This window comes from Psittacula echo (assembly GCF_963264785.1).
Source record: "Psittacula echo genome assembly, chromosome: 2".
Lineage (NCBI taxonomy): Eukaryota > Metazoa > Chordata > Aves > Psittaciformes > Psittacidae > Psittacula > Psittacula echo.
The window spans coordinates 130,366,127-130,430,252 of NC_137737.1; the positions used below are offsets into that span (position 1 = coordinate 130,366,127).

At 38.5% G+C, this 64,126-nt stretch overlaps 1 protein-coding gene across 1 annotated transcript; it reads left to right on the plus strand.

Annotated features, from left to right (window-relative positions):
- Nucleotides 1-30,806: 30,806 nt before the first annotated feature.
- On the plus strand, nucleotides 30,807-39,040 carry PKIA (cAMP-dependent protein kinase inhibitor alpha; the record flags this gene model as incomplete). The annotated part of the gene is made up of 2 exons (XM_080610491.1): nucleotides 30,807-31,025; nucleotides 38,961-39,040. Exons 1-2 carry the CDS (start codon nucleotides 30,875-30,877, stop codon nucleotides 39,038-39,040), a joined length of 231 nt encoding a protein of 76 aa, XP_080466617.1. The 5' UTR covers nucleotides 30,807-30,874.
- Between the last annotated feature and the right edge of the window lie 25,086 nt (nucleotides 39,041-64,126).

The following is a 64,126-nucleotide window of genomic DNA, read 5'->3' on the forward strand; positions in this document are numbered from 1 at the left end:
AGGCTTGAGCAGGGTGGGAGTGGATGGGTAATACACAGTGAATTTAAAACTACGTACTTTAGCATGTGCAAAGAATCAAAAGTATTTTAACAGTAGTGATGCAGATTTTTCTTCTGAAGAACAAATATATTTACACTTTCCAAATACATCCCTTTATATGCAATAGATAACATTGCTAGGTGAGAAAAAAATTCCATATGAGAAATAAATGTCAGACATACTTTTTCTCCTACTACGCAAATGGATTTCATGTTGGACTCTAATTACTGTCAGTAAAAGATCTTTATGTGAGTGGCCAGTCAATTGTAAAGGTAGCAATTGCTAAGGAGAACTGAGAGTTTTATCCATTTATAATAGATCAGTGGTGAGAACAAGACAGACATTGAGTATATTTTCATCTTTAATTTGACCCAATCAAGTAAGTCAGCACTTCACAACCCAGGTGATGAGCACTTGAATTTAATATCTGAAATACGGAGAGAGAAGTGCAGAGTTTGTGTATGCCTATTGCAAAGGCAAACTGATTCAAGCCTTCCTCTTGAAGAGGACTGCATGTGACAGTGACACAAGCATGAATCCCTTTATATGAATTAATTTCATGATGCATTGAGAGACTAGTTTCAAGAAAGTCTTCATATTGTATACTCTCACAAAATGAGTCTATTAAAACAACAAGGATCAGATTATACAAGAACTCTATGCTTCCAGTGTATATTCCTGGCTATATGTCTTTAAATATAAACATACCAGAAGAGAAAATAACGTAAAATGGACTCTCATAGGAGAGTTGGTGCAAATGTCCCAGCCAAAGCCAGATCATATAAATTCATTTTTCTTCCTTTAATTCTTACCGTAGAATGAATAAGCTATAGTAGTGTTATTTGTCCTCCCTAACATACTGAAAATAAGCTGCATTTCTGAGCTGGTTGCATTTCTGTGGTGGTAAGATGATTCCAGGGTATCTCTCCCCTTCTTCCATGGGTGAGCCAAGTATAAAACATCAACTCAGCAGAAGAGCTGCAGTGGAAGAATTTCTGTGCCAGCCAGTGTGTATTTCTCTCCAGTAGCATTTGTGGGGTTTTTTTCTAACCTTTATTAAAATGAATTTTAAAATTGGCTATGTTACTGTTCTTTGGCTTTATAGGACTCATGGGCAATTTAACCTGCCTGTGTTCAAAAGTATTTTAAAACAACTAGCTGGTCTTTGCACAATTGTGCATCCCTTTCTGCACTAATGTCCCAATAATTCATCAGATGTAGTAGACAAATAGGTCTAACTCCAAAATACAATATTAGTTTATCTTACTTTAGCTGCTTTTTTTTGTCACATCTTTGCTCTTGCAACTATTCCTAAAGACCCAAAGGTATATCAAAGTTATCTTGGTTACTGTTTGCTAGCCTGTAAAATGTGTGCTGCTTTAATGAGATCATATACATCTTAATATATATATATAATTATATATATTATATAATATATATATTTGTTAACTATTCACTCATTTGCCTTCTACCACCTACAGAATTTCCACTTACACATATGGTGAGCACATAACTATGGTGAAAGGATCTCACCACCTGTTGTTTTAAAATAGCACAGATACTTATTAATGGTCCTTCCATGATACTGTTTATAGTACATGTTAAACCTCACTTAAAATACTGTGGATCATATTGGTAAAGGATATTATTACTTTAGCAGTAGCAGCCTGAAAGTGGTTCCTGTTCAGCATCTCTACTCATTAATTTTTCATAAGTAGAAGTAAACTTCACGGGAGAGTCAAAGCTATGATGCTTAATGAGAAAGCTGTTAGTGAATCCCTCACAAGGTGTTCAGTGAAAATGACTGCTGCTATATGTATAGATGATCAACCTGAAGAACTACAAAAAGCATGAATGCTCAGATTCTCTACCCAGAGAAGGCTTGTACTCAGTTAATGTGAACTCCTTCAGGCCAAGACTCAAAAGCAGAATTGTTACACTGCAAAGCAAGGGAAAGGAAATAATAGCCTTCAACACAAGTGTCTCCTAATTATATTTTTCTTTTTTCATGGAAAAATCAGTTCTAAACTGATTAAACTGAATTCAGGTAACCAAATGTTCAGTCAGTTCCCAGTTTTCTTCATACAATCTTATGAGTGACTTGGATTCTCAGCTTTGCTTTTAAAGAATTTCTAGAGTTCTGTCTAATAATTCTGTTCTGGAACTTTCCAAAGTTGCCTTTGATAGATTAAATTATTTATTAATTTATTGGAGATTTGGAGAAGGCTGAGGTTCTTAATGACTTCTTTGCCTCAGTCTTCACTGGCAAATGCTCTGACCACACTACTCAAGTCTTGGAAGGCAGACGCAGGGACTGTAAGAATGAAGACCTTTGGCCCACTGTAAGAGAGCATCTCGTTCGAGACCATCTTAAGAACCTGAATGTACACAAGTCCATGGGACCTGATGAAATCCATGCACAGGTCCTGAAAGAGCTGGCAAATGAAGTTGCTAAGCCACTGTCCATCATATTTGAAAAATCATGGCAGTCAGGTGAAGTTCCTGACGACTGGAAAAAGGGAAATATAACCCCCATTTTCAAGAAGGGGAAAACGGATGACCCAGGGAACTAGAGAGACTCAGTCTCACCTCTGTGCCTGGCAAACTCTTGGAGCAGATTCTCCTGGAAGGCATGCTAAGGCACATGAAAAACAAGGAGGTGCTTGGTGACAGCCAGCATGGCTTCACTAAGGGGAAATCCTGCCTGACCAGTTCGGTGGCCTTCTATGATGGGGCTACAGAACTGATGAACAGGGGTAGAGTAGTTGGCATCATCTACCTGGACTTGTGCAAAGTGTTTGACACTGTCCCACATGACATCCTTGTCTCTAAATTGGAGAAATATCAATTTGATAGATGGATCACTCAATGGATAGAGAACTGGCTGGATGGCCGCACGCAAAGAGTTGTGGTCAATGGCTCAATGTCCGGCTGTAGACCAGTAATGAGTGGTGTCCCTCAGGGATGGGTGTTGGGACCGGTCTTGTTCAACATCTTTGTCGGTGACATGGACAGTGGGATTGAGTGTGCCCTCAGCAAGTTTGCCGATGACACCAAGCTGTGTGGTTTGGTTGATACGACGGAGGGAAGTAGGCATCAAGAGGAGTGTGACCAGCAGGTCGAAGGAGGTGGTACTGCCCCTCTGCTCTGCTCTCGTGAGACCTCTCTTGGAGTATTGTGTACAGTTCTGGTGTCCTCAACATAAAAAGGACACAGAACTGTTTGAACAAGTCCAGAGGAGAGTCATGAGGATGATCAAGGGACTGGAGCACCTCCCGTATGAAGATAGGCTGAGAAAGTTGGGACTGTTCAGCCTGGAGAAGAGAAGGCTGCGTGGAGACCTCATGGCAGCTTTCCAGTGTCTGAAGGGGGCCTAGAGGGATGCTGGGGAGGGACTCTTCATCAGGGACTGTAGTGATAGGACAAGGGGTAATGGGTTAAACCTTAAACAGGGGAAGTTTAGATTGGATATAAGGAAGAAATTCTTCACTGAGAGGGTGATGAGGCGCTGGAATGGGTTGCCCAGGGAGGTTGTGAATGCTCCATCCTTGGTGGTGTTCAAGGCCAGGTTGGACAGAGCCTTGGGCGACATGGTTTAGTGGTAGGTGTCCCTGCCCGTGGCAGCGGTGTTGGAACTAGATGATCTTAAGGTCCTTTCCAACCCTAACTATTCTATGGTTCTATAATTCTGTTTTGTCTGACATGATTAAAGTAGGAATTAAGAGTGTGTTTGTACTTTGAAATCATCTATCCACAAGTGTACCAAGAAAAATTCTTGATGTTAAGTGGCAGTTGGGCATCATTCTCACTTCAGTGAGATGTCAATTTAAATGGGCAGTGAGGATAAACACTCTGCTACTTCTAAACTTCCCAAGGTGCTTGCTTAAGGCATAGAAATTTCTTGATATCTGCATTTTCCTAGTAAGTTGTGAGAAAACACTACTATACACTCTCAAAAAAAAAAAAAAAAAAAAAAAAAAACACAACACACATTTTCATGTTTTATAATGAAAGGTTTACCAAAAGCTCTTAGAAAGTATTAGGGTGGGTGTCTTTCTTTTGTGGTGGTGTTTTTTTTTTGTGGTTTTTTTTTATTAAATGAGATACCTATGAAGACTTTATTTTGTTCCCTGTGGTGCATGACAGATGGCATTGCTTGGGTTTAGTATAGCTAGTAAATTAAAAAATAGTTGTTCACAGTAGAATGGTGAATACTGTCAAATATCCTTTCAAAGTGTATAGAATGGACAAACCCCTCTTCTTGTTCAGAAAAGCTGTGTGGCATATTGTAGACATAGCCTGTAAGAATATACATCAGTTATTAAAATCAGACCGCTGGCAAAATTCCAGGAGAGGATGCTTAGAAAAGTAATGTATAAATTAAATGGAGTGATCACCTTTTGATGCAATCTCCTAGTGTTTGGTGCTCAGCATTGATTTAGAGTTTTGTGAGCATAAAGTAATGTTTGCACTATTACATTTCATCACAGGGGGCATTGTGTTCTCACTGAATGTGTTTGGTTGATCTGATTTGTAATCCCAGCTTCTCAATATCCTTTGGCACTTGTATGATTCAGTACATGTGGAGCGTAAGGAAGTAAGTCTTTTTGTTTTGCCTTAAAATTTGTTGCCTAATGATTTAATTTGGGGTCCTTTTTATTGTCACAATGTTAGAAATGTTAAATAATAATTTCCTTTTCAGTTTCTGATAAGTCATGTTTTCACGTATGTATTACCTTCTCTTTTTTTTCCTCAGGAATGGAGTTGTCTTGGTGTATTTATTCTTTCTGCATGTATGGACTCTGTTCCATAGTCCATTCATTGTCACTTTTTTATGTACTTCCTGCAAATGTATTTCTGATGTGCAATGGTCAGAACTTAGGAACTCTGTTTACTAGCATGATAATTCCTATTTGTTCCATTCCTTCTTTTTTTTTTTTTATCTGTACTATGCGTTTTTTGGTTTGTTTTTTCTTTCTTCCCAGTTACTAATTACATGTTTCATTTGGACAAATCTCGTGTCCTTGTTAAGTTCATTTGCATTGTAAGATCAGTACAATAATACATTTGTATGACTGGAAAAAACTGGTGCCATTAACATTATAAGTTGATAGCTCGATATAAAAAAAAAATGTCTTTTAAATATAAGAAAGAGCAAACTGTAGTTGGTAGCCTTACAGAGCTAGAGAGATTCAGTCATAAGCCTTTCTTTTGTTTTGTGTAACTCTTGTTTTAAACTAGCGGGATGATGGCAGCTTTACAGATTTCTGCTAATGTTTGTGAGCTCCAACATGGCAAGCAAAAAATAAGAGAACAGGATTTATTAATGCATATAAGAATTGGAGCATGTGGAAAAAAATGTAGACTCTGAAAGGCAGGCATAACATGAAACTCTTCAAAAACAACAACAAACAATCAACTAAAAATAGACTGCTGCATTTTAAGTAACTGTTATTTATAAAGTCTCATGGAGTCAAAGTGTGATAAGAGATGTGAATGGAGTATGCATGAATATCGAAGCTGTATGACTTGAAAGAGACACAGCTTATCAAAATTGATTATAGCATGTCTTAAAAGCCTAAGGAAACCACAGCTTTTTGTCAGTAAAGCCCATTTTGTCATATATTTGTATATATAAAGGCTACTAATGTTTACATTCAGGACTTAGACAAACACAAAAACCTTTTGAAAGCAGAATATTTACCCTGAACAGGGAGAGGCCTTGTTGAACACTTCTTTTTTTTTTTTTTTTTGGGGGGGGTGGGTGTTATGATGTCTCTTTTGCCTGCAGAAGGGTCAGGTATTGATCTGTTGAGTGGCAGCTATAATATAAGGTAGTGAGGAATTGTATAATGCCAGTGTCATTCACTTTGAGTGACAATGTGCAAAAATAATGCCACCACTGCTATATGTCGTTTTAGAGTATAATTTTGTATACCTACTGTGGTACTCCTAGGCCTGACTGGGGCAATGGCAATATTCTCTTGAATTTTCAAAAGTAAACCCATTGATAAATGATGAAAACCCCATCCAAAGTCTTCACCCGTCTGCACCATGTGCACAGAGCATCTCCAGAGCTAAGAAAGTTGGAATGGGTATTTATAGAAGATGAACATGATAGCCATACACCCAGCAGAACACAGATACTCTATAAGAAATTTAAGCATGTAACATCACTTCCTCACTGATACTTTAGTATTCATTATATGTTCATGTAACAGGAGGCTTTTAATATATCAAAAGCTAATAATGGGGACTGATTTCATTAGCATGTGAAGAAGGAATTGCATGAAGATAATTTTGCATGGTATGATGCATTAGCTAATTGTCGCTCTAGGAGAGCATACTTCTCAATTGTATCCTTTGCATATTTATGCAATTGCTGTAGAGACCAAAGAGCAAGATGTGTTTCTGTTATCCTCTTGGATACTGGGGAAATGTATTACTTATGAAGAACCTTTCGTCATGGAAGACCTCAAAACACTTTACAGCACTCCCATTTTCAATTATAACATTTGCAAGGGATGAAAGCTGTTACTTAAACCTTGTTTTCCCACAGTTGTATGGCTGCTAAGACTGCAGATCAAGGCGTTATTTATGCTAATCTCCAGAAAAAGGTACTGATTTCTGATGACTGCTGCAGCAAGCTGAACCATGCCATTTCCTTCCAAGCGGAAAATTCTTTCCTATCACTTTTGTGCCTCATAGAAGCAACTTTTGAAGGCCATTCATCCGTTACAGACTGCAGCTCTTCCTCTTAAGCAGTGTTTCCAGGGTACAACACGCTATGCAAATGGTTGTTTGGTTTTTTTTTTGTATGCTTACTAGATCCTACAAGTCCAGTCTTTGATACCATTTTTGTTCTGTCTTCCTCTAGCCTTCTTGAGCTGGCTAAGCCAGCACAGGTATTTCTTTTGCAAGTTCTGCAAATACATTTTCTTTAGCTGAATTTTGTCAGTAAGTAAAATTTAAGTTTATAATTTGGTCTCTCTTGGTAGGACACTATTTTATAAATATGTGTTCTTAACTACTCTCTTGTTCATTTCTTTGGAGACTAACAGATTGCATACCTTAAACAAATACTTATCATTTCCTCAGCAAACTCCAGGGCAGAATTCTGGAAAGAGGAAAATTTTAGCACTGTTCTGGGATTGATATCCAAGTGACTGCCTGTCTTCCTGTAGTCGTATGTTGCATTAATTTCATAATGCAGTGGGAGGAAAAAGCACCAAAAACATGCTAAGTTTTTTCTGGTTTCCAGGGTGTGTGATCTGAACTAATCACTGAACACTGTGGTTTTTGAGCCTTAGGCAGTACCTGTGCACGTTGCTTTGGTGTCTAGGTGTGCTGTTGGCAAGTAAGTTCTTTGATCCAGCTCTTTGTGAGAGGAGCAGTTGCCTGGGTCTTTGCACTTTGTAGTAATCCATTATATTCTCCTCTCAGGGCTGCTTTTCAGTGTCTTCTTCCACAATTCTATTCTTGTCTGAATTTTGGTGACAAGTATGGGTTTTTTTTGAAGGGTTTTTGTTTATATGGAGCAGGTATCAGTAGGATCAGAGTTGCACTCTGCTTTAGGTTGAACACTGCCTGTGAGTACTCCTGAGCACTAGAACAGTTTCATGTATGACTGGTAAACTGTTGCCAAGGATTTTGGTACATTTTTGACTTGTATCAGCTTGTCCTGAGCAGGTCCAAAAGTGGGTCTGGGAACTGGTATGGATTAGATGCCACTTCCCAGTAGGTAATAGGAATGTTGTTGAAAAAGTAAACTCTCCTATTAGAAGCCTTGTAGTTTACCTGTCTTTCCCTTGATGTGGTTGCTGTTGAGGCAGGCCAGATTTTCAGCTAATTTGTCTGGCTTTTTTTTTCTGTTTAAACTGATGAAAACAGTGGAAGCTTTTCTGTGAGATCTTTCAACCGCTGTTGCTTCTGTGACACTCTTCTTGAACACTTACTTACCATACCTGTAGTTTTCTCTGTTGAAAAAATTTCAGCTTTCCACCGCCTTTCTGAAGTGTTCCTGCTCTGCTTAGAGAGCAGTAATTCCAGTGCAGTGTTCTAATTTATCTCTGTTCTCTGAGCACATTTGAAGGCTTTGTCAAGGAAGGCAAATAGAAATAATTGGGAGCATCATGGGTTTCGTAGTAACAGTTTAGAGGCTTTCAACAGTGTTTGTTTTGCGTTAAGACGTGATGTGAAAATTCAAGGGAAGTCATAGTTTAGCATCTTAATTTTGTTGATTCTCCCTATGTAATGTTAATTTATAAAAGTAATTAAGATTCTCATTAACAGTGGCCAAAATACTAGGCTTTTGTTTTCACCAAGAGTTGTCTTAAGAGATTCTTGTATATGTAAGGACATATAGATCTGGTTAGGTTGGAAAGGATAACATAAATAGGAGTTAACTGTCGCAAGAAGAATGGGAGGTGGATCTAGTGAAGGTCTTTCTGAATAAATCTCTGGAACTAATGAGTGTGAGACCAATATGGTGGAAGAAGTAGTTCCTTTTATGAAGATAAGTAAATCAAAATTTGAGTGACCATAAGGAAAGGTAGGTATGATCTGTACTCTGAACTTTTTCTCTCCTTTTTCTTTTCTGCATGTGTATCTATTTGTGTGGTAGTCAGGTGCTTCTATCTTACAGTTTGGGCATAAAGACTTACTACAGTTTGGGCATAAAGTTTGCAAGAACTTCTTTGTTCTTACAAACTAAGGAACAAAAGATTTTGTCTTGGGTTTTTTGCTTTCTTTTGCTTTTCTTTTAGGTTCCTACTTTCCTCTTCAACTAGCCAGCTCATTTAAAGCCAAAATCTTAAACTTGGCATGGAGGCTGTTTATGTTCAACTCAGCTGATGTATCATTAAATAAAAAAGTGTTCAGGGAGGCATGAAAAGACTCACCAGGATTAAATAGCAAAGAATATGGGTTTATGTCATACAGGAGTAGCCTTTGAAAACTAAAAGCAACCTAAAGAAAGAGGCATTAATTGTGGGAAGTTAACATGTAAAATGGGAATCAGAAGAGAAGATTCTTAAAATCCTTTCAGCTACTGAAAGCATTGATTCAGAGGTCTTCAGTTTACAAGTGATCAAGTATATAAAAAGAGATCGAAAGGAAGCTGGTTAAGGATAAAGAAAAAACGTTGAGGTGGCTGTTATGTACCTTCCTGTAATCAGCTTGTGAAAAGGGTCTCATCTCCTAACCTTGAGTGTGGTTTAAAACCTGTTTGACCAGAATTGTTGATTATTTAAGGTGTGATGGATGACATCTGATGGTGAGACATAAATGAAGTGAGTATCCTTGTGCTTCTATAAATAAAATTGCATGCAAGGCCATGCTGAATGCTGGCATGCCTAGTCACTGAAAGGGCTAAGTATTCACAAGTTTAATTCAAGTCATCTTCCTTCAAGTGCTTTTCTGCTTTGGTTAGGTTTTGAATAATACGTAGGTCACTTTCTCAGTCTCTCTCCATCCTTATTTACTGATTGCTTAGTGACCTTCATGCAGATCGTAATGAAAACACATTCTGGCTTTTGTACTCATCTGCTTGGTTTCACCTGGGGAATTTGCACGCAACTGCGTCTGACAATAACCAGTTACTCCTGAAGAATCCTTTGTCATCCTCTGAAAATCCATTCCTCTTTGAACACAGGAGGAATAAACAAAGACTGGAATAAGCTCTAAAATGCCAAGCTGAGTGCCTCATCATCAGCACTTGGAACATCCACACCACACTTACTTGGACTGTGCACAAGTACACATCCTTTCTATGGAAACTGGAATGGTGATGCCGAGAATGGGAATGCCCAGGTCTCTTTCTGGCAATCCTGACAAATCTGTATAAGTACTTGTGAAACATGCAACTTTAACATAACCAGGATCTCTTTCTTTGGTCTCACTGGTGGACATGTTTTGCTGTTTGGTTTTGGCGGATTTATTTTTAGCGTTATTTTTTAGTTTCTTCTCATCTCAAAATGACAGATGCTACTCTTCTACCAGCGCTGAGCAATACTCCAGCCCTTTTATTTGCTGGAGCAGCTCCAGCAAGGTGTCTCAGAAAATACGGCTTAGCTCTCACCTTCTGATGAAAATACTTGTTTTGGCAAGTAACTTCTGTTTCCACAGCTGCTTGGAAGAGGATGTACTTGGTACTTTCTCATCAGTCTTAAGCAGAAAAATAGTACGTACTTACACATGTGAGGCTTGTCTCAACAGTCGGACATTCTGCCAAGTGCTTTGAGGGAGCTAAAATTGCTTTACTTCACATAACCCATTTCAGAAAGAAAGTAGCTTATCAATTTGTCATTTGTAGTTTTTACTGTGTGAAGTATCTTTCTGACAAGATACTTCATCTAATAACTGAAATAATTTTGACTCCTTCCTCAAGCTTCTTAGGAGAAGACATAGGCAAGAAAGAATTTTTTCCCTCTAAAGAAGACTTTTCTGCCACTCTTTGAAGCTTCTGGGTTTTTTTGTTTGTTTGTTTTTTGGTGGAACTTTCATGGCACCCTTCTCATCTAATGACATCTGTGATCAATTTGCTAGTCTGTTTCTGTTACTATGCTTATATAAGCTACCAAAAAGAGTGGAATTTGTTTATCCTATGTTGTGGAGTACAGCTTGCTCAAAGAAACCTCAACAGTGCCACTTAAATTTAAATTAAACTGTTCACTATTCCTTTTTCTATGCTCCCATAGTCTTAACTCACATATTTTGGAAAAGCAAGGAAATTACAGGAGTTAAAAGAAAGCTATATATATTTTATAAAAAAGGATAAATATAGTGACTTAATTATTGATCTCATGAATCCCAGGCGAAACAATAGATACACTTCTCACTTGTACCTTTGAAGGGCATCACTATAATTAATGCAACTCACAGATGGTTAATGAAAAACATCCCATCAAAAAGACCCTGGATTTAAATATTTTAAAGATTACAAGTTTGGCTAAAGGACATAGGCTTAATAGTGTATTTTACTCACTGAAAACTGAAGTTAAGGCTATTTTACATCTGCCAACCCAAACACTTCTTTTATGTTACCTGCCATGTTTGCTAGTTAGTTTCAGTTGCCAGGCAACACAGTGGTAGATAATTACAGCGAATATATGAAGTGTTAAGCTCATACCTATGTATTACCCACTAAAACTTTTCCGTACCTGTCATAGGTGTGATGAATGCCTTCCCAACATGTGTTAGATCAGTACTGGCCCAGGCTGTAAGTAGCTGCTTCTGGGTTCACTGTGAAAAGATTTCTGGAAGGTGAAATAGAAGTCTTACCTGCTCATAAAATACTGATGAGTATTTATCTCATGAAGAATATCTGGTTTTCTTCTTCTTGCTCAGTCTCTGCAATGGTTTGCAATATTTGTATTGTGTTCCCTTACCTTTCTCTGTCCTCCCTGACCATCCGCTATACCACAAAAGAAAAGCAAGGGAGCTTTTCCTTCAGTACAAAGTAGAAAGACAATTCAGAAGTACTCTGAAGAGCTTTAAATATCTGGCGAGCCGTGTGATTTTGTACAGCTTATGTATTTTACCAGTGGAAAATTTTTTTCTATTGATAATTTACTTTGACACACAAACATGCAATCTTTCTCTTAAAATGAAACTGTGAAACCAAAGAAATGCAAATTAAGTTTGCTTGCTCAAGAGTGTTGATAATCAGAATGCTGTTTAGATATAACAAATTTGTCAACAGTACCCTAAAATACCTATTCATAAGGCTAAGTATGTTTGTTGGATGAATTCAAAGTCAGCACACAGAGTATTAAGGGGTCCTCCCAGGCCATCTTAAAGATGTGTATGACTAGTGCTTTTTTGGTTGTTTATATGTAGTCCATCTGTCTTCATGTTCATTGCAAATTTATGTATTAAATCCACCAAAATGATCACTTTATTGCTGAAAAACTATGAAACTGTTGAAACACTGAAACTCAGTGACTCATCACTGTGTTTGCTTCACTTAAATGTTTTACACCTCATTAATTCCTTGTGATTACATTGTGTCTTGGTTCTTTCTACCTTCTACTGGACAATATGAACTTTGTTTTATTATTTGTCTTTTTGCATTTTGAACTTTGGTACATACTGTTCCCCATTATAGCTCCTTCTTCCATCTATAACAGGGTGGGAGTCTTCCAGACATAAGCATGTTGCCTAAAAATCAAGAGGGGGGCTTAATGGCACATTATCTTCCCTGCTTCCTTTGTAGTAGATATAATGAAAACTTGACTGCTGCGAAAACAAAAGACTGCCAGCTGTGCCATATGCATGTTATCTAGTAGCATGAAGAGCAAACTCTTGTATAAGTTGCAGACAGAGATGCTGACTGGTCTTTCAAATTAATTATTGAAAATGGCATGAGAAACACAACATGAAAACATGGAAAAAATATTCCACCAATTATAATAAGCTCTCTTGAGGAGTCTCTGAGAAGGAGCTTTTAAAAATATAAAACAACAACAAAAAGCCACCTAATTTATAAAATTCCTTGGTTTTTAGTGCTGTGGCCGGAACTCTGTGTGAGAGTTGCATTTGTAAAATCCTTTGTCTTCAGCCTCTAGCAGTTCCAGCTCACCCTGTTCTTGTACTCTCCCCTTTCTTCTTTTCTCTGAAAAGACAAATAACGAAGGTCAGCATTGTGCTTGAGACCATATGTCTTAAGTTATTGCTTCATGCTATATGAATCTATTGCTTTATTGCTTTTTTTCCTTAGTTTCCCTTACAAATGCGTAGTTTAAGAACAAATTAACTCAAAGGCTGTAAAAAATCATAACTTCAATATAGTAATGAGGAAACCTCACTGCAAATGTTATAATGTCATTTTCAAGATACTGCTAACAGGTGGAATTTTGTACTACTATTTTATTTTACTACTTCAAAAATTAAATTTAACAGATGATCTTATTTTAATGCCTGCTTGCCCTGTGTATTCCTGAGGCTTTCTCTTCTATGCCAGCTTATAATGGAGATCATCGTTCTGCCTTTTGTGACATGCTACCCAGCTTGTAGATAAGATGTATATGTAAGACTTTATTATATAGAATATGTGTATGTGTTAGTAGCAAAATATGTAGCAGTGTTTCTCTTTTCAGTGATCATCAAGTTCAAGGCCAATGAGTGTGTATTCTTGCAGATTTAGGAGTTAAATATGCAAATCTTCTTCTCTTGAGAAATTAAATATTTTGACTGTATGGTTAGAATCTGATGAGAATTCAACCAGTGAACATTTTCCAGTAAAGTTAATTAAAGCTGGTGTCTTGAGGACTCTTTGCATTAATTTTATATCAGATTATACTTCTTTCTGCAACCTTAATTAATCAAATCTTAATGGTTACTTAATCTGTAGCACTGGTTTGGGCTTAAAAATTCTCAAAGGATATGTTACTAATTGAATATTGGTATCTGGGGAGGGGAGAAGTAGGTGCTGGTCCCATTTCCCAAAGGCAAAATAGATTCTGAAGTCTGTGCAGGGAGAAGGGAAAGAGGTAAAGGACAGCTTGTCCTTCAGGACAAGAAATGGCAGCAGAAGGCAGAGAACAAAGTAATTAACAGGTCTTTCTCCAGAAGAGAAGGTGGCTTTTACTGTGCCTAATTACACAGACTGTAATTTAAAACATGCTGTCTTGATATCACAGTTGGATCTTTCAGCGCCTGCTTCATGCAGGCAGTCTGCCTATGTTTTAGACCTGTAAGCAGGTATCTGTGTAGTCTACCTGAGACCACAAGCTGAGAGGACAGATTGCCTTGTAATGAGTCAGAACTCTCATGCTTTGAGGATTTATGTTGTAGATTAATCTTCTGTAGAGTAGTAGCTTTGGCCTGTAATAATGTTTTGAATTGTACCAGGATACAAAGGAATATCAACTTTATTCTAAACACAGGCTGTTATCCTTCACCAAGAGCTAAAATCTGATTTTATAAACTCTATGCAGATGTATGATTAAAAGGAAAATATGTAGTTAATCTATATATTGGGGACAAGCCAAGTCTAAAGTAGGCCAAACTAATATCAGGGAATCATCTTGTCAACACTCAGTTGTCTGTGTAAGTTGAGGGCTGAATTTCACAAATGAAATGGTGGTAGTGACAACTTTTTAAACTTGCTAATCATGATTTAAACAGTATTTCTGTTGTTAACCAGTGGGCTTCACTTCTGCAGTGCTTTTAATGAGACTGGGCTCTTAAGCCAAGAAAATACCTGGGAACTACATGTACCTTTTAGGAGACTGAATTCAAGACTATAATCTTTTCTATTTTACTAAAAACTATAAGCATCTAGAACTGCTGGCCAGACTCTTTCTATGTGCATGCCATCTGTCCGTCAGCTCAGACTGTTCATGATCTGGTAACTAGGACTCTCTGATCCTAAACTGAATGAGGCAGCAGTGTGCCATTGCAGCCATTTGGACTGCTAGGTACAAAAAGGGTATTGACATACTAACTCAAGTTTAGCAAAGGTTGTCGAAGCCATTCTGAGGCAGGAGCACATGATGTACAAGCAGGAACTGAGGGAGCTGGGTTTGTTCAGTGTGAAGAAGACACTACAAGATTTAACTGTACTACTCAAGGAGGGGTTTTGGAGGTCACATAGGCTTTTCTTGGAGGTGTAGGTGGCAGTGGTCACAAGCTGCAATGACAGAAATTCCAATTATACAGAAGGAAAACTTTTTCTGTAACGTGGTTTAGCATTGGTACAGGTTGTCCAGAGCACCTGGGGAACTTCTGTCCTTGGAGATACACGAAATTCCCTGAGCATCCAGACTGAAGTTTGAAGTTAGTTTAGCTTTGAACAAGTGGTTGTTGGACTTGATGGCCTAGATGTAAACCCTGGGAAGTAAATTAATTTAATAACTGTATATCATTCACACTGTACTGGTGTAGGAAAAGAAACAACAGAAACCAATCAAAGAGTATAGAAGTTCATTACTTTTGTTGGGGTTTAGTGTTTGTTTTATTTTATTGTGAATGTTGCTGACACAGTTCTAGGAGACCCTGCAGCTTCCTCTCCTCAAGTGTATTTACTTCCAACAATGGCTGAAGTCTTTCTGCACAGGCTTGTTAGAGAAAGAGAGTGAGAAGCACTTGTTCTGCATAGAGGAAAAGTTTTGTTTTTTCTTTTGGGGGGGGGGTTGGTTTTGTTTTGGTTTTTTTTGTTTTCATTTGTTTGTTTTGGTTTTTGTTTGTTTTTTTGTTTTTTTTCTGAGAATCAGAAGATAATGTATATTTGCCAGTGTTGTTGATAGTGTCGTAACATGAAGAAATCATTTTATATAGAGCAGTTTGGGTTTTTTTCTGTTGCTTTGGGTTTGTTGTTTGTTTTGGGAGTTTTTTTGTATTTTTTTTATCATCCTGCACTATTGTAGTTTATACTTATTTATAATTCTTGTATTCTTATAACAAGACTAGCATAGGATTATAGATACTAAACTCTATGCTGATCTATTTGGTGTTAACCATGATCAACACAGAATTTTTGAAACTTCTTCACAGCTGTCCCGGGTTCAGCAGTAGCAGTCATTTTTTCCTCCTTAGTAACTTTTGCAGCACTGTGTTTTTGACTTTCAGCCTGGGAACAGAGCTGATAACACAGATGTTTAGACTGACCAAGGACTTTGTGAGTCTCATGCTCTGCCAGGGAGGAGGAGAAGGTGCGAGGAAGCAGGGACAGGACACCTGACCCAAACTAGCCAAAGAGGTATTCCATACCACAGCACGTCATGCCCAGGATGTAGAACTGAGAGTTCCCGGTAAGGCGAGATCACGGCGGGGTGGGGGTGAGGTACCGGTTGGTGAGCGGTTGTATTCTCTTCCTTGTTATTTCCTTTATCATTATTACTATTAGTGGTAGCAGTAGTGATTTGTGTTATACCTTAGTTATTAAACTGTTCTTATCTCAACCCGTGGGAGTTGCATTCTTTTGATTCTCCTCCCTGTCCCTGCAGAAGCGGAGGGAAGAAAGGTAGGGGGGGAAGTGGACTTCGTGGTTCTGATGTACGGCCTGGGCTTAAACCACGACAACAGCAAATAGAAATAGCCTTACAACATGGCATTTTTTTGTCTCTGAGTGTTTTAAGGAAAAACATATTCAGCCTTATAATAGTATATTAAAAGTAACTTAATGAAGTGTGTGAGCTGACTTAAAGCTGCTTATTCTTCTAGATGTACCTCATCAGCATTTCATTTTGAAGAATTGATCTTCTCCTTATCTAGTGTCAGGCATGGTTCTGTCTCTGGAGCTCCTATGCCCTATTATTGTTGGTTTTAGAATGCCTAAGATTAATAAAAAGAATGAAGAAGAAAGAACCTAATATGAAGCTGAACAGAGCAAAAATGATCTGGAATAGTTGATTGTTCCTGTTGTAACATCTGAAAGATATAAGGCTATGCAGCTTTGTAAAAGCTTCATGTGGTAACATTAGAGCTCTAGAGTTTTGATTACATGCTTAATCATCAGAGCAGAACAGTTTGCCTTTGTTGGCAATGTAATCACCATCTGTGTTCAATCAAATTAGAGGTAGTGGTTTTGTTTAGCTTATCTGGGAAGATTTTTTGTGTGGTGGTCTTTTTGTTGGTGGTTTGTTTTGGTTTTGTTTTTTGTTTTGTTTTTTTTTCCTTCAAGTTTAACTGGAAAGTTGACTGAAAATGTTTCAAGTAAGCTTCACTAAGTAATAAGGGTTTTTTTGGTGATTTATTTGAATGGGAGAGGTGTGATTGTTTCTCCGGGGAGTGACGACTTTGTTTGTCTGTTTTTAAAAATCCGTTTCTTTCTTTTTATACTCCTAAGTTGAATATGGTGTCTGCCTTTTTCTGTGCTGCTGTTTTTGTCATGAGGATAGCACAACTCTTCATTTTAATCCTGCTTTCAAATAATATCATCTTTTTATTGCCGAGCTCTTAGAATCTGAACACGTCCTCTGCAGTCCGATTGTATGTGTTTTAGGAAAACAAAATTGTTGTTTTTTTTGTTGTTTGGTTGGTTTTGTGTGTGTGTTGTGGTGTGGTGTGATTTGTGCTTTTGGTTTTGTTTTTGGTGGATTTTTGGTTTTGTCTTTTTTTTGTGGGGAAAATGTGATTAAGTTTGTCTTTATTGAACTTCTTAGCATTGGTAGTCCCTTAAATGGTGTACTGAGATATGCTGAACAGGACTGCGGTTTACTTAAAATTACTTTAATTTTTCTAAGAATCATCACATGTTATGTGATGTATGTTTCAGGCAAATAGTGAAATTCTTGCTGACTTTACAGATAAGTTTGCCTCAGTTGGCAGACAAGTCAAGTGTCTAAAAGATTTGTAGTGATTGCCCTTAAAAGATCTTGGCACATGTAGATCACTTTGTCTAGATGCAAATGTGTTATTCCAGTAATGACTTCATGCAAAGTAGTTTTGTGAAAAGGAGGGGATGCATGTCAATACGTGGATTCAGCAGCGCTTCACACAAAAATGCAGGGCCCAGCTGTGTGAGCCTTCATCCAAAGGTTAGCTATGGACAGATAGTTTTCTATTTCAATTAGCTCTCCGATTCTTGACTTACTCTTTATTTTTCCTTTTTGTTTTGCAGTTTAAACTTTTTAAAAGTTTATATTTAATAATTAATAATAGAATGTCCTGGGTTTGGCTGGAATAGAGTTAACATCCTTCCACGACATAGAGTAAAATATTTAAAATTTTCACTTGTTTTAATATTTGGTATTAATATTGGAATAATTCCTGTAGGGGGGTGAGTGAAAAGAGTAGCAAAACATGAAAGGGGAAAATATTGCTTGATTCTGAAAATCATATTTAAAGATATTGCTAGCAAAGGGTTAACAAGCAAACTGCTTAGAGGGAGGCGGAGCATTTTAAAAAGATTTAAAACAGAAAGACACTGAGGCTGAGCCAGGGTATAGTTACGATCTCTCTCATCTGGATGTTATTTCTCTCAGACTGTGCTGAAAAGCTTTTCTGAAATGAAGCTTGTCTTCTCTGAAGCTTGTCTTTTCTGAGATGAAGCTTGAATCTTGTCTTTTAGCTCAGCTCTGATTTCCGTGGAGTCTATAATGAAAATAAATATGGAGTGTTACCTGTTACACAAGTATGAGTAACAGGTTCAAACTTAAACAGGGGAAGTTTAGATTGGATATAAGGAAGAAATTCTTTACTGAGAGGGTGGTGAGGCACTAGAATGGGTTGCCCAGGGAGATTTTGAATGCTCCATCCTTGGCGGTGTTCAATGCAAGGTTGGATGAGGCCTTGGGTGGCATGGTTTAGTGTGAGGTGTCCCTGCCCATGGCAGGGGGGTTGGAACTAGATGATCTTAAGGTCCTTTCCAACCCTAACTATTTTATGATTCTATGATTCTATATGCTGAGATTCTTCTTAGGCACTTCTAATGTTTCTTAGTACTCAGCTGCTGTGAAGGGAAGAGTTGTGAGCTAGAATTAAGAGCTTGAGGTGCAGAAAATGTGTGCTAGTTTGGTAGGATAACTTTCCTTGGCATGAATACAGAATGTCTACTGTATGCTTTTTTAATAGGCAGTCTCTGAAAGTGATGGAGCAACTTGTATGGTTGGCTGAAATCATTAACACTTTGTGAGAGTCAAGGAAATTCTACTTTGTTTGTAGGCTACCAACACCTCCTTTTGTAAGTTGCCTACCCTGTCATCTTCCTCCTTTTGGTCCTTTCTTCTTTTAGATGAAGAACTGGGACATTAGAGGGATAAGAATTAAGTATTTGAACTTCAGTTTGGCTTGAAATCAAGATCAAAAGTAATATTTGACCCTCAGATTCAAAGCTGTAAGTAGCTCTGATTACGTAGTTGTGGTTTGCAGAGCTTGTATCTTCCTTGATTGTTGAGTATCATATTTGTCAGGGTACCTGGGTTTCCATCTAGAAATGCCTTTAAATCTGTGTGTCAGGGATAAATTGTGTAAAGCAGCAAAATTGCTAATTAAATATTAGTATGTGCAAACCATTCTGTAATTTCAGGACATGGAAACTTGTCAGCATTCGGGACAGCTCTCTGAAGTGCAGGTTTTACAGTCCGAAGTGTTCAAAATGATCCTATGTCCCAAAGGATTATTAGGAACAAGGGTTGTTGTTTGTTTTTGCTTTATTCCTCTTTGCTTAATTAGATTCTTTTTTTAAACATGGACATGCGAAAGAGGTGAGTAAGGTTCTCCTTTTCAGTCTTAACATGGCAAATGTGAGGATTTCTTCTCATGTTTTTGTGTTAGAAAATATTTGACCTGTCTTTCAAGTCTTACAAGGTGTAAAATGAAAACTGAGCATACTAAAGGATTTTTCCCATTATAAAAGATTTCCTTATTAATGCTTTTATGTCCTCCAGCTGATCATGCAACATTTTCAGGTTTCAGACTGTTGACATACCATGAAGAGCAGCACCATTTGGAAGGATCTCCTTTAGGTCTTAACCTCTTTGCTTTCAAAACAGTATTGATACTGATTTGAGTTTAAGCTGTACTTTTTATGTGGTTTTAAAGAACAGAGACTTAAAATGCCTGATTCTGGGAGAGTAACACTCACTAAACCATGATGAATCATATTCTTGGACAGCTTGGCTACTATGCATGCATGTGGCTATGCATATGGATATGGAAAACTACCTCTTTAGACCACTTCATGTATTTGTTTTTGAGAAGCCTATTCCTGTGCCTACCACAATCTATTCTGTTTATGAAAAAGTTATCTTTAAGACATAGACTCTTGCAAACATTATGGAAATGCTGCTCTCTTCCTCTTCATTTAAAAGACTGCAGGTGGACTTGCCTCTGCAAGGGCTTCAATTTAAACCTTGTTCCTATTTTCTCTGGGTCTGGGAAGCATCCTTCCTTTCTGTACCTCAATTCTGGACTGGTACACAGCTCTCCATAGACACAACTGCTGCTGAGCATGCTAAAGAAAAGAATAGGAGGTAAAATATTTCCTTTCATTAGAATCTCTTTTGTACTACTAGAGATCCCTCCTTTGATCCCTTAGCCTGGTACACAGTAAGGAATTTGACCCTCTAGAGCTGATTGATGCTATAATAAGAGCACTATGTTTATATTGCTCCACATATTGTTACAGAAATGATTCCTGAAGAATCCAGCAATAAGGAAACAAAGCACGTTGGTCAACCCTTACACTATAAGGCTGTAACAAGAAAAATGCTGTTTGAGGCTGGAGAGATTGAATGTTACACAAGACAGTTTCTCAAGGGCTGCTTGAAGGAACCTTGAAAAGCAAATGCAACCCTGGCTCATGGTGTCTGTACTGTGATTTTAAAAATGTGCAACCTTGTCCTAAAGAGTTTTGAAATCAGCTTGTTTTATAATGAATTGTAACATGGAATATTTGCATATATGTTCCTTATGTTGAGCTGGTTAAATTTATAGTAGATCTCGTATAAAGAGGGTTTATTTTTTTCCTGACTGGTGGCATATTCTGCATTGAAAACATAATTTTTTTCCCCTTGAATGAAATAAACATCAAATAAAATATTCCCCCGCACCCCCGTTATAAATATGTAGCTCTCATACACCTGCAGAACATCTGGTAAACCTACAGCAATATTAGACGTATTTACTTCCCTGTGCTAATGCAGGAGTTATGTTCTGGATTTTGCGAGCAGTGGCATTGTTTTTTGTCATCTTAGGTAGCTACCAAAACTTCCCAGGTGACCACTGTCTAATATTGTGGTAATAATATCAGCAGTCCATTATAAAGAAACAGTAAAGTATTCCTGCTGGGAACAAGTCTAAAAAAAGCCCATTTGAGACAATTATTTCAGGAATCTGTAAGTAGGCTATGCTGTTGCATAGCAACAGAGCCAGGCAGTCCTTAGACTCTAAAGTAGTCAGTGTACACATGGGAACAGAATGCAAAAATAATGGAAACCTTGAAAAATGTAAGGCTGAGACTAGCAAAATAAAATCATATGCAATATGAAATGTGATTTTATTGTGTGAGGTGTAATAAATTGAACCGCTTTCAAGTTACAAAACCTGAAATTCTGTCAGCCAGATTGTGCTGCTTTTTTTTTTTTTTTTTTAAGCTTCTAGATAGTAATTAAAAGGCAGAATGTCTGGTGGCTGGAAAAACTAATTCAAATGTAAAGGACATGTTAAATGACTGCCACAGGAGAAAAAAAATTATTATTGATGAGCCAAGAAGTTGACCAAATACTTATTAATATATTGTGGCACAAAGAGGTTCAAATATTTACATTATTAAAAAGCTGCTTGTCTTATGTTCACTTGACTCCAGTCTGGCCCAGTGATAATCATCTCAGCAAGTACTGAAAAATACGGTGTCATTGGGTGTATTCTTGGCAAACTCCAAGCTTGCATGCGAAGTGTGAAATTTTGACAGAAGCATATTATACTATATCAGCTCTGGTTTTGCAAGAGGTAATTGGTTATTAGAAGCAAACATAAGAACCAATATTTAATACTTGGTAACGTGCAGTTGTGTGTGATCTTGCTACCAAGAAAAGGCAAATCCCTTCCTTCCAGTACTGCTTTTGCCATTGCCCAAGAAGAAACAGTAATAATCTCAAGCTCTTCTGTTCTGGATGCTGCGAGACATACTTTCATAATGAGTCATGACTGCGTGATTTTTTAAAGGTAGTCACATGCAGACAGTTAAAGCTACTCCACCAGAAACTGCTGAAAAGCCACGTAATACAACAACTGGTGCTTCTGTCTAGTAACATAAAATGTCTTAAAGATTTGAGGAAAGGGTCTTGGAAAGGGATGTTGGTTTTTAAAATACTAACAGTTTAAGGATAGCTGAATTGTGGAGCATTTAGGTATGTTGAATACTTGATAGGTAGAATACGTATTGTACTGAAACGCTGAAGAACCATAGCAAGTAGGTCTGAAAGAAACCTTCGGAAAATGCTGCTGCATCTCCCTGTCCGCACAGGCTAACTTACAGCCTAAGTTTTAAATGCTGCAATGATACTGTTAATCTAGACATTTTCTTTTTGCTGTTCTGACTTCATGCTTTCCCTTTGAAATGCTTTTGTTATCTACAAACTGCTGTTGGAGATGCTGTAAACATATCAAATTGTCAGAATGCTGAACATTTGCAAAATGAAAACTTTAGTTAGTTTGGGAATTGGAGCAGTGTAATAGGAAGGATAACTATTAAGCCAAATCTCTTGCAGTGGGTTAAGAAGAAAGGTGTTTAAGACAACCTCATGCATTGCAATTTCAGAAGAATATGGGTATGATATGAGTACTGCCTGGAAACTAAGTAGGCACCATAATTCTGTTAGATCTTTGTTCAGCAGTAACCAGTGGAAATGCTGTGTTCCAAGGATGGAAAATTAAAAAAGATTAAATCTTCCAGGAGGATATCTGCTTTCTTAGTAAATAGGCTCTACAATGTTATAGCAACCTTTTTAGTGACTAGTAAATACAAAGATGCCATATGAAGAATTAGTATATAATATTGTTAAGCACCTGACCAGGTTTAATCTTTACATTGTAAGATGTCCAAGGCTTTCCCACCTTTCCCATAAATCTATTTTCAGTGAGCCAAACTTTTTCAAATCAGTGGCCCTGTGTGAAGTCCCTGGGTCAAGTTAGCCCACTGGGTACCTCTTGGTAGAGCAGCTAGAGGGGTCCACTACAGTAGACAGTATCTCCCATTAGAAGTACATGCTTAACTGGTTTCTCTAACTGAACTCTGAGTTCTCTAAGGAGATTGCTGCTTCGTCCCCATCTCCATCTGCCTTTTTTCTTGCAGGTCTTGTGCTCCAGATAGAGTACCTTTTTGAATGATGTTTCCCCACATGAAATTTGATTCTTCACACCCGCATTGTGGTTTTGGAATTCTGTCATGTCCCCCCCACTCCAGCACATACGTGGATAAATCTTTGCAATGCTAGCTAATACCTTCCTGCTAACCATTACCTTTACTGACATTTTAAAATGATGAAGAACAAGGCTCACATTAGTTCTTACCCTAGCATAACAAAGCTATGTATTTTATCAGATTTGGCATATATTAATATGGAAGAGATGGTCTAAATTTCTTGGCTTGTAACTAGCTAAAGATCATGAATCTTGATGTTAGTTTCATGGTTTACTGTCAGGAATTGCAGCAACTAAAGTTAATTACTTAGGGATGTTTAGCTTTTCAAATCTATAGTCCATCTGAGTATTTCAGCGCTTAAAAATGAGTGGGGGTTTCCTTGCACCGTGGAACTATTTCTTAAGATACACTACTGTTCCCATTTAACTGGAAAGTACCCAGCAATGTACTGCATACTGTCTGTGTGCCATTGCTTGTTTCACTTTTTATGAAAATGAAGTCTTTTTTTGTTTGGGGTTTTTTTGGGGGGTTGGGTGTGGGTTTGGTTTTTTTTTTTGTTTTGTTTTGTTTTTTGTTTTTTTTTTTTGCTTTGACCTCAATACCTACCAAGATATATATCTGCAGGGGCGAGAAAAGACATTGTGGGGAAGAGATCTTGGGTAGATAAGTGTTTTATATATGCTAAATCTAAGAATGTGATGGACCAGAATCCTTTTATGTCACCTGGAGTAGGCTGTCACCTAAATTAATGCATGTATAATAAAGATCTCTGCTCACCCTCTAGATGCTTTTTTTTCTGTTTGGTAGGAAGAGGTAACCACATTGAAGGTGCTGGTTGCATTCATTCTATAATTAATGCTCAATATGGATCAGATGAATTGCCTGTTATAGGCAAAATCCACATTATTGCTTTTGTACCACTGATTGTTTACATGGCTCATACTAGTCTGCAAGTAATTCAGGGAGCTCTTTTGCTGTCAGACCTTCAGTTGAAAATTGGCTAAACGTGTAAGGGTTTTTTCAGCTAAAAGTTGTCTGTAAGGATTACAGTGGCTCCTAACAGTTTCGCCCAAAACACTTGTAGGCTACTTATGACTGTTCAGTGTTTGTTCTTTTTTTTCCACATCAAACCATATAAGTGGTAGTGTATGTAGCAGTGAATAGAGGAGATGTTACAAAAATAGCCTCTATAGCGCTCATTAGTTCTATAAAGAATAGATATGAGAGACTCAGCTATGTTTTCTAATGAATGTTGTGTTGATCAATACCTTTAAAGCGCTGGCTGCGCAGGCTGGCACTTGTTGATGGAAGCGCCTGAGAGAATGAACTTGCTTATAGCATGAGTCCGGTTAAGGGCACGGTTAGAAAGGTACAAAGATGCTTCATGAGCAAAGCCTACACAACTTCGCCTTTTCTAAACATCCTGATGCTTTACATTTCTGCAGAAAGTCTTTTCTCTTTGCATAAAGCATTCCTAAGCTGTTGGTCCAGTGTGAATCCTTGATAGACTGGGTTTTTCTAGTAACTCAGCAATTGAGGGAGAATTCCTCCTTCCTGTCGAGAGGTATATTTAGTGTCTTGATACTCTTCTGCAGGCTTGCCTCTCTGTTTGAAATCTCCCTGCTTGAAAAGATGTGCTGCTGGATTGCCTTATAGAGGTCCCAGTGGACAGACTTTCCCCAAAGGCTGAAACCATCCCTTTTGAACAAACATTGTACTTGTTCAGTATTGTGTAAACCATGCTCTTTGGGTTAGAGCATCATACCTTTCTAAACAAATAAACTGCAGTGCTGCATACCTGCCTTCATCTTCCCAGAAACCTGTGATATCAGCCTCCCCACAACTTAGAGGGATGTGGGAATGCTCAGCAGGACTGCTAGTTGTGTGTCACATGAGAAGCTTGATAGCTTCCATCTTGCCTGAGGGCCTAATCCATCATTATGGTTATGACTTGCTATAGCAATGGATTTAGTTGTTCATAGAGAATATTGGAGCATCCTGAAAAGTGATGCTTCAACTTCCTTCTTCCTTTCAGAAGCCAAGAGGTCTGTTCACCTACTGCAGCTAAAAAAGTCACACAGCAATAGATGCCTCTTTGAAAGCACATTTTGTTTGCCATTCTCTTTAGGTCGAGCAGTGACTAGTGATGGTAGGTGATAGTTCACTCTCTTCCATTGCCTAATATAGAGTGCCCATGTGGATACTTAAATGTTGTGATTTGTTTCCTCCCAGTATTCATTTCAAAATATCAAAACAGTGTTTATAATTCCTGCCAATAAGCTCACTAGTGATCAGTGGGAATGACTACTTCTGTGCTGTTATCTTTCCAAAGAACCATGGTTTCTGTAGTATTGCCTGTTTGATTAGGTGGGGGGTTTTTTGTTTAGTTGGTTGTTTTATTTACTGGTGTTATGTCACTGCCCGTTTTTATGCCATAGTGGAAGATAAAACTGAATTTGTGAACTGAAATTAAATTGTAGATGAGAAACCAAATCCTCGTGGTCATGGGCATAATGGAATTTGCCTGAGCAAGGACACAGTAACAATTTAACTACTTGGCTTTTAGTTCTGTAGATCTCTTTAGGTAAAATATAATTTAGATAATGCAGAAGGAAAACCTGTCTTAGCAAATGATCTCTTTGTACAGGCTACAAGCTGAAGGATATCCAACTTCATAGTGCTTTTTTAATGCCATTTAAAACAGCTTCTTAATTTTTTTCTAGTTAAAAAAGAATAAATCTCAGATGCTCATTTTTTTTGTTCTGTTTTGATTTTTTAACCAGTTGAATTGGCTACTAATTTCCGTTAAGATCTTATTAGTGCTAGGAGTACTGCATGTACTAGATTCACAGAAAACAAATATATTAACTGTCAAAAAGGTAAGTGACCTGTTCTATATCACTGTTTTATAGAAGTGGTCACTTCAGAAACATCAGGCAGACAAAACTATGTTAAGGGATTTTCAAAGTGCAGATTAAAATACTGTCCAGCTCACTGGTTGGCATGGACATTTACATTTCCTTTAATTGGTTTTCAAGAGTTAATGCTAGTTTCTGGCTTATCTGTGTCTGTGCAAAAGCAGTACTGTTGTAAAGCACAACAGATACCATTTCCTGTGGAAAAATACCGCTTTGTTAAATTGTTCCTATGTTTCTGCTTTCAACATAGCAGACTGTGCATGCATGAGGTAGGAATCTAGGAACAGGCTGCTGTGGAACTGAGCTATTGCCTCACTCGAAAGAGCCCTGTCTCTAAGCCAAGGCTACACTTGGAACCCAAGTTTATTTTAAAAGTATAATTACACACCTTTTCTAAAACAGACATGCTATTAAATGACAAGTTCTCTTTTTTTTTTCCTTCCCTTATGAAAGCTGAATATAGGTAATTATATTTAAATAATGTGCTGATCGTGATACAACATTTAGCAGCCAAAGCCTAGGAGAGTTTTATTTTAAAAAATTCCATATTCACTGCCACCATTAAGCACATATGGAGAAGAGGGGGAGTAGATGTTGAGGGGTAGTACCTCTTAGTCTTACGCTGCAGGTTACCAATAAAATGGCAGCTCTCCTGTGCTAGCCAGCAACATACGCCAAATCCCGTAGACAAGTCGTGTCCAGGGACCGTTCTTATTCTGTCTTCCTTTTAAAATTTTAAATACCGATTAATGAGGGTACTTTAAAGGCGTTTGGGTTTCTTTTAAGTAGCTAGTCCCTTAAACAGGCTAAACAGTTCCTTAAACAGCACTTACTTTTAGTTCATGCTGGTATGCCAACATAGTTTCTGTACTCTCACTTCCAGACTCTCAAGAACAATGGCGCTACAACACCTGGCTTTACCGAATGATTATGGAACACAGTCAAATTGGGTTTTCATTTGTGAAGTCATCATTAACTTTTTAGGGATTTATTTTAAGAGTACTTTCAATAAAACAGAAGTACATAGAAGGAGGAAAACAGCTGTAGAAATATGACAGTTCATAAACTTGGGTTTATGATTTGTTATATATAGCATGGAAATAGGAAATTTGGCACAGAAATTAGATTGTGGAGAACAAGAAGCATTCTGGGAACTTTCTGAAAGCACAAATACTGATTCGTTCTGTACATAATAAATTACATGGTTCTTGTCATCCCTCTTCTGCATTCTCTGGATATTAATTCTACTCCTTTTAATGCTTACCTGTAAAATCTGTTCATTTGCATAGGATATAGAAGTAGGCGTTTTGCAGGTGTAGCAATATGTTATCCAGAATATTCAGTAATAATTCAGAGATGTCTTGTTACACTAACTAAAATCTAAGATAGCAACCATGCCTACCTATCTTACTTATCCTTCATAATTCTGTAAATGCTTTCCAGTAATTTTCAGCATAGCTTTCTTTGAGAGGAAGAAGTTGGGAGCGGAAAGAGGTGGAAGTCCCCTACATTTCTAGGAGTTATGAAACTAAGAAGCTGAGGAAAGGAAAGATGCCATATGAAAATACCCAGGCCTGTATTTCAAACTCTGCTCATTACCAGGCTAAGTTGACTGTATGGGGGGGAGGAAGACAAAGCACAGCTGGGAGAGATGTAAGAGGGGATAGTATCTAATCAGTTACCAAGGAATCCAGTCCTCCAACAGCAGGTTTCGTTGGTCTTTATGCTCACAGAACTGCTTTCTTTAGTTTGCTGGTTCAGTTGGCAGAAGCAGTGAGGTTTGCAGCTTTCGTGTTTCAGCTGAATACCATATAGCAGAGTACTGGGTTTGCAACTTAAAAAAATAACTAAATAAAATGATTTAGTAGAACTAGAGAGACTGTGACCCCAATTCTTAACACAGGAATATCTGTTAATGGAATTAGTTAAGCAATTCAAATTATGTTTCACAGGATTATTAGGGAATTCCATTCCTTCCAGAGAGACTGAAGGAAAAAAAAGTTTTTTGCATGAATGGTAATTCCTTAATGACTGGTTCAGTGCATAAGTACAGATTGCTGGGCACTGAGCCATTCATTGGAAGGAGAGCTCTTGGGTGATATCAGTGAAGTTCCATATTTATGCAGTAATGTCTGAAGATAATGCCAATACAAAATAGAATGGTGTTTAATATTTAGAAGAAGACGCAGACGGGAATACTTGGAAGTGTTAATAAATATATATTTGGTAACATTCTTTTTTGATCAGATTGTTGTTATAGTAATGCCATATTTAGCCTATAGAAAATGAAGATTTAAAATAAAGTTCTCCACAAGCACATTTTCCTATGGCTTTACAGCTTGTTTCATAGCTAAAATTAAATAAGCTTGAGATTTCCCTAGTGTTTTCTCTGTGTGTTATGGAATGTTTCAAAAACGATATATTCTAACAGAAGGGTATTCTGTGCAGTTCAACCTGTATAGTCCAGGGAGTTGCTCACGGAGTACAACCTTGCTTACTTTGCCAGCCTCACAGCCTTATAGTTTGTCCTACCTCAGCCGTAGTCTTCTCTGCTTATTTGGTTCCTGATGCGCTAATATGCAGCCTCCAAAGTAACAGAAGAATATTCTTCTCTGGCATTTTTCTTCTGATTTGTGATGAAACTAATGTCTTTACAGGTGTGATAGCTATGATGACTTTGGGCTGGTGCTGCACTAATGAAAAAGTCCAAGCCTATACATTGATTTTTTTTGTTTGTTTGTTGTTTTTTTTTGTTTGGTTGGTTTTGTTGGGGGTTTTTTTGTTTTTTTTTTTTGAGGTTTTGCACTTCCTTTTCTACAGGCCAGTTGCAATAACAGGCATGAACAAATGTAACTCATGGAATTTTCACTAAGAATCTTTTATTTTCAGATGTTGCTGGATGTTATTCTTTCTTTAGTGAACAGGTCAGATAAGTCTGAAAAACTTGTGCTGTTTTCTTACCTTATCATGACTGTCCTTGCTCTTTCCCTTCACCTTTGCAAGTTATATGCTTCATTAGTGCATGGTTGGCTTTGTGATGTCTGCACCTTGGGCAAAGAACAAATGGTAGGCTTCTCATTCCTCATTTGCTTCAATATTCTTGCAGAGTTTCAAGAGGGCACTTCATGGGAAGAAATGTACGTGCTGTCATGCTCATGAAAGCATTTGTTAATTGAGATGCGCTCTGCTATTTTATGTGTGTCAGGCAGGCTTTCAGTCAATGCTGACCTCTTTTCATGCTGACCTCTTTCCATTCCCTAGGTGTTTGTTAGGTTTTGTGGGTTGGTTTTTGCTTCGTGTGAAGGAATTTAAACAGTTTCCTGGTTCACAGTAGTTGTTCATAGGAGCAGAATTATCCTGTCAGCCATTCAGTATTTGGCATGGGACACCAAAGCTTGATAGGAATGAACTTAAGTCTGTCAGTCATACAATGATACTTGGTATAGTTATATTTAGACTAAATAAAATATGGTGTAGAACCCTTTTCTTGGCTTCTCAGATACATCATGTGCATCCTCCTACAGCTAATTGAAGTTGGGGAGGGGAGGACTAGAATGAAGATGAAGAATGAACAGGATTTGTGAAGTTATTTGAGAGGTGTATGGGTGGGGAAGAGTTGCGTGTTGTCTTTTTATGCATCTGTTTTCAAGATAAAAATATGTTTATAAAAAAAATTAGGGTTTTTTTTCTTTTTCCTTAGGGAAACCTGTATCTCTTGCTGCTGTTAGTGTTTCTAATGACTTCAGGAGCTTATTCAGTGCCCAGCAATAGCAGTAGGAACTGATTAAAAAGATTTGTACACTCTATGCAAATGTGAAACTTCAGTGATAATAGCTAAAGCCTCTCACTGTATGCAGCTGTGCAGTGCTGCCCTTACGGCCACATACTCTCTCTGCCGTATTCAAACCCACACAATTACTGGTTAGAAGTGAAGGAAGCAATGCAACTGTGGGGGTGCTGGTTTTGTTATGTGGTTCATTAGTGGTTCTTTTCTTTGGAGTAGTGCTGTAGAAAATGGCTTCCCTGATTACTCTACTACATCCAAACACAAAACATGAGGGAAGGTGCATTTGAAGCAGGGTAGTCTAGATTTTTGCAGGAAGCCTTAGACGAGTACAAATGCAACCAGAGTAAAAGCAGTGTAAACACCAAGAGAAAGTGGCTCCCCACCCCTTGGTCTCTGGTTATAACTCTATAAATTAAGAAAAATTAAAAAAAGCCTGAACAGGTTAGATCTATAGCAGACTCCAGCATGGATTCTAATAGTTTTCTTACTGAGGCTGAAATAGGATTTTTCTTGTATCTTTGGCAAGTCTTACATTAACGCATGTCATCATGTTATTCTGTTAAAAACATGAGAAATACTTATTTTATAGTGAAAATAAGTTCCAAGTTTATATGTAGCTTACAGAGTCCTGCTTTGTAACCTGTGCATTACAATTTAGGTATTCTGCTTGCTCTGTTAGCCTGTCTCCATTCAATTCAGTGACGTTATGGTAATGCATTCATTTGCTTTGGTGCAACTACCACACCAGAATAACGTAGTTGAGTCTGAAGAGGTCTATATACAATGCCAAAACTAATCATACTAACATAAAGGAAAATACACAAAACAAAGCTGTGCCTGTGTATCAGAACACTGTTCTGTGTGCAAAAACATTATCGATTTGTACTTTATTACTCCTTACGCTCTCCTTTTTGTGCAGAAAAGAACTTTGTTCCACCCCCTACCTACCTCCTACTTCTCAGCTAATATTAAAAGCAGAGACAGCTCTATAAAGAAATTATGTTGCTGAGGTCATTGCTTTTATAAAGTACTCACTAGCACATTATGAAGTATGAAAAATGAAGTTGTTTAAAATACTGTTGAATACAGGTTGCATAAAAATCCACACACATTTTTTGCTTTCTACTCTGTTTCTTCTCTAATTTCTCCAAATTTTGATGCTGGGGCATCTTTTGCTGCTTACTGTTTAGCCAATCTACTGCACAATGAGAACCCTTTAGTTTTCTATTCCTATTCCATAATGTCGTGTGTTTTTCTGGTGGTAGAAGTTCTGTCTCTTTTTTTCCTTTGATCCAGGTACTGCTATGTGGATATTTGTTAGCAATGACTGATGTGGAATCTACATATGCAGACTTTATTGCTTCAGGAAGAACAGGTAGAAGAAATGCATTACATGACATACTTGTGTCCTCTCCGGGTGGGAACTCTAGTGAACTAGCCTTAAAGTTATCAGAGCTTGATATAAACAAAACGGGTGAGTACATCTTGGTCTTTTATTATATTTATTTAAAAGTAAAATTACAAGTGTAATTTTGCAACAGATTTTTTTTTTTTTTGTGATCGGCAGGGATTGCCTGCAATAAGAAGCTCAGATTTCATAAATGGGAAGGGAGGCTATTTGCAAGTACAACATATGACTGAAAAAAAAGTCATTCCGCAGTGAGTGCCTAGTAGTAGGGTCCATATGAGGGTAAATTTCATGGAAAACTGAGTATAAGGAAGTTCTTATTAAGACCCAACTGTTCATAATATCCCTCAACGAAGCTCTCTGGTTTGAAGCCTTTAGGAGAAGCCATGTATCTACTTGAAAAGTTATTGTGTAGACTGATTTTGTTTTCAGCTGCCAAAGGACAGAGCAATAGCACTGCGTTGTTGCTTGTTTTACTTGGATCTTTGTTCCTGGGTAAATTGTCTCTTTCCCCTTTCTGCTGATCCTTTGTCCTTCTTTTAAGGTGATTAGTACTAATGCAACCTTAAACCTTATTTCACCTCTGATATTACCAAAATTTTCAGTTGGTTGTGTACTCTCAGCTGACAGGAAGGAGGAACAGCGTATGCTGAAGGGCCTTATAGGAAAATGATATAAAAATAGTAATATGGCTGTGCAGTTATTTTCATGTTATGTCGGTGGGGGTAAATGAATGCATCTTACATATATTTGAAAGCTCTTTTCAGATCTTAGGAAAGATATCTTATGCTTACTTTAATAATAGCAGAAGAAAACTAATGTGGCTATGGTGGGTTGACCCTGGCTGGATGCCTGGTGCCCACCAAAGCTGCTCTATCAGTCTCCTCAGCTGTACAGGGGAGAGAAAATGTAACAAAAAGCTCATGGGTTGAGATAAGGACACGAAGAGATCACTCGCCAATAACCATCACAGGCAAAACATTCAACTTGCGGGAAATGAATTTAATCTACTGCCAAATCAAATCAGAGTAGGGCCATGAGAAATAAAACTAAATCTTAAAACACTTTCCCCTCACCCCTTCCTTCTTCCCAGGCTCAACTTCACTCCTGATTTTCTCTACCTCTTTCCACCCAGTGGTGCAGGGAAATAGCAGTTGCAGTCAGTTCATCATACTTTGTCTCTGTTGCTCCTTCCTCCTCAGGAGGATGGCTCCTCACACTTTTCCTCTGCTCCAGCATGGAGTCCTCCCACAGGAGACAGTCCTTCATGAACTTTTTCAACGTGAATCCTTCCCACAGGCTGCAGTTCTTCACGAACTTCTCCAGTGCGGGTCCCCTGTGTGGTCACAAGTCCTGCCAGCAAGCCTGCTCCGTGGGCTGCAGGGGCACAGCCTGCCTTAGCATGGGCTGTAGGGGAATCTTTGCTCCAGTGCCAGGAGCACCTCCTTCCCTCCTCCTTCACTGGCCTTGGTGTCTGCAGAACTGGTTCTCTCATGTATTCCTACTCCTCTCTCCAGCTGCAACTGCTCTTGCAAAGTAACTTTTCCCCCCTTCTTAAATTAGTTATCCCACCATCACTAACGGGCTCAGCCTTGGCCAGTGACAGTTCCATTTAGGAGCTGCTGGCATTGCTTCTGTGTGACGTAGGGGAGCCTCTGGAAGCTTCTCACAGAAGCCACCCCTGCAGCCATCGTGCTGCCAGAACCTTGCCATGCAAACCAATATAGTGGCAAAGAACAAACTGTTGATAAGCAGCTGACAGGTTTGTGCACATACACTTCTCAGAGACAACAGCAGAAGTTCTGAGGAGCATTGTCATTGCTGGACAGTCAGATGGGTGGCTATAGTGGTGTTTGGAGCGGGGTATTTTTTTTTGGCTTTAAGACTAATGTACATATAAAGTTATTCCTTCTGCAGTTACCAGTTTGGGGCCTGTAGCTTTTAGATGCATGCGCTTCTAGCCGGGACAGGCCTTTAATTTATTTTTTTTTTTCCTATTAAAAAAGAAAAGCTTTATTAGTATGTGTGTAGGTGTGTCTATTTATTTGAATGTGGGGATAAGTGTAAAATGTTGGAAAAATAGAAAGTAGGTGGCATTTGAAATGTATAATGCCAACCTTCCTTGTTGCTTCAGTTTTCTTCAGTCTCAGATGTGCATTTATCAAAATTGTCTTTGATCTTGTACATTTAGAAGACACAAACATTTTTTTAAGTTATTTTTAAGTTAAGCTGTTGGAGTGATTGTAAGCCAGAACCATGTACTTTTGTGAGGTATAAAAACAATGTGACTTTGTGCCTGTAATATGTCAGTACACATTTTGTGCGTGCTGTTAGCTCTGTAGTGATGATAATGGCTTAAGTAACTGTTAGCTTCATTTTTACTATATAAGTAAGGAGTTTAGTTTTTCTTGGAGACCTCTTTTGCAGCTTGGGTAATTATTGCAGAAAAGTGTACAGAATTGCTTATAAAATTACCTTAGGTAGTAGATGCACAAAAGTGCCTACATGCTGCTTCAGGAGGTTATGCAGTTTGAATTGGAAACAGTGAAAATAAAGTTTGTATTGTTAGTACACCTAGGTGCCGGATAAAAGCCTCTGAACCATAAATATTGGAAAACATGTTGTATTATCATTTGTAGTAGTGCATTATCCCATCATGTCCCTCCAAACCAAAGAGGGGCTACAAAATATTTTGCGTCCCATATTTCAGTTTGGAATATATGAGTGCTTGTGGTATGTATATATGCCTCACATCTGACAGGATTAAGAGGAAAACATGTCTGGGGATTGTGTCTTACTTCTTTGAAGTTGGATGTCAAACAATTTCTGCTAAGTGCTATCTAATGATACAAATGTAGACATCAAGTTTCAATTCTTTTGTCTCTCATTACAGCTGTATACCTTTTCTTGTAAAAGTGCAAGTGTATTTGCTTTCAACTGCATAGAGTAATGGGAAAGTAGGATAATGCAGATAAAAAAAAAAAAAAAGGTTATTATGAAATATATGTAAATTAACTACCCAAGCATATTTAGTACATTCACTTTGAAAAGCCTGCAGATACATTTCCTGTAAAAAACAGGAGCAGCTTTGATCAGCACTAGGCAGTGAGGCCTTGTTTAAAGACCACATATTTTCTGTCATGCACTATTTGATACCTGGAGTACTGGTTAATCTCCTCATTGATAAGCTGATGACAATCAAGAGTTTACTGCATAATTATGTGTAATACCTGTAATTATTGTATTATACTCTCCCTTCAAAACAACTGTTCCAGTGTTCTTTGTCCATAATAAGCAAACAACCTGCTAATATGGATGGAATGGCCACATTTACAAAACTTCAGAACACAGATGCCAGGTGCTCAGTGGTGAGGCGTTTTTTCTAAATTCAGTAAAAGCAACACTGTGTACATCTGTTAAGTAGAAAACCGCAACAGAAATCATAAGGCAGAAGGCAAAAGAAAGATTTTAGTAGGGAAATCAGCTGGTAGCTCTCCTGCTCAAAGCTCTTTCAAGGTACCCAATGCAATTCCAAGAAACTTCATATTCAGATCATTGTGAAGTAATGAAAGTAGTAAGGGAAAAGTACAGTGAAGAGGGAAGACCAGTCTCCCCAAGACTAAGCTCTAAAACAGATTGCTGGTTTTCAGGGTGTCTGTAGATATGCCCTAGAACACAGATTCAGTGCAGAAGTGGAAAGGAAACTTCCCTGTAAAAGTTGTGACGGTCGAATCATCTGCAGAATCCTGGGGATAGTGGAGGTGTTTAAAGGCACGGAGAACTGGAATGAAGGACTGATCATAGAAATTTGTGATTGAAAGTAATTTTAGTTCATGGTAGAATGTTTTATGTGTAAGTATTGGGAACACTGGTAGACACTGAAAAGTCAGTAATGTTACAGGAAGAAAAATGAGTTAAAAGATGCACATTAGCAGAACTAGTAACTGTTGCTAGCTTACCAACTTGCACAACTGTATTATGGCTTACAGTATATTATTTGGTTTGGGGTTCTGTAATACTATCTGTTGGTTTCAAAATGCTGTGCAAGAATTGCAGCTCTTACTCTTAAGAGCTTATAGCCATCATGCTTTGAAGGAAGAATAGTTCAAGAGTGTGCTTAGGCAACTTGGAGATTCTTGTAACTCGTAAGCAAAATTATTTCTGCAAATGTATTTTAAGGCCTTTGATAGAAAAGCTTTGCCAGCAGAAAGTCAAAGTCTGCTTATTCCGAGCTCAAGAGCAGAGCATCCCGACACGTAGGAAGTCAAGGAAGAGGGCCAAGAGACCTGCGTGGCTAAATAAGGGACTGCTGGGTATGCTCAAGTGGAAGAGGAGAGTTTATAGGTCATGGAAGGAGGGGCTGGCCACTCAGGAGGAATATAAGGCTGCTGCTAGAGGATGTAGGAAGGCAGCTAGGATGGCTAAGGCCTCCTTAGAATTAAATCTGGCGAGAGGGGTCAAGGACAACAGAAAGAGCTTTTTCAAATACATAGCTGATAAAACTAACACCAGAGGCAAGGTAGGCCCACTGGTGAACGGGATGGTGCCCTGGTGACAGAAGATACAGAGATGGCAGAGTTATTGAATGCCTTCTTTGTCTCTGTCTACTCTGCCGGAGGCAGTCCTGAAGAGCCCTGTACTCCTGAGACCTCAGATGAAGTCAGGTCACTGGAGCAGTTTGCCTTAGTCGACGAGGAGTGGGTTAGGGACCAGTTGAGCAATCTGGACATCCATAAATCCATGGGTCCAGATGGGATGCACCCGCGGGTGCTGAGGGAACTGGCGGAAGTCATTGCTAGACCACTCTCCATCATCTTTACCAAGTCTTGGGAAACGGGAGAGGTGCCTGAGGACTGGAAGAAAGCAAATGTCACTCCAGTCTTCAAAAAGGGCAAGAAGGAGGACCCGGGTAACTATAGACTGGTCAGCCTCACCTCCATCCCTGGGAAAGTGATGGAACACCTTATCCTTGATGCCATCTTAAGGCATGTCAAGGATAAGAGGGTTATGAGGGGCAGTCACCATGGCTTTACCAAGGGGAAGTCATGCTTGACCAACCTCATAGCCTTTTATGAGGAAATAACACGGTGGATGGATGATGGCAGAGCGGTGGATGTGGTCTACCTTGACTTCAGCAAAGCATTTGACACAGTCTCCCACAGCATCCTCATAGCTAAACTGAGGAAGTGTGGCCTGGATGATCAGGTAGTGAGGTGGACTGCAAACTGGCTGAAGGACAGAAGCCAGAGAGTTGTAGTCTATGGGGCGGAGTCTAGTTGGAGGCCTGTATCTAGTGGAGTGCCTCAAGGGTCAGTATAGGGACCAGTATTATTTAATATATTCATCAATGATTTAGATGAGGGAATTGAGTGTACTATCAGCAAGTTTGCTGATGACACTAAGCTGGGAGGAGTGGCTGACACGCCAGAAGGCTGTGCTGCCATCCAGAGAGACCTGGACAGGCTGGAGAGTTGGGCAGGGAGAAACTTGATGAAATATAACAAGGGAAAGTGTAGAGTCCTGCATCTGGGCAGGAACAACCCCAGATTCCAATATAGGTTGGGGAACGACCTGTTAGAGAGTAGTGTAGGGGAGAGGGACCTGGGGGTCCTAGTGGACGGCAGGATGACCATGAGCCAACACTGTGCCCTTGTGGCCAAGAAGGCCAATGGCATCCTGGGGTGTATTAGAAGGGGGGTGGTCAGTAGGTCGAGAGAGGCCCTCCTTCCCCTCTACTCTGCCCTGGTGAGACCGCATCTGGAATATTGTGTCCAGTTCTGGGCCCCTCAGTTCAAGAAGGACAGGGACCTGCTGGAGAGAGTCCAGCGCAGGGCAACTAAGATGATTAAGGGAGTGGAGCATCTCCCTTATGAGGAAAGGCTGAGGGAGCTGGGTCTCTATAGTTTGGAGAAGAGGAGACTGCGGGGGGACCTTATTAGTGTATATAAATATATAAAGGGGGAGTGTCATGAGGATGGAGCCAGGCTCTTCTCAGTGGCAAACAATGACAGGACAAGGGGTAATGGGTATAAACTGGAACACAAGAGGTTCCGCTTAAACTTGAGAAGAAACTTCTTCTCAGTGAGGGTGACAGAACACTGGAACAGGCTGCCCAGGGAGGTTGTGGAGTCTCCTTCTCTGGAGACATTCAAAACCCGCCTGGACACATTCCTATGTAACCTTATTTAGGTGTTCCTGCTCTGGCAGGGGGATTGGACTAGATGATCTTTTGAGGTCCCTTCCAATCTCTAACATACTGTGATACTGTGAAGACAGTGTATTATACATTAAATGGATTTAGACTAGTGAGTTTTTTCAGCGAGTTAAGAAAATCTTTCAAGAAGTGGTATATTAGAATCTTAGTGCTCCTTGTCTGAATCTTTGTGCACTATGTTTAACATTTAGATAGTGAAATGCTTTGTGTCCAGGATGATTTTTCTTTTAAACACAAATACTTTGCTGGAAACCTTGACTCACCCAGAGAGTATGAGGGATATTAAAGACTTGCCAGTAGTACGGAGTACAGAGCAGGTAAAAAAGGAATTAAAAAAAAAGAAAAAATCAGGTTCCACCCGTCTGGGCATTTGCACTATCAGAAAAAATGCAGTAGGCTTTGTAGAAAGTGCTTGGACAACCTGGGCAAAAGGGATTTCCATCCAATAGGAAATAATTGTATGTAGATCCATTCCTGATGGAATCCTTGTCAGAGGTAAAACTCAGAAATAATTTGCTGAGAAAGTGCCTTGCAAAACAGATTTTTATTTATTACTTAATCCATAATGAACAGAACAAACCTCAGTGTTTAACAGGTTAATCAGTTTATCATACAACTTTGCATCAGGTTGAATTTGATAACTGCCGATGCCTTTTGAGGCATTTTGCCACTTCGATACTTAGTGCATGCAGAAAACACGGATGCCACATCTGAGCTTTTGCAGTATTCTTTGAAATGCAAAGAACTTCTTTTTTTTTCCATTAGCAATGTGCCATTTCTTCTATATAGAAGAGAGAAGGTGTTTGTGGTGCAGAGGTACAGTGTGATCTAAAATAGGGAAACGATAAACATTTTCTATTGAGAACTCCAATTATATTCTAAAGATCTATAGATTACATGGCAGAGGCACTACTACATCTGATTAAATCCCTTTATAACTTAGTCTATGGAATCTTGTTCTGTTAACTACTGTATCAAGCCAGTTCAGTCCAAATTACTCTGAATCCTTGCAAGATACAAGAGACAACTTACGACTTAACATTATTCCTTACCCTAATTCTATTCCTTATTATGTGCCTATAGCTAATAGGTCCAGTGTTTAGGGACTTCTATCTCACTTGCACTTAGCTTCCACCTGCCTGAACCTGTTAGGTCTTTAACCATTAAGTGAAATACAGTGTTTTGCATATAGGTACTAATAGAACATCTTCAGTGCACTACTTAGCCTTCTTTAGACAGGCTTCATGGGTTGTCTGCTCATGTGCCACTGTAAGATGTTTTCTATTCTTCAGATGGTTCTGTGGTTTGCAGCGAGACAGCTGGACTGAATGCCGTGGGGTATGGTACTGAAAATTGTCACACAGAGCAAACAGCTTTAATAAAAACTATTGCTCTTGCTGAAGTTATGTCTCTTTATAGTAAACTCTGTTCAGACTTGGTGTAAAGAGGCTTTTTTCTCTTATATTGTCATAATATCATAACGAAGAAATTGTCAAGAATACCCTACTGTTTTTGTTAAATTCTTATGGCTACTTTAGGTCTGTACTTAAAATGATGGTGGTGATTGCAGCTAGGAATTTGTTTTTGAAGGTCTCTCTTGAGATGCAGGGTATGACTATCTTAGTGAAAGGTTTCATATTAATGCAAGATTTCAGTTTCACAAAGTAAAAAGTTTTACAAAGTAAAGATACTTTGTTTTTGAGACTGGTGGCTGAACAGTTGGGGTTCTGGGAAGAAGACTTCTTTGGTTTAGGGTTGATCACTCGTCATTTTCTTGTCTGTTATAGAAGGAGAAGGAGATGCACAACGAAATCCAAGTGAGCAAACTGGGGAGGCCCAAGGGGAGGCAGCAAAGCAAGAAAGCTGACATCCGACTTTGACCGACTGAAGCAGCTGCTGGATGTTTTCAGACTACAAGAGCATGCTGGAACAAATCTGTTTCCATGAGCAAGCTGGTGGAAAAGAAAGTGCATGTGTCTTCACTGCTGGAACCCACTCAACAGAATGCTAAAAATGGGGGTGCAAGCTGTGGCAGAAGACAGAATTTTCTCTACCTCTGTCATTAGCAATGGTTGAACATGTGTTGATTTTTTTGGGATAGTGTCATCAGATGGATCCCTTCATAATGACTACTTGATGGGAACACTTTTAGAAAGTAGAACAGGTAAATCTTGTAGCAAATGGCCTGTGAAACATCAGAGGATCTAATTGTGCATCTTAAGCAAAGGCTTGTATGATCCTTAGAGTTTAAAATTCTCTGGCCAAAGTGTTCACCCATTAAAAGAACTGTAAAGAAAGCACTGTTTTTAGAATTTTGCGTCTGTTTTACAGCTCTGTTATTTACAATGGTTTTTGTATTGTATGACTTAGATGCTCCACACTGCCCCTTCTCAACTGCTTATGAAGGATATTTCTGTTACTGTGAATTTTTCTACCACACATTTTGAAAGGGCTGGGATTTTGCATAATGTGGTGATATGCACATGATAGATTTAAAACGTCAACTGCTAAATTGATTATGCCTAAACTGAAATGATTCAGCATCCCTCTAATTTGTTACTAGATGAGCCTTCAAAATGATTTGTTAATGTGAGTACTTCAGCGTGTTTTGTGTCCTTGGTACAGTTTTGCCACTTGCCTGTAGCTAGTCGTTTATTAGAGACTCAAATTTGAATATTTTATGTTCTTCCCCATTTTTCTAATTTTATTCCCAATTTCTTAATCTTTCTCCGAGATATTTTTTTTAAAATGTTAGTCCAAGTATTTTATTGTTAAGGTAGTTTTAAGAATACATTTATAGCCTTATATAGGTTAAAATTCAAACAGATTCCATGGTGCTAGAGATTTTCCTGGTTCACATGTTAAGGATGGGCCTTGTTTACGCACAGGAAAATAACTGGCATAGGTTATTGCCAATTATGTGTTCTGGAATAAGTTTTAGATTGCAGGATAGCCCAGCTAGTGGATCATGGGCTGGATCCACCTAGGTAGAGCAGTTTTTCTATTCCTTGCCTTTGCCTCAGTTGATCAGGCTGTTGAGTTTGCAGAGCCAGTAGCCTGTTACTGATGCACCAGGTTACAGCCAAGTGCTAGAAGCTGCCTCAGCAGCCTTTTGGCTAGGAGGAAACGGAAGTGAGAGACTTGGCATGTAGCACCCAAAAGACTGGATGTTTCCAATTTCATTTATTCCAAAATGACAGTCCTGGACCTTCTTTGAAATACCAGGATAGCTTGTCCATCCAGGAGACTACTTAAAACATCTACCAATTAATAACCTAGTTTGCAGTAGCTATGCTGATTGATTTCCTCCCCCCATCCTGACCCAATAGACAAGACCATATATGAAGCAAAATGGGCAGCCACACCTCTTAAGTGTGACTAAGGTGAGTAAAGAGAGTGACTGACTAGTAAACCATGGCAATCACATAAGCACCAATCACAAAGTCAGAAGATTAGTTTTCTTTTATTAACAGGAGGTGATGTCACTTTCTTTATATATAGTATATATATAATATATATTTTTGTGTTGTTGTTGGTTTCAAATGTTATGCACTTTTTAATGTTTGTAAACTTTTACTAATGAATAGTGTGATTGCTTCCTGAATATATTAATCATCAGTTAACAAAACATCTTTGTGGACACAGCTGTTTGTTTCTACCATATGTATCATGGTTCTTGTCACCTGAAATTCTTTTGTGAGATGTGTGGAGAAGAAACAAACACTTCTGATCAGTATTATGAGCTCATTTATTAGTGTTAATAAAAAACAAGCCAGCAGTATGCTTGTGGCTCATTAGTGTAATATTAATTCTCATCTTTTATTGTTTGGAAGCTGAATGCCTTGCTGTCTTATTAGCTATCAAATGCCCTATCTTCTTGGTAACAGAAGTAGTCCATTTGCTTTGAAAATACTGTTAGCCTTAAACTAATTATTTATTTGTTTCACTTGATGTTCCTTTCAAACTTAACACAGTATTACTAATCTTTCTTTTTTAATTATTTTTCCCTCCCCTTGCTCTTGCATCAAGTCTTCAAGCTGAACTGGTTGCCCCTTTGTCATGGACTAGTTACTATCAATCTAGCACAAACACCAGAAGGAAATAAGATTCTAGGGCTTTTTATAGTGTTACTTTATTGATGATCCATGAAACATCATCAGTAAAATGTCGTGGGAAAAGGCAATAGTGGAATAAATAATTACAGTACATTAACTTGTTGGGTTTCCTTATTTTCCTTCAGTGCTTTTTCTTTCAGTACACTTCTTAATTCTTCTGTGTTGTGAAATAAAATTCATTTCAGCCTTTCCTCTTTATTTTGTACTGGTTTCTTCTATTTTTCCTCTTTGGTTTTTTTTTTTTGTTGTTTTTAAAACAATTGCGGAGTCCTTCGGTGCTGTCTAAAACACATCTCTCTGTGATGGAAAAGCATTGTTAATTTTAGTGGAGTAAAAGGCTGTTTATGTTCCTCATCCCCAGAGGGATAAAGTAAGCACTCATACACTTTTGGACTCTCCTTGCTCTCTTTATTCGGGATATTTCTATAAGCAGGCCATACTTCATGTAAACATGTGGTTAGTCTGTTCCAAATCACAGCACTGCACCTTAACCACTGTTACCCAAGCAATTACAAAAGAGCTAGTTCAAGTACAGTCACACCTTTTCTTCTGAGTAAGTGCATCATATAACAGGGACCCTGATGGCAGAATCAGACTTTGAATAGGTTGTTTTTCCTTTGCTAGTTATCTTTTTCAGTAAGCCTGTCACTCTGGCTCCTGTTCACAGTATCACAGTATCACAGTATGCTAGAGATTGGAAGGGACCTCAAAAGATCATCTAGTCCAATCCCCCTGCCAGAGCAGGAACACCTAGATGAGTTTACACAGGAATGTGTCCAGGCGGGTTTTGAATGTCTCCAGAGAAGGAGACTCCACAACCTCCCTGGGCAGCCTGTTCCAGTGTTCTGTCACCCTCACTGAGAAGAAGTTTCTTCTCAAGTTTAAGTGGAACCTCTTGTGTTCCAGTTTATACCCATTACCCCTTGTCCTGTCATTGTTTGCCACTGATTGTTCCACTATCTTTATATTTTATTGTTTTCATGAAGGGTAAAATCATAGAATCGTAGAGTTAGGGTTGGAAAGGACCTTAAGATCATCTAGTTCCAACCCCCCTGCCATGGGCAGGGACACCCCACACTAAACCATGCCACCCAGGGCTTCGTCCAACCTAGCCTTGAACACCGCCAGGGATGGAGCATGCACAACTTCCCTGGGCAACCCATGCCAGTGCCTCACCACCCTCTCAGTAAAGACTTTCTTCCTTATAGCCAATCTAAACTTCCCCTGTTCAAGGTTTAACCCATTACCCCTTGTCCTGTCAGTACAGTCCCTAATGAAGAGTCCATCCCCAGCATCCTTGTATTAAAAATATTTAAATGTTTGTTTAATTCAGGATTATCTTAGATCTCTCCAAATGCTATATAAACTCAACAGTTAGAGCTCAGCTATCAGTTTAATAGTCCCTAAAGGTCTGACTCTGGTGGGGTTTGTGGTGGTGTTTTGTTTGCTTTGCTGTCTCTCTATTTGTATATTTTCAGTGCTTCCTTCACCCTGTCAGACCTGTCACTTCAGAAAAATAGTCTCTGGACTTACATGCTTCTTGCTGTAATAAAATGTATGACTGTGTTTGCAAGCATTGCACTTGCAGGGTTTAGATTCTCCATCCACTTGAAACACAAAGAGTACAGAACTGGAGAGAGAGATTGGCCTTTTTTTTTTTTTTTTTTCCCTCCCCCTGCTTATTTCTATTGATGTTGTCCATGTGCTTAGAAAAGCTTCTATTAAACAACAGCAGCAAGTACACACATACCCTTATTTCATCAACTATCATTTTAAGTCAGAAGTTCACCATGAACTTCCATTCAGCTATTGAATAAATATAAATAAAATTCAGTATATCTGCTACTCATCCCTGTTGTTTCTCTTGCCACGTTTTTTCCACAATTTAATGTAGGAAGAATTGTATCCTGCTGTGAGTGACAGGTCATGAGCAGTTAGATTTCATGCAGATGGATAATTAAATTATTGTGTGCCCAGAAAGGAGGGAGCTACTACCAAAGTGGTTGTGAATTCCTTCCTCAGCTGAATGGTGAAGAATTCCAGGTGTACTTGGTATTTATAGTTCGTTTCAGAAACATCAATGAATTTTGTACAAAGAAAAGACTGAGAGCTGCTGTTGAGACTAAGCACAGTAATGTAGCCCCTACTTTGTCAAAGTTTATCTTACCTCAGTAGTATTTCTATGCTAGAACGCTGTATTTTTGCTCTGACTTGTTTTCTTGCTTTGCTTTGCCTCTCTTCCTGGTTGTTTGGGGTTTTAGTTTTTGTCTTGTGCTTCCCTTGTAAAATAATACCTAGAAACATATGGATATGGATTTTGGATACACATGGATTTTCTGTGTATTTAACTGACTGAAGTCTTTGGAGTGGAAAGGTTGTTTCTCTTCATCTTTTTGTTCAGTACACAAAGGAGGATGTGCTTCAAAGTTCTCAGCATGAGAGAAGCAATAAAGCCTGAAGAAAGTGTGGATTGAAGAAGATAGGCCAGCAATATAAGGAGGTTATCTTTTCTTAATAGTAAGGCAAGTGCAGCCCAATGCAGAAAATAGCTTCCTCTGTCATATCATGGACAGATTTGTTGGTCTTAGCTAAAAAGAAGATAAATTGTTTAACTTGGGTGATATTTTGACTTCAGGACCAACTTCAGGTTTTCAGCAGAGCTCCAGAACTGAAACACGCATGAATCTATGCCCCTTTTCCTTGAGACAAAAGAGAATCACCAGGTTCTAATGAAAAAGAATGAGATTTCCAAGATAAATAAGAAAGGGGTACTAGATAACTAAGAGAGGATACTCTTTGAAAGAAGAAACTTAAACAAGGAAATTACAGACATGGAGGTAGTAGCAAGAAAATGCTCACTGTTCTGTACAGGCTCAAGCAGAATTCTTTCCTGCAGGAGAATAAGGACAGAGATGGTCAATATGAATGTTTGTTACATTTCCGTTATTTTAGTTATGTAACATGCTGCCAATATATGTCTGAGAGAAAATAATGGTCAAACAATGGTCTGTACAAATAGGATAACAGGTTCCTGTTGTTGTGTGTGAATAATAAATCTTATAGTGAGTTAAAATACTAATAAATCATAAAAGCAGAGAGCAAAGATAAACACAAATACAGTGCATTCATTTTATCATTCATTTTCAGTGGCTTTTTCACTGTGTTTCCTGCTAGTTCACACCACTCACTTGCCTGTAACATGATTTCTGTTGTCAGTGTTCTTTTCAGTTCAGTGATTTAGCTGGCTGTTGATGTAAGAACATGTACTGTGAAAGTTTAGAAACTCATGTACAGTAATGATAACTATAGGATGCTTTGATATTTCTCTTTGTCAATGAAACAGGACATATATGAGTCATTGGGGTCAGGAACTGTTCGAAAACATCCTTGACTGCTGTTACCTGGGGGAAAGAATGCAGTAACTATTCCTGGAAGAAGCTATGCTAGGTTTTGGTGGAATGATGTTATAGCTACAGATGAATATAAAAGACCAAGGCTACGGGTAAATTTGGGGAGGGAGAGGTTGGGGTCAGGGACATTAAGCTTGGGGTTTTACACAAGTAGCCTGAAAGCCATGCTGTTGGTGAACTATGACTACTGAATTAGATTGGGCAAACTTAAAAAGCTCTTTAACTTTTAAGAAGTTTGGCCATAACCCATACAACGCACCATTGTACTTGGAAAACCTTTTCAGGCTGATTTCTCCTCACCAGGGATGGTATGCTCTCTATCAAAACACATGCTGATACAAGATGCAATTGGAATCAGAAATAATCAATCAGACTGTACAGCGACAAAAAAAGTGTCACTCCTCCACAGTGACTTCACTCACATACAGCATCTGCAGGTAGTGCTTGAGACACTGGCAGCGTGTTGAATTTTACCTTGGTCAGAACAGGATTATCAGCAGCCCCTGTAGACTACATCTGAACGATATGTCTTGCCATCAGGCAGGGCTGATCATATTTTATGAACTAATTCTTTCTATCTGATGTTCAAATTAAATCAGATTTCACTCTAATGTATGCTTCTGAATATGCATATGGTAATAAATACTCTAGGCTGCAGTTTAATAGGATGTCTTTGAATAATTTGGACATGGAGGACATTTATAATGTCCTATGGATCTGTATGTATTTTGTGCCTATATTTACACTGAAGATATACTATATATTTTATGATTAAATATCATAAGCCAAATGGGAATATGCAACATAAAAAATACTGTATGATATTTAGTTTTTTGTAGTATACATTCATCTCTTTTTACTAATCCTGGAAGTTGTATGTAAGTGCAAATAGGATATAACTCCCGTGTTTCAGTAAAAGATCTTCATTTCCACAGCCTATATTTGATCCTGCAATGCAGTCAAAATGTAGACTCTGTTAACATCTGATTATAGTCATCATTTCCCTAGCAACAGACTGATACCCTCAATACATTACACATTATACTTCAGAGAACAGGGCACGTTGTAAGGGATGAAGATGGATGACTTAACAGGTCTTTTTCACCTACAATTATTCTCATCCAGGGAAAGAATTAAGAACTCTCTGTGGACACAAACACAACATCCTTACTTGTTTGGAAGTGCAAATAGCAACGCTAAGTAATACTAATGATCCTGTAGAAACTATGACTGTTTCGTTGTTATGGAGCTCTCCGAAAAATAAAATGAAAGCACCTCGGGAAGTAAGCAATAAACAGCACACGAACACCTCCTGGTGGCACCGAGTAGTATTTTGAATAGAAGGATCAGAAATTAAGCCAACCCATAGAAGCAAAGGCCCAAACAGGTACGGTGGATCTGTGGTGATTAAAGTGTTGAGAAAATTCTCTGGAAATCATGAAAGCAAAGTATTGTAAATGCATCTTTTACATGATTGAGTTACAGCCCTGGCTTTTGACATTAATCTCTTAAAATACCTACTATTTTACAGAGCTTTCACAGGATTTGCACCTATACCCCATCTGTACAGATAAGATCTCCATAACTGCTAGAAATCAAACTGGGGTTTTAAAGTAGGCCTTGCAACTGATTCCAGCAGATGTACTCAAATCAGATGTGCGTTATTCTCGTCTTCATACGATCTCTGACTGCTATGATGACAGCCCACAGAATTCCAGCCTGCACTCACCAGTCTGACAGCACAGTCGAAACAGTGTACATTCCTGGTGACCTGTACTATCAGGAAATTCAGAACCTGTGTCTACCAAATAGGCTTTAAGTTAAAATAAATCATCACAGCAAACCCAAATAATACTCTTCCGATATTTGTGGAAAGTTTGTGCTTACTGGAATTCCTGGGGGTGGTGGGGAGGAACACCATATGGAAGTGTCATCAAAGCAAATTCAGAAGAACAGGAAGGGATATTCTAAAGCCTTACAGGGTGCTTATGATAGACCTCTCTTTCCTGGACCTAATCCCATGAACAGGGCCAAGCTATGAGATGAATAATGAAAGGATTTGGTGGCTTTTACTGTAAGTAGCCCAAGATACTTCAAAGAGAAAAGGACCACAAGAAAGCGCTCTTTAGTGCAGGAAACAAGAGATCATATGGAAAGGTGGATGAGAAGCCACTTCATTTTAGTAATTATTTAAACAAGACTGTCTCATTTCTTCAGAGAGGCTTAGTGTTGGAGGATACGAAAGAGCACAATGAGCTCCTAAACTATATCACTAATCCCAGGCACGACACTAGGAAAGGCTGGTAAAACACACTGATGTGTTGCTGTGCAGAAGTCTCAGAAAGCTGTTTTTTTTAAGATTAACAATACTTTGCAGCAATTAAAGTCCTGCCACCTCTTCCACCTAACCTGCTGAACTGTGTCCTGTGCTGACAGGCAGTCTCACATCTAGGCTTGCTTTTTTTTTTCTTTTTCCTCAAAGAAACACAACTTTTCAACATGTTTTTATGAAAGACCAGAGCAGGCCTGAGATGGGATGCCATGCTCAAATGCCTAAACCAGACAGACACTTCAAAAATCTCAGAGAGAACCTCTTCACTCCATCATTGTTGCATGCTTATATACATACAGCTAAGAAGATGGGAGGTTTCTAGTGTCTCCAGTCCAAAATAGCTCTCATGGGGATCACAATCCATGATACTCACTGCTTCTCTCTTTGATTCAGTGTTAATTTCATCACATTTCAAGGTTTGGCACGTGTTAGAAGCTCTGTAAAAGTCCACAGTCTAAAATACTTGCCTTTCTAAAGGCAATAGTTGCTAAAACAGAAGATTGTCCATTCACTTCAACCACATCATATTTCCTTAAAACACATAATCAGTATTGCCACAACTCTGGTGAGTAAACCTAGTTTCTGCCTTCTTTCCTGATGTCTGAAAAGTGACTTAGTGCTGCAGTGGGTTCCATTTTATATCAACAAATTTCTCATTATCTATAATATGTTCCTTCTTCAAAATCAAGTCATCAGATCAGTCATTTTTAGAACTGTGAAGCAGTTCTGTATGAAACAAAGCCACACAAGGAAATTACATTCCCTTTGAAGAAGCCTATCTGCTTTCACATATTCAAGTTCCACAGAACATCATAATATTATGAATTATGACAGTGATGGTACTGAATACTGGTACAAGAGTACCCTTCTTGTACAATTGTTGTCCTAAACATAGCAAAATGTTATGCTTGTATCAGTCAAAAAATAGAAGCAACTATTTAACTATTCCAGACGCAGTTCTGCCATGTGCATGGCTTTCTCCAGCAGAGTTACTGGTATACCTAGACATATGTAGCCACCTGTGAACCTCATCAATTGTGAATTCTGATTCTTTTGCTTGGGAACACATGCTTACTTAAAACTTCCTTGGTTTTGAAAGCTGAAAATGATAAATCTCCTATGTACTTTCCCGCTATATATATATTAATATACATATATATATATATGTGAATGTTCAAGGACTGGAAAAAACATTTCTTTCTTTGGTGTGCTCTGTACTAGTTACTGAGCTGTGAAAGTCAAAGCAAAACAAGGTCCCATATTTAATATTACGGAAGAATCCACCCACTAAATAGCATTCTACCAAATTTTGGCCTTAAAATATATAATGTTAATGTCAGCTCCTTCTAGTATCACTGTATTACCCTGGAGACACTATTGTTTCAAAAGATGAAGTACCTTATTTATTCTACCATGGTGGTTTGTAAAGCTTGTATGCAGATGCATCAACATAATATTTTTGTTTGAGCTGCAGGATCCCTGCTTTCATCTCAGCTACCTGTAAGGCCTAAGAGCTTCCTAAGAGCTCACAAACTCTTTTTGGTCCCTCCCTACTGTCTCTCATGGAATATTCAGGCTCTGTTCTCTCAAGTATTATTTTGTTTCTCAAAATTACCTCAGTAATTGTTACTCATGTGTTGTGAAGTCAGAAAACATTTAGAATTTACTACTTTTAGCTATATTAAAACTGATTGTTATTTTTCCTCTGCTGTTTTTATTTCCTTAGGACAAATCATAGAATCATAGAATAGTTAGGGTTGGAAAGGACCTTAAGATCATCTAGTTCCAACCCCCCTGCCATGGGCAGGGACACCTCACACTAAACTGTGACACCCAAGGCCTCATCCAACCTGGCCTTGAACACCACCAAGGATGGAGCATTCACAACCTCCCTGGGCAACCATTCCTGTGCCTCACCACCCTCTCAGTGAAGAATTTCTTCCTTATATCCAATCTAAACTTCCCCTGTTTAAGTTTGAACCCATTACCCCTTGTCCTGTCACTAGAGTCCCTGATGAAGAGTCCCTCCCCAGCATCCTTGTAGGCCCCCTTCAGATACTGGAAGGCTGCTATGAGGTCTCCACGCAGCCTTCTCTTCTCCAGGCTGAACAGCCCCAACTTTCTCAGCCTGTCTTCATACGGGAGGTGCTCCAGTCCCCTGATCATCCTCGTGGCCCTCCTCTGGACTCGTTCCAACAGTTCCATGTCCTTTTATGTTGAGGACACCAGAACTGCACACAATACTCCAAGTGAAGTCTCACGAGAGCAGAGTAGAGGGGCAGGATCACCTCCTTCGACCTGCTGGTCACGCTCTTTTTGATGCAGCCCAGGATACAGTTGGCTTTCTGGGCTGCGAGCGCACACTGAAGCCGGCTCATGTTCATTTTCTCATCGACCAACACCCCCAAGTCCTTCTCTGCAGGGCTGCTCTGAATCTCTTCTTTGCCCAACCTGTAGCTGTGCCTGGGATTGCTCCCACCCAGGTGTAGGACCTTGCACTTGGCATGGTTAAACTTCATAAGGTTGGCATCAGCCCACCTCACAAGCGTGTCGAGGTCCCTCTGGATGGCATCCCTTCCCTCCGGCGTATCAACCGAACCACACAGCTTGGTGTCATTGGCAAACTTGCTGAGGGCGCACTCAATCCCACTGTCCATGTCACCCACAAAGATGTTGAACAAGACCGGTCCCAACACCGATCCCTGAGGGACACCACTCGTTACTGGTCTCCAGCTGGACATCGAACCATTGACCACAACTCTTTGTGTGTGGCCATCCAGCCAGTTCTTTATCCACCAAGTGGTCCACCCATCAAATTGATGTCTCTCCAATTTAGAGACAAGGATGTCATGTGGGACAGTGTCGAACACTTTGCACAAGTCCAGGTAGATGATGTCAACTGCTCTGCCCCTGTCCATCAGTTCCATAGCCCCATCATAGAAGGCCACCAAATTGGTCAGGCAGGATTTCCTCTTAGTGAAGCCATGCTGGCTGTCAGCCACCATGTTGTTGTTTTTCATGTGCCTTAGCATGCCTTCCAGGGGAATCTGCTCCAAGAGTTTGCCAGGCACAGAGGTGAGACTGACTGGTCTGTAATTCCCCGGGTCATCCATTTTCCCCTTCTTGAAAATGGGGGTTATATTTCCCTTCTTCCAGTCGTTGGGAACTTCACCTGACTGCAGTGATTTTTCAAATATGATACCATTCAGTAGATATTCCAGTTTGCTAAACATTTTCACAGTACTCTTGAAGGTAAGTGAATGTAAAGAACCAGTCAGTTAATTTCAGACCAGAAAAGAAGCAAGTAACTCCTTTGGGGTTTACACCACTCTACATATAAACAAAGTAGACTGCTCAGTACATTCTGCAAAATAACATGTTTCTTTTAAAAAGGGGGGGTCTGATTTTTACAGATTATAGTGCAATCCCATAAAAACTTGCTTCACGGAAGACAGTAGACTTGGATTAGTATAAAACTCATGTGGAGGTACACTCTGACTACCAGAAGCAGATTAATCTGATAAATTGTTGGTGCGGGTTTCAGTTATAATGAGAATTAATGGAGTATTTTTTTGCCTTTAAGTTTCACTAAATAAATTGCTCCAATTTAAAACCAATGATTCCCATCCTTCAGCTAACCATGTGTGCCAATTGTACTGGTTTTGGCTGAGTTAAAGTTAATTTTCTATGTGTGTAGTCAATAGAGAGGCTTCTGCAGGGGATGATTAAGAAGCACAATCTAGTTTAGGTTCTTTGAATTGCCCCTACAAAAAGTGTTTGGGGGACTATCTAGCTTAGTTACACAGACAATTCTCTTCAGTTTCTAACATGAATATTTCCTTACACCTATACACTGGAGAATCAGGACTCACAGACTCACTTGTCTTTTAATCTTCATTTTTTATTAATTTTGCCATTTCTTACAAAATGTCAAAGTGAGGACTCATATGAAAAGTGGAACAGCTATTCCAAAAGTATGTACCAGTTTCACTACAGTACATCTACAAACCATCATAGAATGGTTTGGGTTGGAAGATACCTTAACGATCATCCAGTTCCAACCCCCTGCCACAGGCAGAGACACCTTCCACTACACCAGGTTGCTCCAAGCCCCATCCAGCTGGCCTTGAACACTGCCAGGGATGGGGCAGCCACAGTTTCTCTGGGCAACCTGGGTAACAGGGCCTCAACACCCTCACAGGGAAGAAATGCTTCCTAGTATCCAGTCTAAATCTACTCTTTTCCAGTTTAACATTATTCCCCCTTGTTCTATCCCTACATGCCCTTGTACAAAGTTCCTCTCTGTCTTTCTTTTAGGCCCTCTTTAGGTAATCAAGGTAGTACCCCAAAAGACACTAATCTGACCAGCCATGCAAGGTTCTAAAGAAGGATATTAATAACTCCAGTAACAGGCATCTGGAGTTCATTTCAGCAACCATATTGCATATGAAAGTGCATGACTGAGGTGACAATTAAATGCCTTCAGTGGTAAAAGGCAGGTACACGTCTCCACTTTTAAACCTTCAGTGATATTTGATATGAATTTGAAAATTGCTCTTACATGAAAACTTGATACTTTTATCATATATGAAAAAAATGTGGATTGGGTTGTGGCACTGATTTTATTTTCAAGAGGCAGGATGATACTACTGTGCTTCATATTATCTTTCTTTGCACTTACATGGTAGAAGGAGGAGGGATATATATGTCATCTTGAAGTGTATTTTCTTTCCATGTACTACCATGTTCTTTTAACACTTTCAGATTTTAAGAATGCTTGAAAGCAAATATAACAGAAGAACTATCATAACAAATCAAACCAGTGGTGATGTCTGTATCTGTGTCTGTATCTGTGTCTATACCTATACCTATATATCTTTATTTAAATCCTTATATACATGTATATCTACATCTAATCATATGGATTAAATATAGCTATATGGAGATACACTAGCTACATTTATACATATACAATCATATAGATATATATACTACAGATATATATTACGTATCTCTACAATCCATAATGAGTAGAAAAGTACAATTTCCCCAAGCAGAAAAATCACTTGACTCACCAACAACAATCACATGGTAATTCCGTCATTATTTTTACAGTTTCAGCAATAAGAAAAGCAGAACATATTTTTCATGAGCATTATAATGCCTAACTAGTCCAGGCAGACTGAGATTATTTTTGTCTTTGTTCAAATAGATGAACTATTTAATTCATAGAATCATAGAATTCAAAGCTGTATGCTTGATCACATGTACATTACAGAGAGGTAATGGCACGTTAGCATTTATGTTCCAGTAAAGGTAGTACACTAAGTCTTTTGCAGAGAAGTTACAGGACAAATAAGCAATTTTATCTCAAAAGCCTTCATGCTGTAGTTTGACAGCTTGGGCTTTAAAACCTGGGAGTTCTATGAGCCAGTCTGTCAGGCTGCATCATAAGAAAGTACAAATGCACTGTACATGAAGTGAAGGTGCAGCATATAACCTTGAAGCTTCACACATGAAAAAGGTAACCCCTTTCAGTTACCATCTTTTATCCATAAGCTGATACTCTCACTCATCCTTACCAGAAAGCTAAAATAAATGCTGGGGGAAAGGGATGTCCCACAGAGGTTTTTACAAACCTCATTTAGTGACTCACTGCCCAGGGAAGTGGTGGAGTTACCATTCCTGGAGGTATTTAAAAGACATGTAAATATGGCACTTAGGGACATGGTTTAGTGGTGGACTTGGCAGTCCTAAGTGTGCAAAGTTAATGATTGGACTCAATGATCTTAAAGGTCTTTTCTAACCTAAATGATTCTATCATTCCATAACTTTATGACAGCCACTGAGTATGAGACTACCGAGGCCAGAACCGCCTCCTAAAACCTTAATTCTTTTAGGAAGTTCCTTCTTTTTTATTCTATTTATCCTATCCATCAGATTTGCCAGCTCATCTTTTAAAGTCAAAACTCAGTACCTTAAATAAGGGACTTAAACATACCTGAAGGTCCAGATGTTTTGTCCGTTTGTGGTTGAAGGTGAGATGTCCTCCCCTTTCCTATTGAAAGCAACAAAAACTTTGGGGCACTTTATTACTTACAGAATATACCTCAAGCATACATGAAACAAAACAGAGGTCAGGTGATCATGACAGTACACTGTGTCTTAGTCTAACATTCAGTCTTCCTAGGACACTACTTTATCAAAAGTTGTAGCAACTGTGCCTGTTTTCACACAGTTTGAAGATTAAAGCTTTGTTCCATGACATCAAAGGTTCAGAATAAATCCCATCCTTTGTCTGAGGCTTTGAATATCCATCATCTACCTTCAAGGCAAGAAAATATTCCAGTCCTGAGACCCTCAAGCCTTCCTTTTAAAGTGTTTCCCCACTCTGTAAAAAGAAATTAAAGGCCTTACTTTCTCCCAGGTGAATGCCCTAACCACTAGACTACCTGAAATGGGCCCAAAACTACACTTATTTTCTTTAAGGAAGAAGAGTAGGATTGATAAGCTTATCTTCAAAAGAAATTATTCAAAGAAATTTACATGCTTAATAACAGCAGTCAAGCCATAGAAGAGAAAGGCAGCCAAGTCCAAAGGGAGAGATTTACATCCCTGACAAGCAGGTCTTAACCACCACTTTGTGTTTTTCTTTACAGGCTTATGTACAGGCACATGACTTCCACTCATCCCATTTCTATGCCCATAACCCAGAATCAGCCTAGACATCTTCAAAGCACAGAGAATTGCAATAGTTGTATCCTCCTCATGAACCCAGTCCCACATTTATTAATCCTCTTCGGCTCTCACAGGAGAGATCACAAGACATGACTGATCTGAAATCTAGATATAACCAATTATTTTCTCTTCAAAAACAAGAATAAAACCTACTTAAACTACAAGTATTCAACCAATCAGTCACATCTGGGTGCAGATTTGATTCTGACATTGATATTCTAGGCTAATCTTAGTAAAGGCTAGTGATTAACAGCTGATTTGAAGCCATCAGTTAGCCACTGCTTCCCCATCCTATTGTCTCTGCCTTCATAACGTAAGCTGCCTTTTTCATGTATGATGTTGCTGGTTCATAAAAAATCCCCAGACATCCTTTATTGAGAGAAATATACATCTAAGTGAATACAATTTGGAGGTCAAGGAAGAACAAAAATCTACAAAATCATTGTAGTTAGTCCTTTCCTGGCCTGGGGCGATGCTTTTACAGTATTATGAGCAAATATTTTGACACAACTTTTATAAATAAAGACCTGTTCTTCACTAAGAAAATATACCTAAAATAAATAGAAAAAAAAAATAGAGCTTTTACAGCTGTGTATAACAGAAAAGTATGTCTGGTATACATAGAAATAGGAATAAGCATGACAGAAAAGTATACCATAAATCTATAACTAAATAAATTATTGAAGTCAGACACTGAAACTGAGTGATCATCTGACGAAAGAGTATTACAAGCGAGTGTTTTCCCTTGACTCCATCTCTCTATAATACATTGTCTCTGAGTAGATGTGAGACTGTTAGGGAAAATTCAGTTCCTATGATGGAAAATTAGACTAATAGTGCTGAAGGAAGTATTGCACTTATTTATTGTTTTGAAAGCAGGAATCAACTGTACTCTGTAATTTCTGCATTGAGCCCATGCTATCCATCAGCTTCATATTTTAGCAGGATTAAAATCTGTATATAGTTGTATTTATTCCCAGGGCTGGGAATAACTGCTACTTCAGGTCCACCAGAGGGGGTTCCAACATTGGACTGGAGTTCCTGCTATACAAAATGTCTCTATCCTAAAAAATTATCCTTAAGAGAATATGGCAAAGATATGCCAGAGCTCAGTTCTTTCCTTGAACATATGAACACAATATTGTTACTTCTTACAGCATTAGAATGATATGGCAGCATCTGAGAATAGCATATTGTTTTGAAAGTTTAGAAGTCCAGATGATAAATCTGAAACACAAACAAAATCCAAAACTTTCAAACAAAACCTTGATTATTTTTATTTCCCTCATATTATTTGCCATTCAGCTTTGATACTTTTGAGGAGTCATGAGGAGGGGTGATGATGATGATGGTTATTATTATTAGGTATATAAAAAATACTGTTCATTTTTTTCATCATAGGGGGACTCTTCAAGACTCTCTCACAAAACAGTCACCCAAATAAAAACATGGTGTCATCAATATGAGGGTAAAAAATAAAATCACTGCTTGTATATACTTAATACGTGGCAAGTAATAATTTCGTATAATGTATGTATCAGCCACAGACATCTACATACCTCCAAGTTTTACCCTTAGGACTTATCCACCCTGGTGATTGCCATACCCATGAACCTGGGTGATGCCACTTCTCTACTGAATGCTCACCTGCTTTTTGCTAGGAGGGTAAAAGAGGAAGGTCTCATATGCTAAATCCTCTTTACCTGAGACTTCAGTCTCAGGTAAAAGTTCCTTTTGGAACTTTCAAACTATATTTGCTGAGGTCAAGTGCTGTCTTCAGTACACCTGACTTTCTCATTGTCTAAACCAGAGACTTCTTAGGCCAGCAGATGCACTTTCTATCTGGAAATCATCAGAGTGGGTAGGAACAGTGAGCCTATACACACAAAATTTCTACTTCTCTGTGGGGCTGAGGGGCACAAGGGCACAAGCCTGGGTCCTTCAATTTAGATGTTCGATGCTGTATCCTAGGAGGGTTCATCCCATTTTTTCTTTGTTCAAAATATGTAAAAAGGGAAATAACTTTGTCAATACCATACACTACCCAGTAACACATAATAATACATGTGAGATCTGATGAATGAATTCTTCATGGTTTGAATGCTTTCAGAGAGATCACAGAGGACATTTGGAAATGAAAACATTTACAAGGACAGATAACACAGCTGGCAGCCAGACAGTGTGCACAGAGCTTGTGAAAACTCAATGCACATCTCACTTCTGGTTCAATCTCTGGTTTACATCAGTATTGTTAAGAATAGGGTGGGATGGTTACATTTCTTCTGCAAGGACATATCTTACTTACCACTTCTGTGAATAGCTTTCCTCAGACTTTCCCAGTCTGGCTTTTCTTTTTCAAGTTTGTCATTAGCATTTCTGGTTCTAGAAAAGCTGAGCTTTACCTCCAGTCCTGCTGATCATAGAATGTGTTACCTTTCTGGTCTATCTGTGACTGGATCTCTCCAATAGCACACAGGCTTTTGGCTTTCTGTTGTAGTCCCTTGGTAGGTGTGAAGCATCCAGACATCCCATACTGAAGCATCTTCCAAGAACTGTACAGTAAAGTCAGAATTTCATTTTCCTGAATAATCATGGATTGATATTCCCTCTTTTAGATTTCACCTTGTCCCATTTCATGATTAATGTCCTTCAAGGCTGTTATGGAGTGGGATGCTTTTCCTTAAGAGTTTTAGAAGCCATATGTAGTCATCTTTTATGTAGTCACACAGCAGATGGATGCAGCATAGCATGGCAAGCTATGAAGTCACATACCAGATGGATGCCTATTAAGGCAATCACAGATCATGACAGTCTCTTCTTTTTTTTTTTTTTAATGAAAAACATTTATTTTCAAGGTGTTCAAGCATTTTGCTTGTCTGTATTGCACTAAGGAAAGAACACTTACAAAGCTTCTCCTGTAAGACAGTGTTCTGTACCTAAAACAATCGCAACTTACACTACTGGGGACCTAAGTAGAAAGAAGAGGTAGCACTGCTGGTCAGGGAGAATGTCCTCTCTGGACAGAGGCTCTCAGATGCCAGAGGACCCCACAGTCACTGTGGTGATACAGGATTTACTGTTATCCCTTTTGTAAAGTCACATTTGGAAAAGGCAATTCTAGAGAGAGACCTGTTTTCCTCACACTTCCTGACCAAGTCACAGGCTAACAAAATTGGAAGGACTGATAATGAAAAAGCTATAATAAATTATTACAGTTATGATAATTGTAATTGGTGATTTGTGCTTTTCAGCACCATTTAGTGAGATTTTGATAGAGAATGATAAACCTTATTTAGTAATCAAATCTTACTGGTTAATTAAGCAATCTAGAAACTAGAAAATACTATGCAGCACTCCATTCATGCATTACTGAAAAGCTCTGACAGTGAACGCCTATGTTGTTTAATACAGTATTATAATAGCTTGCATAAGAAGGAAAAGAAGTACTGTACCAGGGCCTGCCTAGAATTTTAGGAGGGTTGTTAAGTAAGCAGCATTATTATTTTCAAAATGGCTTTTGACCACATCACTGTGTTTTGCTCTCTAATCCTACTTACAAGTTTCCTAACTAAGCTGAACCTTCACAACTTTAGGAATTCATCTTTGAACAAAGCATATGTGCATTTTGCACAACTCCTTCAGGCAAAATCCTCTTTGAAATGAAGAAGAGATTTGCAGAGTAACTATAAGAAGAAAGAATAATGTAAGAATGTAAGGTCAGATCTTAAGCCGATGGTTTTGGAAGCACATATTGAACACATGAAAGCATGAAAGAAACCTTTAGCATCTTCTAATAACAAAGGGTCACATTTTTCTATACCAGTTGTGTGGGTGTAACCTCCTTTAGTCAGAAAGTCAAGCACTGAGGTCAACACCTTTTAAAAACCAATACCATTCTTTCAGTTACTGTTAACTAAGAAAAATAATTGCGTTCTGCAAAATGAAAGGCAAAGCCAAATAATAGATCAATATTCTCATCCACCTCTTTAGAAAATTAAATAATAAATAATTTAAAAAACCCTACTAAATATATTTACCAAACTCCACAGTATTTCTATATTAGTCATAATAAATATATAAACCCATTTTGTTCTTTTTTACAGAGCTAACACAAAGCCATTAATAAAAAAGAGCTAACTTAATGAAAAGAAAGATTTCTCACTCTGTCTTTCTTCCCTGTAGCAGGTAGATGAATAGACATAAACAGAATGATTAAAACACATAACCTGATGTTTCTCACCTACTCTCAAGCATGGAGAAAAACCTACACCCTCTTATTATTAATGTTCCTGGAATTATGGAGTTGCTGTGAGAAAAAAGCAGAATAAGCTTGATTTATTGTTCTGATATTCAATGACAGCACATGCCCATATTGAGTCACCTAGTTTGAACATGGTTGAACAGTACTTTTCAGTCTTTATTACTTAGCATCCAGCTGGACCAAGAAGCTCTTTCCTATGTTTAAAGAAGCTCTTTCCTATGTTTAAAGATGTCCTTCCATTTAAAAGAACTGGTCATTTAAAAGAACTGCAGCTAAAAATGAGTACTGGAAAAGGAAGCATCTTTCTGAAAACGAAGCCAAAATAGTTTCCTTGCTAAGTCCTATAACCATCTCGCATGGTTTCCTGCACCTGTAGAAAGCCTTGTTTCTGCCAATATCACTCCCCAAAGACTTACTGATAGCAAGATAAGGACATCAGTCATCTGTATCAGAGCAGCATAGAAGTTCAGCCTCTCTGCTGTTTTCATAGTGTTTTTATGACCTGTAGGAGTAATAGGGATGTTTCGTAACTAAACAATGCTTTCTATTAAAATGGTGTTTCCTCAAACTGGAAGCCGCCGGAGTTTCAGAGCTGCAAACACAAGCCTTGTGATGGGACCTGAAATAAATACTTTCTGTTAAGCAAACAAACAAACAAAAGAAAAAGGAATTCCCTGGGCAAATAGGAACAATTCAGAGTTCCTAAAAAGTACTGTATCAAGCAGAATACTGCGTGCTGATCCCTATCTCTATAGATATGAAACAGGAACCTCAGCCCTTCTACTAGAACTGAGAAATCTGTTATATATAAAACCAGCTACACACTAATTATAAATCATCGGCAAGAAAAAAACAGTTACCTCAGAGAATGTTAGTGGCAGCATTTGCTTCTAATTTCTGTGTCTGGTTATAGCAAAAATAATAATCATTTTGTTAGCAATTACCAGATGTTTATGCATCAAGCATATTAGCTGAACTGGCATACACACAACTATAGGGTAAAATACACAAAAGATGACTGATTAAGATAATGGATGATTAAACACGTCAGCTGATGGAAATAACATTTGAGATTTCTAAGGAAGACTTACAGGCACAGAACTGGGAAGAGATAAATGTTAGTTCAAATCCAAGGTCTAAGGTGCAAAATGTTTGGAATCTAAATGTAGAGAAGCTGAATGACCTAAGAGAAATCTACTCATCCATTACTACACTGTAGTTCTAACATGGAAGTACTAGTGCAAGGGGATGCTCAGACTCTGTCAGGAGCTGTGCTGAACTTGTATATTTGGAATTAATTAGGAATCACAGAATGGTTGAGGTGGGAAGGGACCTCTGGGGGTCATCTGGTCCAATGCCCCTGTTCAAACAGGACTACCTATAGCCAGTTGCCCAGGACCACGTCCAGATGGCTTTGGAATATCTCTAAGAGTAGTGCTCCACAACCTCCCTTTGCAACCTGTGCCAGTGCTCAGTCACCACACAGTGAAAAAGTGTTTCCTGAGGTTCAGAGGGAACCTCCTGTGTTTCTGTATGTGCCCCCTGCCCCCAGTCATGTTACTGAGCAGCACTGAAAAGAGCCTGGCTCTGTCCAATTTGTACCCTTCCTTCAGGTATTTATAGATATTGATGAGATCTCCCTGAGTCTTTTCCTCTCCAGGCTGGACTGACCCACCTCTCTCAGCCTTTCCTCATTAGCAGAGGTGTTCCAGTCCCTCCTTCTTCAGGGCCCTTCACTGGAAGAGGCAGTATGTCTGTGTCTCTCTTTACTGGGGAGTCCAGAACTGGACCCAGCACTCCAAGTGGGCCTCACCAGAGCTGAGTAGAGCATCAGGATAAGCCTCCTTGACCTGCTGGCAGTACTTTGTTTAATGCAGCCAGGACACCATTCGCCTTCTTTACTGTAAAGGCAAATGCATGAGGCCTTGAGGTAACTTGATGTTGTAGGACTGGTCAGTAGGGAGGGTATGTCTATATTTAAATACAGGCTAAAGGCTAAACTCAGCAGTTTTGCAGAGTGCTGACTTGTAAGACACAAATTGGACTTGCTTTACAGTGACTCAGCCACGATGCCCTAGGCAGAACTCCGTGGTTGTCTGCATGTATTGCATGCACTTTAAAGCCCATTTAGTCACATATTCATCTGAAGTGCAATTAGCCTGGCTCCCAAAGCCTGGATTAACAGCCTCCATTTATCCCAACTGCATGTGGTGATCTTATGTCTGACCCTGAACGGACATGAGAATTTGGGCTACTTTGAGGTGCTCAGGAATCTCCTTCTACAAGGTCAAAACTCATTTGTATGCAACTTTAGCTGAAGTTATTTTGCAGGAAAATGTACGTACAAGTAAAGCCCCTACTGACTCTGCTCTCTCAAATTTTGTTTATGATGTATAAATTGTATACAAGGGATAACACAGATATAGCCATCCAAGCCAGATTGGAGATGCAAATGAGGAGCTGGACTAATTTTGTTCTGCTTAGAATACAGAGATCAGTGAGGGGAATAATAACCAGACAGAAGCAATAATCAGGAACAGAAACTGAAGCATCAAGAGGAATTCTGTGAGCAAAGCTATAGAAAGAAAACCTTGAAAATCTGGACAGAGGACATATGAAACAGCACAATCTGAAAGACCCAGAGAAAGTCAAGTCAAGAAAGAAACATTGGAGACCAAGCTCAAGGTATTCAAAGGAATAATAGAATTCAGTGGGGTTTATACCTGGACTACTGTTTTCAAGTCATTGGTAAGAAATGTCTTTCTGTTCTATTGCTAAAGAATTTAGGTCCACAAAAAGAAAGAATTTCACACTGGTGGAAGACGAAGTGGTCCCTAGAACCAGAGGGAGGCAGCTGGAGATGCAGGAAAGAGAATACTGTATTGTGATTTTTTCAGGAGCTGTAACAAGTCAGTATCTTGGAGCCGTAAAAAATTTGTGTTGGTTTAGTGGCAGTTAGATGCACACAAAAATCATATTCAAAGATGCAAAATTGGGCTTGAAGCTCAGTTTGATTTCCTTGTTTCTCCTTTTCAGTTTTAACTAGAGCTTTCAAAATCAGTTCTTCAAAAGTATTTGAAGAAAAATCAAAGAAAGAAATCAATAAGGAGAGGGAAAAACAGCAGTGCCTGACAACTGAAGAGCCTTTTTAATTCTCTCATTACTGCTTACAGTTGACCTCTGCATTTTAATTGACAATACTTGGCACCATATGATACATCTAAGATCTAAATGGCCTGCTCAAAGGGACATAAAAATCTACTGAACTGAGCACTTAAAACATGTCCATGGGTTAAGGACTAAGAAAAGGCATATAAGAGATGTGGATGTACACACATACAAAATAAAAAAATATTTATTTGAGGAATTTTGCCCGTCCATTTTATATTAGTCTTATTTTATATATTATCCACTGAGAGAATAAAATTGAATCCCTTTTAAAATCAAAAAACTTCTCAGAAATAACATGAATGGGGTGTAAGGGCAAAAAATCCCAAACCAAACAACACACCACCACCACACTGCAAACATAAAGAATGTTGTAATCAATGTGGAATACTGTCTTCTCAACATCTCCTTTTATTCCCCATATTAAGTGAATGCCAGAGCCACATATTTAAATTTTTATTTTGCATGTATTTAGCTTTTTTCATGCTAAAGGAGGATGATCGTAAGTAAGAGTCAGAGGACAATTTCAACTCTTCATTCTGCTTGTGATATTTTGTGATTTCACTTCCCCTTTCCATGTCTTACGCTGCCAGTGTCAGTAACAGTTTGAGATCAAAAGATTTCCTTAGTTGCTATCTATTATTTTCATAAGTAATAGCTTCTATACACAAGTAGGCTTTTTGAGGCTGAGTATCTTAGAGAAAAGATATCTTACCAGGTGATGAGTTCAAAGTGTGTCTCATGCTATGGGATAAACCCAGAAACCTTCACGAGTTTAAGTTTTGAGACCAATGCATGCAAATCTTTAAATCAATGTGAAATTTCAGTTAACCAAGGAAAAGATTGAAACATTAAGCTATGCTTAATCAAATACTTCCCAGTGAATCAAATAATCAAGGATTTTTGCACTTCTAAATTCTACAGTCTGATCAAATAACACTTAATATTTAAGAATATAATGTGAAAATTACTTTGAGCTGGCATGTGTCACCTCTATTTCTGATTTCTGTGATTAAAAGTGGAAGCATGCCACAGCCCAGTTGTTGAATCAGTTCAGTATGATGCCATCAGTATTATGGGCCATTCCTCAAAGTGAAAGCATAGGCTAATACTTCTGTGTTTCCTGTTGGAGCCCATGTAAATTTTGTGACTTTTTATAAAGATGTGAAAAAGAAAACTTTGTGCCAAATGGTAAATTCAATTTAAAAAATAAAATGTAACATTAGTTCTTTATATTAGAACTTGCAGTAATTGTTAGAGTCACTCAAGTATTCATCACCATGAATAATGTTTTCCAAACTACTCTGCGCCAAACGTGTCAGAGAGTAGGTACATTTACTTCCTTAAGTATTCACATTAATCTGGAAGCATCAGTGGAGTTGTATCACATGGTGAAATTAATTTTTTATCCTAATATCTCACTACATTGCAAAACCAACTTGTATGGAGAAAGCCATCTCAGAGCAGCTCAGACTGAGAGCCACCAGATTTACCACAATAGCTTTCAGTTTACTGATAACTTTCAGTCTACTGATCTATACCTAAAAAGCCATTTATTGCAATACCCTGTTGAACTGGAGACTGAAGAGTCAATTTTCTTGATACCGGAAAACAACATGGGGCATGCAGATATCTGGCGTTCAGGAAAAAAAAAATTATCACAAACCATTATGAGACAGAAAGAATTTTCACCATGGCCATGTGCCAAATGCCACTGGTAAAAAATGATAAAGAGGGAGAAAGAGCAGACACACATGGACTGAGTTTATGGCTTTGGAAGGAAAAATAATAGAAGACAATCACTGAGACATCAGCTTCAACTAGAACAGGCCTACAAAATTCGTTTATGGAGCTCTTTTTGTTTAACTTAAGGAAAGCACATAGAATTTAATGACACTAAATGTTAATCTAAAACGAGATGAAACTTTAGTCTTTTCCTGCTTTGCCAAATCAGTTTGTAAAAATGCTTTGGTTTAAGGATTTTTACCACCATATCCATGGTTACTTATTCCCAAAGAGAAGAACTACAAATGTGCAGATTTAGTCACATCTTGCAAGTTGATATGGGATATGCACTGCATAATCAGCCCAGGTTTTTGTCTAAGAATAGAAGGATCATCAGATTACGTTCTAGGACAGAAAATGGCAAGAAGCTGAGTATCTTAAGTGGTACATAAAAACGGAAACAAATATATCAGAATATTTTACTCTGAAATAAAATCTAAGTTCAGTCAATAAATTCTACTCTTACTGTGATATAATATGACCTTTTTCTCTGTATAGTGAACACTATAAACCACTACAATCACTATAAAATTACAAGCCAGTAATACAGATTAAATTGTAATGAGATTTTAATTTCTCAATTAAAACTAAAACCAATTCCCCCCAAAGGTTGAAACCACCTTATCCAATCTACAGACCATCGGACATTTGTATAATTCTAATTTAAATTTCTATACAAAGCATTTGGAGAATTCCACAACAGTATAATATTTCACCAGCTGTGCAGACAATTTGTGCAATACGTAGATGCAACCAATTTTTACATGCCTACACAGCAAAGTCCGTCTTCTATGCAAACACTTATGGAAGAGAAATATAAAGTCCTTTGTGGAACTCTCTCATATAAAATGGCTTTGCAAAATCAGCTTTGTAGCATTGCTTTGTTTCTCAGTAATCTTTCAGCTCTGGCTTGAGCCATGCCTTAGAAAACAAGATCACCTCCTAAACCAACAAGATGAAATTGGAAATGAAATACAAACAGTGCAGAGGATTTACTAAAAGTCAATCTGTTTGGTTTACAGATTTTCCTGTAACTCTGATTTTCCCACTCATCTTTCAAAAACTAACCTGCTAATAGAACTGTGAAAACTAACACTCCAACATTTGAAGACTGTTATATAGGTTGCAAATGCCACTATATGGA